At 45.4% G+C, this 72,089-nt stretch overlaps 3 protein-coding genes across 6 annotated transcripts; 1 reads left to right on the plus strand and 2 right to left on the minus strand.

Annotated features, from left to right (window-relative positions):
* Nucleotides 1-5,555: 5,555 nt before the first annotated feature.
* LOC100193807 (nudix hydrolase 13) lies at nt 5,556-8,983 on the minus strand. Of its 3 annotated transcripts, none has more exons than NM_001138890.1 (6): nt 8,597-8,953; nt 8,358-8,503; nt 7,968-8,103; nt 7,725-7,808; nt 6,374-6,523; nt 5,556-6,279 (listed from the first exon to the last, which is right to left on the minus strand). In NM_001138890.1, exons 1-6 carry the CDS (start codon nt 8,636-8,638, stop codon nt 6,079-6,081), a joined length of 759 nt encoding a protein of 252 aa, NP_001132362.1. In that variant the 5' UTR covers nt 8,639-8,953; the 3' UTR covers nt 5,556-6,078. The 3 variants fall into 3 exon arrangements, with proteins under 3 accessions (NP_001132362.1, XP_008676597.1, NP_001151121.2); XM_008678375.3 differs by having other exon boundaries at nt 5,650-6,279; nt 8,358-8,470; nt 8,597-8,983; NM_001157649.2 differs by having other exon boundaries at nt 5,767-6,279; nt 8,358-8,515; nt 8,597-8,728.
* Nucleotides 8,984-30,158: 21,175 nt separating this feature from the next.
* On the plus strand, nt 30,159-32,738 carry LOC103655822 (uncharacterized). Its single transcript, XM_008682513.3, has 3 exons — nt 30,159-30,249; nt 31,752-32,068; nt 32,267-32,738. The coding sequence occupies exons 1-3, from the start codon at nt 30,238-30,240 to the stop codon at nt 32,736-32,738; spliced, it is 801 nt and encodes a 266-aa protein (XP_008680735.2). The 5' UTR covers nt 30,159-30,237.
* Nucleotides 32,739-47,097: 14,359 nt separating this feature from the next.
* Nucleotides 47,098-52,151, minus strand: LOC100283345 (zinc knuckle family protein). 2 transcript variants are annotated; one of them, XM_008679067.1, is made up of 4 exons: nt 51,689-52,146; nt 50,377-50,770; nt 50,093-50,277; nt 47,098-47,965 (listed from the first exon to the last, which is right to left on the minus strand). In XM_008679067.1, exons 1-4 carry the CDS (start codon nt 52,031-52,033, stop codon nt 47,555-47,557), a joined length of 1,335 nt encoding a protein of 444 aa, XP_008677289.1. In that variant the 5' UTR covers nt 52,034-52,146; the 3' UTR covers nt 47,098-47,554.
* Between the last annotated feature and the right edge of the window lie 19,938 nt (nt 52,152-72,089).

The raw sequence follows: 72,089 nt of genomic DNA on the forward strand, positions 1-72,089 counted from the left end.
AAGATGACGAGAATGACTCTCCAATATAAACAAGATATAAAAAACCTATTGAAGAGTGAACAAATATAGAAAATATTTTTTAAGTGAATAACGATTTAAAGAGTAAACTCTAGAAAGAGATGTAAATGCTATTTTGCTACTGTATCCCTCCAAACTGCCGTGATTTGAGAGACGAAGCTTCTCCATTTGTATGTCACATGTTTAAGGAAACTACTTTTGCGATGAACAAATGTAATTGTTGTAATTGGGAGAAAATCTGGTGTGTTGCCTCTCCTAGCACACACACATCCACTTTATATTGGCTATATGCACAAAGGTCCCTTACAAATGTTCTAACTACACAACACTCCCTCTCAAGATGGACGAAAGATATCAATCGTGCCCATCTTGTTACATATTGACTCACCCTCATTAGGGCCTAAAACCTTTTGTGAGGCAATCAACTACTTGGTTACAAGAATTAATGTGCTCTAACCTTAATACCCCACTATCTATCTTCTCCTTGATAAAGAACTTGTCGATCTCCACATGCTTAGTACGCTCAAACTGAACTGGATTGTTTGCAATACTTATTGGAGCAACATTGTCATAGTGGAGTCTCATAGTTCCATTCCTCAAAACTTTCAACTCCCCCAATAGATACTTCATCCACATCATCTCACATAGGCTTAATGCCATTGCCCCATATTCGACTTCTGCGGTTGACTTAGCCACCACTGCCTGCTTCTTGCTTCACCATGAGACAAGATTACCTCCCACAAACACATAATATCTAGATGTAGATCTTCGTTCATCTCTACTACTTGCCCAATCGGGATCACAATACCCTTCCAAGTCTATGTTCTTGTTTCTTCTAAACCACAATCCTTTCCTAGGAGTTCCCTTCAAGTATCTCAAAATGCGATAAACAACATACATATGTCATGTCCTAGGATCATGCATATACAAGCTCACCACACTCACTACACAACATATATCAGGTCTTGTATGGCACAAGTAGATCAATCATCCAAACAATCTTTGATATGACTCTCTATCGATAGGATATCCTAACTCAGCATGAGTCTGGTGATTTTTGTCAATAGGAGAACTACATGGATGACATCCAAGCATTCCATTTTCTATCAACAGGTCAAGGACATACTTCCTTTGGGAAAGAATAATTCCCTTTGATGACCGAGCAATTTTGATCCCAAGGAAATACCGAAGGTATCCAAGGTCTTTTATCTCAAATGCTTTCCCTAGCTTCTCCTTCAAACACTTGATCTCTTCCACATAATCTCCACTGATCACAATATCATCAACATAAACAACCAATACAATGATAGACAAACCCTTGTGCTTGAAGAAGACTGTATGATCATCCTTACATTGAGAATACCCCATATCACACACAACACGCCTAAATCTATCGAACCATGCACGTGGTGACTGCTTCAGGTCATAGAGTGAATTCTTAAGTCTGCACACTTTCTCAATAGTATGTTCATTTGCAAACCTAGGTGGAATTTTCATATAGGCCTCTTCTTGTAGGTCATCATGAAGAAATGCATTCTTCACATCCAGCTGATGAAGTGGCCAACCAAAATTGGCTGCACATGAGATTAAGGTCCTTACCGTGCCCATTTTTGCCACAGGTGCAAAGGTCTCATCATAGTCAATACCATATGTCTGATTATATCCCTTCGCCACCAGTCTTGCTTTGTACATGTCAACCTTTCCTTCAAGAGTCTGCTTTACTGTGAAGACTCACTTCCACCACACTGCCTTCTTTCCTTCTGGAAGGTGAACAAGCTCTCATATCTTGTTCTTTTTAAGGGCATGCAATTATTCTTTCATAGCTTCCTTCCACCTTGGATCTTGTTTTGCACATCTCCAGTCCTTTAGAGTAAGCACTATCTGTAGATGCAATGAAGGTTCTATATGTAGGTGACACATGACAGTATGACATGAAGTTAGCTATATCATGTTTCGTGCTAACATGCTCAAAGCCAAAACGAGATGGTGGTCTTCTAGCATTGACTCTATATTCCCTACGTTGTGCAAGAGGTAAATCAAGATTTTCAAGAGAAGGTGCAGTATTACCCATTTCAGGTAGAGGCAAGGAGCTTGATGGAGAGAGATCTGAGGGAAGGTCTAGGACTGGAGATATAGGTGATTGTGGCTGGTTGCATGATTTGCTCCCCTAATTTTTATACCACCTCCACTGATACACTATCACTTGTTTCTCATTGGTCTCCATATCAACTATCTTCCCTGCTTTATCCTGATTCCCACTCGTGTAGTTTATTGGACATGTGACTTTCCCAACAACCACCACTTCACTATCATTATGAACATCATTCCTCTCATTATTGTCATCATTAGTCCTTATAACAGCCTCATCTACAAGAGATGGAATTCTTCCAACAATTGTCCCTCCTTGTGTACCATTCTCCCCCTTTTCAGAGCCACTTTCGTCTCCTCTACTACTTTCATTGGTTGAAGAGAACTCTTCTAAAAATTGATCAAGATGACACCCGTTTGTGTAGTATGGTTCAATTCACGAAATGTCACATGCATACACACAAACAATCTTCTTCCAATAGTGTCCCAACACGTGTACCTTTCTGTGTAGATGCATAACCAACAAATACACACTTGATGGTATGTGGATCCAATTTACCAACTAAAGGTCGATGATCATGCACAAAGCAAACACAGCCGAACACCCTTGGTGGAATTTTGAACTCTCGTTGTCCCAATAGGAGCTCAGCCGGTGATCTCATACCAAGTACCCTAGATGGGCTACGATTAATGAGATATACAGATATCATCACGACCTCACCCCAGAGATACTTAGGCACATTCATTTGAAACATTAGGGAAGTTTCCACTTCCAATAGGTGTCGATTCTTTCTCTCAGCCTCACCATTCTGTGGTGGTGTACCTGGACATGTGGTTTTATGAATGACCACTTGATCTAAAATGTATGAGCCAAACTCATTGTTCACATACTCAGTTCCATTATCAGTTTAGATAATTAACCTTGGCATTAAATTGATTTGTGACCAGTTTGTTAAAGTCTTTGAAGCATCAAAGAACCTCATTCTTGTGCTTAAGCATATACAACATGTCATGTGAGTGTAGCAATCAATAAATGTGACAAACCATTTAAAAGCGCTCACAAATGTAATTGAGCAAGGACCCCAAACATTACAATGTATTAACATAAAGGGCTCACTACTACAAAATCCAATACTAGGATAAGTAGATCTGATATGCTTGGAAAACTCACATGAATCACAGGAAAGTGTTCCTTTCTCCTCTCCTTTGAAGATTTCAGGGTACAACTTGCTCAAACTCTCAAAAGGTACGTGTCCTAATTGACAATGTAGCAATATGATTTCCATTTTTATTTTCTTCTACTTTTGCTGAGAATGATTGCTCTCCTTGATTGATGAACCATAGCCCTTTACGCCCGACTCTAGTCCCAATCCTCCTCCTAGTTCTCTTCTCGTGAAAAACACATGATCGCTCATCAAATATAACAAGACACTTGAACTGGTCAATGATTAAGCTGATAGAAAGGAGGTTGACTGAGAATGATGGGGCATGCAAAATAGATGGTAAACTAATAGATGAAGTACACTCTACAGACCCTACACCCTGAACGAGTTGAGAGGTACCATCAACAATTTGGATAGTTTCGGAATAGATAGAATATGTGTATGTTTTGAAAGAGTCAACTAATCATGTAACATGTTTGGATGCTCCTAAATCTATGACCCAATCTCTATGATTCCTACATGAAGATGCAAGTGCTTGCGTCTGAGTACCTATGCCCAAATGGGCATAGTTGGCGGAGCGACTGAAGTGCTGGGTGGATGTAGCAGCCACATAAGCAAATGAAGTGGTGGTTGAACACTCTGAATCCTTGCCCTTTTGCCAATCTTCCCACTATTTAGCTTCTTCTCCCGTCAGAGTGATAGGAGTTTCTTCAGTGACCACCATATTGGCTCAAGGACCACAATGACCTCTACCTCCAACATAGCCACCATGACCTCAATAGCTACCTCGAGTACCTCCTCGACCTCCATGAGATCCACCTCGATCGTCAATTCCTCTAGGATTGGGATAATTGTAAATCAAGTGCCCCCTTTTTCCACAATTATATCACTCCCTATCCTCAGTTACGACATAGGTCAACTTCACAAGATTACCACTACCCATCACTCGAAGTCTGCTCTCTTCATCAATCATGATTGACACAGCCTCATCCATGGTAGGAAGACTCTCCTGGTGACACAGGATCCAAATTCTTTAGGAAGCGGGTCACTCTTTTGTCCTCTACCCACTTATGACTAGCCTATGCATCTTGTGGATAGACCATTTGGAGAGAAGCGTAGTGATCTAGTTCTCCTCACAAGTACTAAAGCTCACTAGCATATTGCTCCACCGGTCTCCCCGTCTGTTTCACTGCATTTGCCTTACTATGAATTTCCATCATCATCATCACATTCCACCCTCTTGCTAATAGTGGGAGACATGGATGCTAATAACCATGCCACTATCACATAGTTTGTTGCATCCAGATTCTCCACTCTATGCCGAGCTTATGAACCAACTCAGCACATGTCTCTTCCAAATAATGCTCCACTCCTTTACCACCTTAGAGCACTTGCACTCTCCTAGACCAACTCAAATAATTCTTGCTCCCTTCTAGCTTCACATCATCTTGGAGCCAATCACACCTAGCCCCATGAGTTCCTGAATCATGCACCTCATCTCATTTCTCATCTCGCTCTTTGTATCAGTGGATCCTCTCCACTATTGCCACCGCCATGCTGCTCAATTGTTGCCCTCTTTACAGCTTATTCCTCCAACCTCTTTGCTTCAAACTCCTCCAAACTCATCATCGATACTCTCTTTCCTCTTCCCTTCCCTCCTGCTCCAACACTCATCAACTCTGTCACAATACCTCTGTGCCAAGAATCTACAACTCCAACACTCTTCCTCACTACCCTCTCTCTCTTCTCCCACACTCACACGGGGCCAACAGAGCCTGCACCTATTCCCATACCTGAACCAGCAGCACTGCCTGTTCATGCTCACGCACCTGACAACAGGAGCTGGTAACACAACAGAAGCCACAACAGGAGCTAGAATCGAAGCAGTAGCCAGAGTCATAGCAAGAGCAGGAACCGTGGCCATGGGGCAGCACCGAAGGGGAGCAGTAGCAGGAGCTGAGCAGTGGCGCACAAGCAGAGCAGCTACGAGGGCAGGGGCGCAACAACAGAGCGGGGGAAGCTGTAGTGCGTAGGAGCAGAGTTGAGCCGAGCGACAGGCTTCCCAAGCAACGCAGCAGCGGACCGAGCCGAGTAGTAGCAGCAGCGTGCCGTGACACAAGGGAACTACAGTGCACATCTCTTGAGCTCCTCGTGCAGGAGCCGACATGTGGAGGGAGGAAGAAGCCGACGAGGCGGTGGCAGCTACGGATGACGATGGCGAGCCCAAAACCTAGCTTTGATACCATGTTGTAATTGGGAGAAAATCTGTTGTGTTGCCTTTCCTCTAGCACACACAAATCCACTTTATATTGGCTATATGCACAAAGATCCCTTACAAATGTTCTAATTATAACAAAATAGTAATGGAACTATGATTCCATATTTCCATAGCCTGGGCCATTCAATTCATTGTCATCACAAACATGGCTGAGTTGAAGAACACCATCCACTAGGCACACCTTTCTGCTGGCACCGTTGCTATTTTGCACTGCCCTGTGCATCAAGAGCATTCGATTTTGTTTTCTGCACCATTCAGTTGTGTTCTCAAGATAACACGAACACGGTACATTTTTCAAAATTGCTTTTCAATCATAAGGACAAAAAATTCCACGAATAGAACTTTAAATTTGTTAGCTTGTTTCTTCCAATTACTTTCCAACGACATGAAACATTTATTAGTTAAATATACTAGAATCTGTCCAGGTGATTCCGGAAGGTTCTGACACTGCAACTCCTTCCGCATGTGAGATATGGAAATTGAGAGTTGAGACGACGAGCAAAGCCGTTGGCCACTACCATTGGCATGCGATCAACATCTGCATAGTGTCGTCGCTCCTCCAGCGGCAGCCGGCGGCACCACCATGTAGAGGCTCGGCGAGCCCACCGGCTCCGACGACAGCAGAGGTCTGAACTCGCTGCTCTCCAACAGCAGCAGCTGGTCCTTGAGTCTGTCCAGAGCTTCCCGCATCCAGTCGTACCGGCAGAGACCATACGCCTCCTCCACGGGTACCTAATGAACATGTGCAAGAAGAGAACGACTGCTATGAGATCAAAACCTGCGAAACGGCGAGCTGCTGCTGTTGCGGAATGACATGCCCGCTCACCCATCTCCTGCCATGGGTGACCTGCTCGGGCCAGGTTTCCAACAGCTCCGTGACCTGTAGTCCGAACATGAAGCCCTTGCATGCCCCTTGCAGACCGCAACTATTTTGCTTGCTCTTGCTCTTGAAGATCCATTCACCCAGCGGTGTCGCCTGAATGAAAAGCAGTCATATTCAGCTGTTAGCAGTGTTTTAAATAGCGGGATAAGGGAGTTATCCCTAGGCTTCTCAAAAATATAAATATTGATATATATCATGATATATCGGGCTAAGTAGCATAACTTTTTGCTGATAAAAAGGCTATATCGTGATATGTCGGCCGCTATTTAAAACCTTGGTTGTTAGCCATCCCGCGATTTGGTCAGTAGATAAAATACTCAAAATTAAGAACAATGCTGCTTGTTGCCAAAGAATCGAACGAGAAACATCCAATCTATTAATGCACCGTGAGCTATGAGCTAGAAGAGCACTTGAGAGGTTCTTTTTTAGGTGCTAGCCACTTAAAACTGACCGTTCTATCGCGTCCATCACATACCAAAATGATGCGCATGAAAATGACTAGGAAACATCCTACCCTACTGTCTCATTATCTCATGCTCTATTAAAAAAAGTTGTGACTTATGATTATCTTGATGCAATGAATTTTTTCTTATAAAAAAATCTCATACTCTAAAAAGGCAACAGCAAATAAAAACCCAAACATGCCACGGCACTAGAGCCAACGGACTCCCTATCATGTGTGATGCAAGCATAGATAAAATACATATTATACTCCAATCCACCACCACCGGCCAGCCGCTGCTTGTAATAATAGAGAACGTATCTTGTGCGCAAGGAGCGTTGGTGCTCCCATGAGCAAAATCAATCCAGACCACACCCTCCACATCCAACGGTGCTGTGTCAGGGGGTTTTGTAAAATGTTCTTTGTAACTCTGTACATTTTACAAAAACCCCCCTGACGCAGCACCGTTGGATATGGAGGGTGTGGTCTGGATTGATTTTGCTCATGGGAGCAGCAGGGCTCCTTGCTCATAAGATATGGTGTCGTAATAATATGCTCACTCCATCAGTCCATCCAGTATATAAGAGGTAACAACATCTAGTTCAAAGAATAAAAAATATATTTAATTTTCTCTACACTACTATATCGCTATATGTATGTCTAGAGAAAGCATGCTTTATATTAAGACATTAAAATAAAAAATAATTACACCTTATATACTAGGAGGTATGTAGTAGTAGTAGTAATAATAATAATAATAATAATAGTAATAATAATAATAATCATAATCATAATTATAATCATGATAAACATTGCCACGTCAAGATGGAGTAGTTAGGTGAAGGCACCCACGCTGATAATGCCCTTGACGCCTGCTTCCTCGAAGGCCTCCCTGCTGGCAGCTTCGTCGATGCTCTCGTCGTCCTCCCATCCACCCTGCAGCAACACATTCCTATACATTATTGAGCAATTAATATATTGTCGTATATATACAGTACTGTATATTATTCGTATTCTTTACACATGATTGATTAAAGGGCGAGTATGGTATGGCCATCGATCTGATCGATCTTGCTGCGCGCGTGCGACGATCACCTTTGGGAAGATGAGATCGCTCCGCTTGGGCGTCGAGATCATGAGCACTTGCAGCCTCCCTACCACGTCCTGCTGGCAGCTTTGCTTTCCAGCACCCTCCTCCACAGCATCCTCTTTGAGCGTGTAAGGAATGCATCTGGCATATATAGGAATCAAGAACATACACGATTAATTATTAGCTAGAAACATGATTAATAGGAACACAAGCCCTTGCTAATTGCTATATGCATCATAATGTTATTATTGTTCATCGTCGTCAGTTGTGATTTTATGTAACTCTGTGAGTATTTATTGCACTACATCTGTCAAATTGCTAATGAAATGCATATAGTAGAGCATGCATGCATGCTTAATGAACCAGGTGTCCATGTGCGCAAAGTAGTTTAGTACCCTGATACAAGGCGGTAGCAACCATCGTAGCGCTGCTGGAGGCGTCCCTGCCTTGCCCAAACCATGGCGACGGGCGACGGTGACGCAGGAAGCGCCATCTTCTCCCTTCTCCACTGGAACAATCTCCTTGTTAGCTGAACAGGAACCTACGCACACAACTACGGATCCAGGTCACAACCTATGCATATACCATAAACAAAAACAAACAGATATATGTATCTATAGGTTAGCAAGCTCACCTCAAGAAGAGAAATCCAAGAGCGATTCAGCTTCTCCCTCATCAGAGCCAGAGCCAGAGAGAGCTAAGCTTCACCCAGTTGCATGCCACCGACGACCCAAAGAATCTCTCCCTTTGCTTTGCATCAGTCCACTACTGGCTCTGATGCAATTGGACTGGATGGAGCCAGGCTCTAGTCTAGATTGGGGAGAGAGATCGATGATATGTCTGCAAGAAGAGTCTGATGACCCGCGGAACCCAATTCTCCTGGAATCTATTCTATTCCATCTATCCGCTGCCTACTAGACCTTAATCTATATACCTAGATACCAGCTAGAGATTTGGAAATTCATGAGCCGATAGGGATCATTACACGAAGTACCGGCCTCTCTCTTTTCTTGGTTCTACTGGTTCCTGGACCTATTTATAAGGAGGAGACGTGGGGCGTGGTATGCGTTGAACCCCCTGGGTTTCGGTGTAAGCTCGGATGGGTCCCTGCTTTCTCATGTGTTTCCTCGGCTGGTCAACGAGTTGCTGGGTGTTCGAACCAAAATTGAGCGCGGACGGTCCGGCCCTGAGGCCGGACGGTCCGCGGTCCGGACGGTCCGCGCCTGTGGGCAGAACAGATTAGGGTTCCGAGTTTTGTGCTACGGTTGTTAGCTAAAATCATGGGATAAGCTCGGAAATTAGTTTGTAAAGGGTCCAGCCCCCCTCCTCTATAAATAGAGAGGTATACGGCCGATTTGTAATCATCAACAATCGAATCAATACAACTTTTATTCGCATTTTATCCTAGGAGTAGTTCTAGTCTAGTTTAGGTTTAGCCTCTCAATCCCCAAATTCTCCGCCTCTCCTCGACTCTACGTCGATTAGAGGAGTCTAGGTCGGTCTACCCGAGCCTAGACACCACCTAGGATCTCTACTCCCCGACGGGGTCCCTCCCGGGAGCGAGATCCAGGCGCCGTCGGCGATCTTCCGCCGTCCCTGCGTACGCGCGGACCGTCCGGCCCCAGGGCGCGGACCGTCCGGCCGTCAGGCAGGAGCCCTAGCCGCGCACCAGGCCGCGGACCGTCCGGCCCCAGGCCGTGGACAGTCCGCCCTTGCGCAGAGAGCACCACCGCGCCTCGCACCAGGCCGCGGACCGTCCGGCCCCTGCGCGCGGACCGTCCGCCCCTGTGCAGAAGGCACCGCCACGGTTCTTGTTGAGTGTTTGGCGCTCCAAAAAGGCGTCAACATACTTTTTGGCGACTCCGCTGGGGACAACACATATAGACCTATCAAATCGGCCCTCAATGGCCGGTTCAAAAGATAGCTCTGAGGTTTCCACCAGCAATATCATCACACCGACATGGGAAGCCTTGCCGGCTGAAGAACAACTTCTGTTCGAGGAGCGCCAGGAGCAGCTGATCCAAGAAGCAAAGGCGAAGTTCCTGGCTGACTTCAAAGTGGACAGGAACAACAAAGTCGTTCGGCAACGGGCGACAGATCTGGCTTCGCTCCGACCTACTACGATTACCCCAAATGTAAGTAGCACCAACGAACTCCAATCTCTTAAAGCTTACATAGACGAACAGCGAGAACAGATGCAAAATATCATAGGGGTTATGCAAAACGATTGTAGGAGACTAGTACGTGCATTTGATAAATCTAGTATAGCAAATTTTCCTTCACACGAGGTTGAATTATGAGATAATACACGTAATACATCGGCTAAAGGTTGTCACGACCAGTCACAACCCCCTTATGGGATGCCGATGGACACGTACCCTGAGCAAACGCAAATCGGCAGTAAACCAGTCGATCTACACATGTCCGGACCGTCCGCTCGCGAGCGCGGACCGTCCGGGTCAGCCACAGTCGGGCCCATTTTTAATGAGTTACCTAGATACGCACCCGAGCCACCACATAGGGCACCGAATTTAAACTATCCAGTCGGACGGTCCGCATACAACGACGGACGGTCCACATATAATCACGGACGGTCCGGGTACGTATCCGGACAGTCCGCGCATGAGTCTTTTGAGGGGGATTATTACCTGAATCCTCGCCCGTCCCAACAACACTTCCCATCACATTATGCAATGCACCAGCCCATTAATTCAGGATCCAGAGCCCAGGAAAGCTTCCCGGCCCCACCTAGAAGGCCGGAAAGAGACGATCAAACATATGAGCCATATAGCGCAAATGGAAATGCACCACGTAGCTCAAACCAATGGGGGGAACGACAACATACTAACATGCAACCAACCCCACCTATGTTTGACCAGAGAGCCGGTGGTCTTGCACCGGCTGCCATTGGTATAGTGAGGGAAGAAATAGCCGGGGCGTTCCGAGATAAGCTCGGAGTAAGCATGATCCCTGGGGGGCAATCATATCGGAAGCCTTATGACAGCCGATTTGATCACCACCCATACCCACAGGGAACTAGGATACCCGAGTTTGCAAAGTTTTCGAGTGACCAAGGAAAGAGCACGCGTGAGCACATAGGCCAGTTCCTAGCACAATTAGGAGAATTGGCTGACACCGAAGCATTCCGTGTGCGTTTATTTTCATTATCCTTAACAGGGACTGCATTCACATGGTATGCCACGCTCCCTCCTAATTCCATTTTGTCATGGGGAGACTTAGAGCAAAAATTTCATGAACACTTCTTCTCTGGTGATTATGAGCTAGATTTAGTAGACTTAGTGACCCTACGACAAGAAAAGGATGAATCGGTTAGTGATTATATCCGGAGATTCCAGGATACGAGAAACCGATGCTTTCAAATTCATCTAACAGATAAACAACTGGCGGGAATAGCCTTTGATGGATTGCGCTATTATTTAAAAGAGAGATTAGAAGGCATCCAGTTCTTTACTCTAGCACAATTACATCAGAGAGCTTCGGCTTGTGAAAGCTGAAGCAAAGAACTAGTCAGAACGGTTCATCATAATGTCCCTATAGTAGAACACAATCAAAGTAGTTCGGACGATGAACCAAAGAAAGTTTACACTGCCGAAATAGTTTGGCCTGAGCAGGCCAAATCTTCGGCTTGCTACTCCTTGCAGTCAGTTCAAAAGGAACGACAAGAGGAGGTTAAGTTTACATTTAATGTCGGCAAATGTGATAAGATATTCGATGAATTACTAAAAAATGGTAACATTAAAATTGATTATATCGTTCCACCTGCCGACGAACTAAAGCGTCGCGCATACTGCAAGTGGCACAACTCATTTTCACATGCCACTAATGATTGTAATGTGTTCCGACGACAAATTCAATCGGCCATTAATGAGGGACGATTGAAATTTCAGGAGGACACGGAGCCCTTCCCAATGAATGTGATCGACTTTAATGGCAAAAAGGTCCTAATTCGGCCCAACACAGCCGATAAGGGCAAAGACAAAGAAGTCATCATCGGCAACGCACGGGAGGCCGATGGAAACAACAAAATTTCTTGCAGGAAAGTGATGGCCGAGAAGACTCCTGATGGAGGGGAGACACTGAAGGTAACCATCACAAACTCCAGCGCTGGGGAGCAAGCACAGACAAGGGGATATGCGCGAGAACCCATACTACGCATCGCGGACGGTCCGGTGTCTAGGCGCGGACGGTCCGTAACATCACCGGACGGTCCGAAGCGTTCCGACGGACGGTCCGGCAACGTCAAAGAGCCGCGGCAACCACGTACCTTCAAACCACGACGACCAGAAATAGGTACGTGGAAAACTAACACATTCAAGGCAATTGGTCGGTTGGTAAAATCTAGCCCGACCTTTGATCAATTATTGTCTAAATATGTGAAAAAGAAGGCTGGCTCCAGTGACCGGCCACCAAAGGGACCTCGCTTACCCACCCAGGTGCGACGGCAGGTTAGGCCGATTGGACCACCACACCAATCGGAAAGGACGGAAGGTCATAATGTTCAATTAAGACCTAACGTACCTGCATGGACACCTCCACCACCATATCCACCTATGCCATATCCATACACATACATACCTCCACCATATGTCCCAAATCAAATGTGGGGCATGCCAACATATCCATTTGGGATGCCACAGTACCCCGCTTGGGGGGCACCCCAAACATCTGTATTCAATAGGTTGACACCTCCAGTACAAGACCGATTGAGAGCCCCTCAATCTGGTCCACGAGCACAGGCCCAACAAGATTGCCGAACAACTCAGCCCCAAAGGCTGACTAATCCGGCAGGGGGACATACAGCTATAACCTCCAACAGTACGAAAAAGGGAGAGGTCATTAAAATAGGAGCGACAGATGTCATCGTACAACAAAATAACGAAGGGCCGATGATTTTTGGTGAATCGGCCAACACAAACAAAAAAGAAAGTACGACTGTCAATAAAATAGCCGATCCAAAATACTCCATGCCCCGATGGTGTCCATCGGGATTGACACGATCGCAAAAGCGAAAATTACAGCGCCTCAGAGCAAAGGAGAATCAGGAAAAAGAGGCAGAAAGAATATTCAATGACACGCATCCGCAGTATCCGCCACCGCAAAAGAGATGGAGACCAAAGGCCGTTGAGAAAAGTCAAACGGCCACAAAGATAGTAAATAAAACAACAACTGTGCATCTCTCTGCAGGTATGGTAGACTGTCCGGCTATAAAGGCCGGATCATCTGCACAGGACGCGGACCATCCGACCCCTGAGGCCGAACCATCCGCACTACACCAAGACACCTCCGATGACGTACCGACGCCCATGGAGGAAGACGACCTGCAAGGAGAAGACCTGGTCGACTACGGAGCTACGCCAGAACACTTAGAGAATTAGGAAGGCAAGGTGACGAATTGGTCAGGACCAGTATGACGCTCGGCGATGTTGGGACTGACAGTTCGATCAAATCCAAAGGGATCACGTCCGTTGAGTCAACCATCGAGACCAAGGCCACTGCGTACCATCCTAGTAAGTGGCAAGATGCCTAAGAAAACCGATGTGATAACATCGAGTTAGTTGCTTTTGGTTCGCTCAGCTCCACCAAAAGGCAGGGGGGCATATGTTCGAACCAAAATTGAGCGCGGACGGTCCGGCCCTGAGGCCGGACGGTCCGCGGTCCGGACGGTCCGCGCCTGTGGGCCGGACGGTCCGCGCGTGCGCAGAACAGATTAGGGTTCCGAGTTTTGTGCTACGGTTGTTAGCTAAAATCATGGGATAAGCTCGGAAATTAGTTTGTAAAGGGTCCAGCCCCCCTCCTCTATAAATAGAGAGGTATACGGCCGATTTGTAATCATCAACAATCGAATCAATACAACTTTTATTCGCATTTTATCCTAGGAGTAGTTCTAGTCTAGTTTAGGTTTAGCCTCTCAATCCCCAAATTCTCCGCCTCTCCTCGACTCTACGTCGATTAGAGGAGTCTAGGTCGGTCTACCCGAGCCTAGACACCACCTAGGATCTCTACTCCCCGACGGGGTCCCTCCCGGGAGCGAGATCCAGGCGCCGTCGGCGATCTTCCGCCGTCCCTGCGTACGCGCGGACCGTTCGGCCCCAGGGCGCGGACCGTCCGGCCGTCAGGCAGGAGCCCTAGCCGCGCACCAGGCCGCGGACCGTCCGGCCCCAGGCCGTGGACAGTCCGCCCTTGCGCAGAGAGCACCACCGCGCCTCGCACCAGGCCGCGGACCGTCCGGCCCCTGCGCGCGGACCGTCCGCCCCTGTGCAGAAGGCACCGCCACGGTTCTTGTTGAGTGTTTGGCGCTCCAAAAAGGCGTCAACACTGGGGTTTTTCTTGCTGTGTCAACCAAACCGTGCTGCTAGGAAACCGCCAGTATGGACGGAGGGTGGATCTTGGTCGTATATGTCAACTGTCCGTTGGAGTTTACTACCGCTCTTTAATTAAATTGGCAAAAAACCGTCGAAAATAAGGCTTATGCTGCCGAAAATAAGTTATTTTTTGGTATTTGCAAATTAATTCTCTTATAATAAACAGAGAGTGGATGTCCTTTGTTTCCACTGAACTACCCCACAACACTGTTTTGTGCAATGATGTTGCAGGTTGTATTTAAACTCTCTTGTGCTGCTCTCTGATCCCTCCATATCCTACTATTTACGGACCTTTAGTTGTTGTTGGAAGGGTATATTACTATTTACTACTTCTCCCCACCAAAAGTCCAAAAGATGAATGACACATGTTGCTTCCTCTATCAACCCTGAATGTAAAATGGAAGGGTCCAAGTCTATATATAATGGCCCGGATCGAGAAGAAACACACATTATTTTGTGTTAATCAGATTGGACGATCCATCAGACCAGAATATAAGTTTGCATGGAATTATCTTCAGCATCAGACCATTATATTTTTTCTGAATCGTCATGGAAAACACTACCATACAAATGTATGTGAAAACCATACAAATATAAGTTAAAGTTAAAATAAATATTAGAAGTCCTTGAAAACGAGAGTGGCAGAGAGAGAGAGTGTGTGTGTACCAGATTTTGGTTTGTGGAAATTGTACCGGTGCAAAGCATGTGCGTGTGTAGGATCGATGCGTGCAACGTGTATGTATATGAGACATATGTATGTATGTGCGCCGAGGCCATCTTTTATTTCAGTCATTGCGGCACTGTCTTAGACCTTATTTGGTCAACATAGAGATAGGAGATAATATAGAGATATAAGAGAATTGAGGATGTGCGGGAAACCCTAACACATGAGTAGGGTTGGGTGTTGTATTAATAGACTCGGTAGTTGGGCCAGGCCCATTAAAGTAGGGGTGAGAGGGTAAATACACAGGAGATAACCAAAACCCTAACGAGTACTCTAACACCCTCATAGTCGCAACTCTATCCTGTATAGATATTGAGACTGGATCAAAAGTCTAGGAATACACTCGACGGCAGCCCCTTGGTGAAGATGTCGACGAACTGCAGCGTTGTGGGGACGCTGAGAACCCGAATATCGCCTGCAGCGACACGCTCCCGAACAAAGTGCAAGTCGATCTCCACATGCTTCGTGTGCTGATGTTGCACGGGATTGATGGAGAGGTAGACGACGCTGACGTTGTCGCATTAGATGAGGGTGGCGCGCTGAAGGGGGCTGTGGAGCTCGTGGAGGAGCTGGCGCATCTAGGAGGCCTCTGCCATGTTGTTGGCCACAATGCGGTACTTGGCCTCTGCGCAGGAGTGGGAGACGATGGGCTACCGCTTGGCGGCCCAAGAGACGAGGTTGGCGCCCAGGAATACGGTATAGCCGAAGGTGGACCTACGCGTGTCAGGACAGCCAGCCCAGTCAGCGTCGGTTTAGACCACAAGTTCTGACGTCGAGGATGGTCGGAGCAGGAGGTCGTAGTCGAGGGAGCTCCAAAGGTAGCACAGGATCCGCTTGAGAGCGGTGAGATGGGGCTCTCGCGGAGTGTGCATATGGAGACACACCTGTTGGACGCAGTAGGCGATGTCGGACCGGGAGAAGGTGGTGCTGCAGTGCGCCTATCAGGCTATGGTAAGACGTCACGTCCGCGGTCGGGGGCCCATCGTCCTCAAAGAGCTTCGTCTGAGTGTCGACAGGCATGGAGTCGGCCTTATAGTCGGACATGCCAGCACGCTCCAGAATGTTGATGGCGTACTGGCGCTGGTACATGAAGAGACCCTGGGGTCGGCATTCGGCGGTGATGCCGAGGAAGTGATGGAGAGGCCCCAGGTCCTTCATCGCAATCTCCCGTTGGAGGGCGATGATCATGCGTTGTAGGAGATCGGCGGTGGATGCTGTGAGCACAATGTCATCGACATAGAGGAGGAGGTAGACGGTTTCCTCGCCCCATCGGTAGATGAAGAGTGACGTATCCGACTTGGCCTCGACAAAGCTGATGGAGGCCAAGTAAGTGGCGAAGCGGCTGTACCAGGCCCGCGATGCCTGCTTGAGGCCGTAGAGGGAGCGGTTCAGTCGACAGACAAGGTCCAGATGAGCGGCATTGATGAAGCCAATGGGCTGGCTACAGTAGATAGTCTCCATCAGAGTGCCATGGAGGAAGGCATTCTTGACGTCGAGCTGATGGATTGCCCAGTTTCGGGAGAGGGCGAGGGAGAGGATGGCACAGACGGTGGCGAACTTGACGACGGGGCTGAAGGTCTCATAATAGTCCACTCGGGGGTGCTGGGTGAAGCCCCGAACAACCCAGTGGCCCTTGTAGCGGTCGAGGGAGCCGTCCAAAGTTAGCTTGTGGCGAAAGAGCCACTTGCCGGTGACCACATTAGTGCCAGGTGGACGAGGCACTAGGTCCCAGGTGTGGTTGGCCAGCAGGGCCACGTACTCCTCCTTCATGGCCCGACGCCATTGAGGGTTGGAGAGGGCGGTGCGAACAGAGGGGGGATTGTGGAGGCGTCCGATGGAGTAGTGGTCGTATTAGTGGCCAGGATCAGCCCGTCGGCTGGCCGAAGAACACCGGTAGCGCGACGAGTCACCATCGAGTGGATGTGCCTGGGTCTCGGTGAATGGCGGTCAAATGGTACACTGATGGCCCAGGGGTTGCATGCGTGGCGGGCTCGAGGCGATGATAAACGACGGCGGGGTCGGTGAATCGGACCGCGCTTGTCGAGGGGCCTGGGTCCATGGGCACCGAGGGAGGAGCGCTCCCGCAGTGGTGGTAGACGAGGGCGGGGTCAGCGAAGCGGGTCCCACTCGTCAACGAGGCCAGAGTCATCGGGGTCGCGCGTGGTACAAGCAGGGTTGATGGGGCCGCGCGTGGCACAGATGGGGTCGACATGGCCGCGTGTGGTGCAGGCGGGGTCGACGAGGCCGAGTGTAGCGCAGCAGACATGTGAGCGGGGGCGTCGAAGCCATGTGTGGCACGTGCGGGGTCGACGAGGCCGAGCGCGAGGGCGGTGAAGCCGCGTGAGGTGCGGGCAACGGTGCGAGGTGAGGTGCTTGGGAGGAATGGGTACTCTGATCAGACTCAAAGAGGGAGTCAAGATTGGTGGGTGGGGAGGAGCCAGCAAGGGGAAACACATCTTCGTCAAAAATGACATGACGAGAGATGATGATGCGATGAGAGGTGAGGTCAAGACAACGATACCCCTTGTGGTAAGGAGAGTAGCTAAGGATGAGGCAACGATTGGAGCGTGGAGACAACTTATGAGGGGCAATAGCGGAAGTGTTGGGATAGTAGGCACAGCCAAACACGCGAAGGTGGTCGTAGGAGGGGGTCATGCCATACAAGGCGAAGTAGGGGGTGGGGTGGCTCGCCGCCTTCATTGGGAGGTGATTGAGGAGGTGGGTGGCGGTGTGCAGGATCTCTGTACAGTAGCTGGCAGGGAGAGACACTTGGAAGAGAAGGCAACAGATCATTTTGGTGGTGGTGCAAATCATGCGCTCGACCCGACCGTTCTAGACAGAGGTGTACGGGCACGAGATACACAACTAAACGCCACTGGTGAGGAAGAATGACCGGGAGGCGTGGTTGTTGAACTCGCGGTCGTTGTCACACTGTAGTGCACGGACCAGGTGACAGAACTGGGTGGAGACCCAGGCGAAGAAGTGAGTGAGGGTGGTAAAAGTGTCAGACTTCAACCGAAGAGGAAAAGTCCATAGAAAATAGGAAAAATCATGCAAAATAACCAAATAGTATTTATATCCAGAGAGACTGAGTACAGGGGAGGTCCATATATCACAATGAACCCGGTCAAAATCCTGCTCAGTCCGAGAAGAAGAGGTAGTAAAAGGGAGACGAGTATGTCGTCCAAGCTAACAAGCATGACAGAGGCCCTCAAAATGTCCCCGGCTACAAGAAGAATCTAAACTACTAGAAAACTTGGTCATGACGTCAGGTCCTAGGTGGCTGTGACGATGATGCCAAGTGGTGGAGGTGGTGGTGGAGACCAGGACGGGAGGTGGAGACGTGCTGGTGGAAGTGGGTCGGAGCATGTAGAGGGGCCACGACGCTGTCACATCGAGCGAGTGGGGTCCTGGTGGTCAGATCCTTCACAGAAAAAACAGAGGGGTCAAACTCAATGGAACAAGAATTGTCAGCGGTAACCGACGAACGGAAAGGAGATTGTGGTGATGTGTGGGGCTACGAGAATGTCGTTGAGATAGAACGGTCCAGGGAGCACCGATGCACATACTGAGGTAACTGGAAGAGTGGAACCGTTTCCAACAACGATCGAGGTATGGTGTGTGGAAGGGGGTGGATGTGAGCGAGATAGCATGCCTGCTGTGGGGGTGGTGTGGTAGGATGCACTAGAGTCGATGACCCAGTTAGAAGATGGTGGAGCCAACACCATGGTGTTGTATTCGGCGGCGAGAGAGGCTGGGTCCCAGCCTCTAGCGAATGGGGACCAGGGTGTCATGGTAGGGGTCCCCGTAGGCGGGAGCTGGGGCAATGTTGGGGTCGTCGGGGGCACGCCGTACGGAGGCAGGCCGTAGGCACGCGACGAAGGTGTGCTGTAGGGGGCACAGTTAGGAGAGCCGGCACAGTCGTTAGAGGACGGGAGGCACTGGGGGCCTGACCCGGCCACATGGAGATGGTGGCGGTCCAGGGGTTGTAGAATGACGGCCAACCCTTGCTGCCACCCCAGTCGGTGGAACCTCCACGGGTGGAGCTGCCACCCCCATGTCCGCCCTTGTGAGGGTGACGGCCACCGTCGGTGGTGGAAGCCGGACGAGGGCCCACATGGGCCGTGGCAGGGGGTCGAGCGAGGGCCCCGGTCGACGGAGTGCGGGGGCCTGGCCCCCGGAAGACGCCTAAGCACCAGGAGTGGCGCTGTAGAGTGTCGGGGCCAACGTGGGAGCCTCGGTCGTCATGGTAAGCTCCTCGAGGAGAAGCTCATTCCGCACTGCATGGAAGGTGGGAAAAGACACGGTCCGCTTGATGAGAGCCTTCAGATGGCCGTAGCGGGGGCTGAGGCCACGCAGGAGGTTCAGCACCAAGGTACGTTCCACCACCGGCTCGCCAAGATCACGGAGGGAGTCTGCCAGACCCTTCATCTGGCGGCAGTACTCCCTCACTGAGAGGTCCCCGTGGGAGAACTAGTGGAACTGGGCATCGAGGTGAAGGGCCCGAGCGTCCCGGTTCCAGAGGAACTGTTCCTTGAGAGCAAGCCACGCCTGGCGGCCTGTGTCTGCCTGGTTGCGGATGATGTCCTGGAGCTCGACGGTGATGGTGTTGTGGAGCCAGGAGAGCACCATGGTGTCCATTAGGGACCAGGACTGGGATAGGAGGGCGACGATGACATCGAGGACGTGATCAGAGAGAGCATAGAGGCGCAGGGTGATGACGACCTGCCACCTCCAGCGAGGGTAGTGGGAGGACGCTGGGTCCAGCACGATGGACACGAGGGACCGGACATTGTGGAGACCGACAACCTATGTGTGGAGGGCGACAGTGTGGTCGGCGTCGAATCCAGGGGCGAGGGGGCTCGAGAGTGGGCGGTGGTTCCTCCGGGCGACCGGAGGATGCCCGAGGAGACGCTGCGCGGTTGCCATCTGGGTGGTCAGAGCGGCGCTCATGACATGCTCTTGCTGCAGGGCGAGGGTCATGGCGCGCTTGCGGGCGCGGGAAGCCTCCACGACCGCCTGGATGGTGGCGATGGCCGTGTCCAGCGTCGATGAGGTCGGCGGGGAAGCAGTGACGTCAGCCCATGTACTTGTTGCGCTGGCGGGGCCCGGAGGAGAGCCGCGGTGCGGTTGGGCAGCGAGGGTCGCATCGGGGAGGGGTCCGAGACCAGCGATGTAGGGGCCCCCTCCAACAGCGAGGTCACTGTGGGGGGCGAGTCCGGCAGTTGCGAGGGCGACGGTGAGGGCGGATGTGGCCGCAGCGTTGCGCGCCGGCGAGGCCACATGGCGGCGGCTGTGTCCAGCGTTGCGTGCGTCTGCTGGGCAGCAACAGCCGCGGCGGCAGCCGGGTGGGCCGTGCTCCGAGCCGGATCCGACGGGAAGGGGGAAGAGGGCGGGGCCGCCATGGCACCCCCGCCCCCCGCAGCTGGACGGCCGGTGAAGCAAGGGACGACGGTGATCGACGGCACAGGGAGCGGCCGCAGGCGGGGGAGCAAGAGGCTGGCGCAGGCGGCCGGTGCAGGGGAAGGTGGGAGGGCGGCCAGCGGCTGAGGGGAGGGAGGGGAGGGCAGCCGGTGACGGCTGCAGGGGAGATGGCAACGACAACTGGAGGAGAGGTGGGAAGAGGCGGCGGTTGCAGGGGAGAGGGGTAGCGGCGGCTGGACAAAAACATTGTGACATAGCTCTATATTGTGTGGGAAACACTAACCCTTGAGTGGGGTTGGGTGTTGTATTAATAGACTCGACTGTTGGACCAGACCCATTACAGTAGGAGGGCAGAGGTTAAATACATAGGAGACAACCAAAACCCTAACGAGTACTCTAACAGGATGATTAAATCTCTTTTTATTATTTTTTACTAGTAAGAAATGTCATCTACTTTATTCCCATTCAATCCACTTCTTTAAGGCCCCCTTTGGCAGGGTTCCGATTTCTTTGAAAACAGTTTCGACTCTGGGTCCTCTAGCTCTTTGGCTTCTCTGGAGGAGCCGAAGCCATTTTGTAATTTGTTTGGTAAAACAGTTTCTCTTGTATTTATTTCGAATGATATATTAGAGAAATGGAGGAGCCATTAGATGCCAACATTTTTTATGTGCTCTCGCTTCCAACACGAAAACGGCTATAGCTTCTCGAGGGCTCTCGACGAGAAGCTGTTTTTTTACCGTTTGATAGAGCTTCACGATGAGCCTGATCGAGTCCAAAAAAAAATCATGCCAAAGTGGGGCCCTAAATGAACGAGCTCTTATATATATCCACACGAGACGAGAACATGCTGCGCAAAACGGCAGTTCTTTGACTACGTACGTGTATGCTTTTTGACTGCCCAAACACTGTCGTGGAAGAACGGACAGAGAACAGGCTTGGCGAGAAATTTCGCGCGGCACAGACCGTTTCAACACAAAACCCATGATGTGCACGGCTCTCGATCTATGGCGTTCCCCTTCGGACTGGAGTATGCTGCAGCACCTAGACAGGAAAAGGACACCGAGTTTCTGCCTTTTTTTTACTTTTGAACTCTATTAGCTAACTGTTTGCAGTAGTGGCTGCAGTTGAAGCCGGGGAGCTGACCACATTGGTCCCCCATCCTGATCAGAATGATGAACGAGCAGGAATTCATCAGGGTACGCACATATGTTTGTGTCCAAAACTATGCATACTAGTTCTAACCTCTCTCTTCTCGTCTCGTCCGCCCCAAGTCAGTACACAGCTCATCTCTTTTTTTTGGAGGCAATTATTATAGAGAGTTCCTACAGTATTCTTTGTATTAAATAAAGGTGTGTACAAGTAGTCTGAGGATTCAGATTACAAGGATACCTGCCACTACCGGATATAGCTCCTTTGCCGAGTGTCTCAGACACTCGGCAAAAGCTATTTTACACTCGGCAAAGGCGGCAAAGAACGCTCGGCGAACTGTACATCGGCAACGGCCTCTTTGTCGAGTACTTTTTGTCGGGCACTCGGCAAAGAAAAGTCACCGTCACGGCGCCAAGTGACGGTGACGGATCCTTTGCCGAGTGTCTTCTTTGGCACTCGGCAAAGAGGCCAATTTTGCCGAGTGTCTGCTCTCACGGCCCTCGGCAAAGACGGGTCCAGTGGGCCCCACCGCCAGTCCCTGTGCCGAGAGCTCTCGTAGGCACTCGGCAAAGGAGACTTCTTTGCCGAGTGTCTAGTGGACTGACACTCGGCAAAGAGTCCTCCAGTGGGCCCCTTTGCCAGTCCCTTTGCCGAGTGCCTTGACCACAACACTCGGCAAAGATGGCTTTACCGGTTCCCAGGTTTTCTTCTTTGCCGAGTGCCATGGTCAGCACTCGGCAAAGATGACTTTACCGGTTCCCAGGTTTCCTTCTTTGTCGAGTGTCGTGGTCATAGCACTCGGCAAAGCTACCCTTTGCCGAGTGTTACACTCGGCAAAGTGACCAGGAAGTTCCTTTTTATTTGTTTTTGCTGTTCCATCCAAACAAATAAAAGATATATATCATTCACATCACATTATATATCAATCGCATCACAGAATCAACACATTTATCATCAACACCATATATATCACAAATATCACCACATAAATCAGGTTTCATAGCACATAAGTCTCACTAAGTATCTCACAAGACCAAGTATAACTAACATCACCAACACTCACAAATATAAGTCTGGATCATCACAAAACAGATCATCAACGAGGTGGGCATCTGGACTGGTTCGGCGAAGGGCTGGACGAAGCGTGAGGGTTGTTCGACGCCGCCGATTTACCCTGCACAGAGAAGAGATTGCATGTGTGAGAACATATGAATATATATCATGCAGTACTAAAATTTTGATACTCATAGGAGTAGTGAACTCAGTAGGGTCAGCTGTAGGGAACAACGGAGGTGGTGGAGCATGACCCTGTGCGGCGCCAAGGCTCTGCATGTACGCGAACATCTCCGCCATCCTCTTCTCCAGCTCCTCACGTTGCCTCCTCTCATCATCTAGCTGAGTCTGTAATATTTTGCCCTAATGTTACGATAATGCAAAAAGAAGATATATAATAATCAATGAACGATAAATAGATAAGGAATAACCTGGAGTTGCTAGATACGATGCTGTGAGCTGTCCTGCCGAGGTCGTATGGCTGGGCTCGCGCTCGTGCTCCTTGCTCGCACCTGAGAGAGAGTGGGAGTGGAGGATGAGTCGATTGCCCCGTCGGCAATCCAGTACCGCCCATGCCTCTTGCCTCCTCCGACCCTCATGAGGACATCTCCGTCGATGTCCTCGGTCCTCGGATCGTAATCTGGCCCATGGACCTCCTTGGCCATGGTGGTGTACTCACTGAGGCGGCTGTGGACGGCGGGGTTGGTGTGCGCCTCGGGCCCGTCATCCGGGTTGTAGGTGACGTCGGACGTCGCCTTCCCCTTGTGGGCCATAGCATATGTCGAGAACGTGGAGCAAGGCGCGCCACCATGTGCCGCCGACTGCGAGAAAACCAACGAGATGGTTAGAAACCATGTCTAATCGAAAGTTATATACCTAAATAAAAAAGAGCGCGTACCCATGCTTCCGCGTATTTGCCCAGGTTGCGGCTACCTTGATGGTGGGAGGGACCTTGCATCATCAAACGTCGTTCCTGGCTAGCGTTGTGTGCCTCATCCCACTCAGCCGAGCACCACCTCTGCACCATCTGCTCCCAGCACTCAGGATGCGCGGCGCACCAATGAGGAATCATCTAAAAAAATACAAGTACACGGCATATCAGAAGATAAAATTAAGCATATTTAGTACCAATAATAAAGTTTTGTATTTACCTGCAAGTACTGGTCCGGAGTCAACGACATGGTTCATGCGTCCTTCTTGCTCACCTTCTCCCCAAGGACGGAGCCGTGGTAAGTGACGATGGCCTGGATGCGTGCCTCGTAGTGCATGTCCACGACGAGCTTCTTACAGCTCGTGGTAGCCACCACATCCACCCTGGCCTCGTATCCAGCCTCGCACCTTTTCCTGTTGGCACATTTGCTGCACGAACAAGGGACTAGACTAGCTCCTTTAGCAGCTTCGCCAAATGCGTTCCACGAAAGCATCGGTCTTCCTAATCCATTCAGGGGTGACATCATTACGTCGAACGCGGCCCGTGTACATCCACTCACGGTCCTCCATCCTCTAACATATATAACCGAGTATAGTTTAATATAGACATGTAATGCATGTACACTACGTTCCTACCTTCTAATAGGTGAGGATAGGTCCTAATCCCACACGTGGTTGCGTAGATGGAGTTAGTTTCCATGCTCTACTCCGATCCGAGATAGAATTTCGGCAGCACCTCCCCGCTGTTCTCTGGATACACGTCCTGGCAGGGAGAGTGTACTGTCCGGAGAACAACAGGGAGGTGACGCCGAAACTCTGTCTCGGACCGGAGTAGAGCATGGAAACTAACACCATCTACGCAACCGCGGGATGTCCAAAAAACGTGGACAATTCGAAACTGATACATTTGTAGATATGCAAAGATCTGCATATCTACACTGTATCTCTTTCGAACGGGAGGCGCCTAACTGGGTTACGTGATCTACGACCATGATGCGGAAATTGAGGTTATACCTAGGGTGACGGTGGAATTAGGCTAGCGGGGCTGTGGCGGGTTGGTGCAGTGGCGACGCGACGCGGTGCAGGCAGACCCGCAGTGGCTAGGAAGACAAGTATCTTCTCTGTAAAAATAAACAAGCATGTCAAAAAAATCGGCAGCACTTCCCCTGTACGGGGAGGTTTCCAAAACCTGCAAATAGATCTAACAGCACGATGGCTGACACACACATATACAAACGACACGATGAATGCAAGTCACATCTAAGTGGCATCCATATCCACCATCACACATATTTCAACGGCATCCATATCCACCATCACATTATGCCAAATTAACACAAATAGTATAAACTCTCTAAACACACATACTAAACTAATTAAACTCACTAAAGTCACTATATTCACTAAAAACATATAGTATAAACTCACTAAACACACTAAATCCACTAAATAAACTCAATAAATACATACTAAACTAATTAAACTCACGAAAATCACTAAATCCACTAAACACATATACTATAAACTCAATAAATACATACTAAACTAATTAAACTTATTATACTCACTAAATTCGTCGGAGAGGGACCGGGGTAGAAGACGGGACGGTGTTGGGTCGGCGATGGCGGTGGCGCGACGGCGGTGGGCGCGGCCGGCGGCGCGACGGCGGTGCTCGCCGCGGGTGCGGGAGGCTGGTGGCGCGACGACGGTGGCGGGGCGCGGCGGTGGTCGCCACGGGCGCGAGCGGGTGGCGGTGCGACGACGGCGAGCGAGCGAGCGAGTGAGTGAGAGTGAGAGAGAGATAGTGAGTGAGGGCGCCGTAACAGCTATTAAAACGTTCTTTGCCGAGTGCCCGCGATCCGGCACTCGGCAAAGATTTTTTTAAAATTTAAAAATAAACTTTGCCGAGTGCCGGAACTCGGGCACTCGGCAAAGACACCTTTGCCGAGTGCTAGCTGTAGAGCACTCGGCAAAGATGTGTTCTACAGACTTTGCCGAGTGCCAACGGACAAGCACTCGGCAAAGCCGCCTTTGCCGAGTGCTAACTGGACAGCACTCGGCAAAGCCGCCTTTGCCGAGTGCTAACTGGACAGCACTCGGCAAAGTATATTTTATTTTTTTTTATTTTTGGCAACCAAACTTTTTGTGGTGTGTTCCTACACTATGTAGACCTACAAGTACCATTTTGGTACAATTATAAAAGCGTTTTTTATAACTATTAGATTTAGTTCGTTTATTTGAATTTCTTCGGAAAATTCATATTTGAACTGCAGGTCACTCGAAACTTGGGAAACCGTGCATGCAAAAATGATACCCGTCCTATTTAGCACAAGTTACGACCGATTCCAGGAGCGGACCGGAAACTTCGAGCAACATGCTCACTAAACATGGCCGTGAACTTGTCATCCACATGTTTAAAAATTGTATAAAACACAAAAAAAGTCAGAAATCATGAAACTTGTCCACGTGTCATGATATCATATGTACAGGTTGTGATAAAAAATTGAGAATGTTTGGACAAAGTTGTGAGACACTATGTGTAGAAACCTAAGAGAACTACACATGAAATCATAGAGTTTCAATGTGGATCTCTTAGGTTTGTAAACATAGCACGTCATAGTTTTCTCGAATTTTTTTCAATTTTTTATCACAGCCTGTACATATGATATCATGACACGTGGACAAGTTTCATGATTTTCTGACTTTGTTTGTGTTTTATACATTTTTTAAACATGTGGATGGCAAGTTGACGGCCATGTTTAGTGAGCATGTTGCTCGAAGTTTCCGGTCCGCTCCTGGAATCGGACGTAACTTATGCTAAGTAACATGAATATCATTTTTGCATACACGGTTTTCCAAGTTTCGAGTGACCTGCAGTTCAAATCTGAATTTTCCAAAGAAATTCAAATAAATGAACTAAATCTACTAACGATTGAAAACTCTGTTATAATTGTCCACAAATGATAAATATAGGTCTACATAGTGTAGGAACATACCACAAAAAGTTTGGAAGACAAAATAAAAAAATAAAAATATACTTTGCCGAGTGTCTAGAGAAGACACTCGGCAAAGCGTCCTTGCCGAGTGCCCAATATGTGGCACTCGGCAAAGACTGACGGCCGTCAGCTGTACACGACCGCTAACGGCCCTTTGCCGAGAGCCGTCTTTGCCGAGTGTTTGACTCTCGGCAAAGCAGTCTTTGCCGAGTGCTGGGCTGTGCCGAGTGTCCCGCACTCAGTAAATAAGATCTTTACCGAGCGTAGGACTTTGCCGAGTGCGGCGCTCGGCAAAGTCGGCTTTGCCGAGTGCCCGATAAAAAGCACTCGGCAAAGCCGCCGGCACTCGGCAAAGAGCCGAATTCCGGTAGTGTGCAGTAGCCATGACCTAATTTTGGTTGCTATTTGGGGCTTTAGTCTATGACAAAGAAGAATCGTTTCCTTTACAAACATTTTTTTGCACATTGTTGTCATGAGCGGTATGTTTTCGAAGATCCATCCATTTCTGCATTTTCATACGCACCAAATCATGATAATGATAGTCTTCATCCTCCAAGTTTTCGTTAGCTGTGCACGCACATGTTGTACAGCTAGACATTGATTGGAGGTACGTGGTGGTATAACCTATAACCCCTATCAGATGCCAACTTCTTTTTGCGTAACTGCACTTTGGGAAGAGGTGTGAGAGAGTTTCTTCTTTTTGGAGTATGCAATTTTCGCACGTGTATGGATCGAGTTTCATGTTCCTTCTTTTGAGCATAGATTTTGTGTTTAATCTGTTTTTCATGAACAACCAGAGTAATACTTTATGTTTTTGGTTGACATTTTGTTTTCCATAGCCAAGCATAAGCAGGGTGAACTGCCTCATCCCCATCCATTTGTTTATAAAATTTTTACGCCGAGTATTGATCTATCCCCCAAGAGTACACCCATTTGTCATGATGACCAGATATTTATTGTCTTTGTAAGGACTCAATCAGGATTTGATATTGCTCATATGTTGTTTCTGACATTGGAGTGTGGAACATATTCTAGTTCTAGGGATACTCCATATCATTTGCTTGTCTCATTGTAATGTCCTTGTTCATGACAAAAGAAAAAAGTTCAGGGAAGGCAACTTCAGGTACTCTGTTGTCCCACTGATCTAACCATAATTGTGTAGTTCTGCCATCTTCAATTATCACTCTTGAGAATCCCTTATAAGTGTTCATTGTCTTTAGTACATGTCTCCACCAGAAGGATCCCACCTTCATCGAAAAAGGTATCGCTCCATCCCATTAATGACTCTTCCAGACAATGTTTACCCATGGTATATTGATTCTGTTGAAAACTTATGCAAGTTTTTCATAAGCAGAGCTTCATTTTGGGCAGCGAGGTTGAGGACACCTAGTCCCCCTTGATTCTTTGGTTTGCATGTTAGTTTCCATGCTGCTTGTAGTGGTTTTTTGCATTTATGTCTGCTCCTCTCCATAAGCATACTTATCAACCTGCTTTATGACTGAGCTGGGAATCTTCAGAGTGCGCATATAATGATGAGAATAATGTATTAACCATTTGTAATCTTCCTGCCAACAACAAGAATTGGGAAGTTGATGATAATCTCCTTTCAATCTTCTGAACAAGGGGCAAGAGAGACTCTAGCTTCGGCTTGGTTAACCCCATAGGCAGACCCAAATAAGGGAATGGATAGGATCTTATCTTGCATTGGAAGGTGTTGGCAAGGATTTCCATCTTTGCCTCAGGGACATTTATACAATAAATATTACAGCCCGTTTGGTTCCCTAGAATTGGTCCAAATTGAATCAAATTCCATGTCTCGGCCTGTTTGGATCCCCTTAGAATTGAATTGGCCATTTCAGCCCATTTCCCGTCCCTGGAAATTTGGCCTTGACTCATTTCAGACCATCACCCATCGGAAAGCGTCAGAAAGTGGCTAGGGTTAGCCGCCCCGCTCCCTGCTCGCGGCATCGCTCTACATAGGGACCGAAGAAGGTAGAGAGAGAAACTTGAAGGGGAGAGGAAGGAGATACAGGTACACTCCTCCTAATCCCTCTAATAATGAGTCCTCGATTAGTCAGTTCTGTTCTTGAGTTCACTGTCGCTTCAGATTGGATGGCTCCTCTGCTCTCCGCTGCCAGAGTGGCATCGTGCTCGCTCTGCTGGGTTGCCAATTTACCATGCCTTAGCGGCTTAGCCTATAGCCTTGCACTGCAGTTTGATTCGGTTCATCTTTTTCTTCAATCTTGTCACTCACAAGGCTTCCCCCTCTGGTTTTCTTGATTTTCCGCTTGGAAATTTGCCATGCCTTAGCCTTGCACTGCGGTTTGATTTGGTTTTCTTGGCCATGCTTGCTTCGATAAGCTTTGGCTTTAGGCTTCAGCCTAGCTCGCATTGCACGATGTGTTGTTCCTAGAATCCAGCGCAAGTTCTGTGAGCTGACCACTATTTCGTGGGTTGCCTGGGGTGGCGCGTTGATGTTTTTGGCAGTTGGGGTGGATGGGAATCTGCAATCCTTTTCTATTATATCTAGGATTAGATGACTTGAATATAAGTTTGTGTAGATTGTGTTGATTTCTTAATTCAATTATAGATGTGTGATAAGAGTCATCTTGAGGGTATGAATATGCATGTGAGAACTTCAGGGGAGTGTCGAGTCAGGTTTCTGAGTGCGTAATAAACTTCTTGAAGCATCTTTCCTATGAGGACTACTCGGACCTGACACACAAAATTAGTGATATACAATGTTGATCCACTCTTGGTATAAAACAAAGATTTTCTAGAGTATTTTCCACTGTCCAAACATCTGAGATGGAAAAAACTGGCCGATGATGTTAATGAGATAATCCACTGAAAGCAGATACCACTTAGCACTGCAATAGATGTAAAGCTGTAACTAATAAAGTAGGGTCGCAATCCAATACGCATATGCTTGTCCTTTAGCTTGTTATTGTCAACTCAGCTAATTCAACGCTGACTACTTACCACAAAGGTTCATGTTCATTTAGGTGTCAGTTCATCTGATTTCTCAGAAGCAAAATGTTGTTTGGAGCTCAGTGACACCATTTTGTAATGCATGTGCCTTTTACGGGAAATGGAGGATCATTATGTCCATCCCAAGTCTAAGTCTAACCATGTAAGTGTTGGTCTACTGTTGTTTCTCTGCAATTCATGTGCAATTTGAATAATTGTCAATGCATCAGGATGGTCTAGTGTTGTTTCTCTGCATGACATAGGTCAGTTTTGTATTTTCATCAGATTTTCCCCTAATCCTTCAAGACCCAGATGTAACTATCTGACTTGTGGCGATTCATTGTGTAGGCATCTGATTGATGTACAGTTTATCATATTCAACCTGTTGAGTTTCAGTTTTTCCCCCGCATATAAGCTTTCTTTGTCTTCAGGACTTGTTGGATTTTTTTACTTGTCTGATGTTCTAATATTTTCTTTTTCTTCTTCTTTTGTGTGTTAAGTATATAATGTTTCCAACAAAGTTTTTTTGCAGTCTCGTCTAACTACCTCCAACAAATCATTTGCAGGAGTGTTAAAACAGCTCATTGTTTTGGGATTTGTCGCCTCAAGTTTCATGTAGCTACCTCGAACAAATCCTTCAATCTCCATGGCTACATCGGTACTTCTCCTATTCCACCTTGTGCTCCTACTAGTAGTGTTTTTATTCTTGAGTAGAGCATTTTGCTTTCAGCTAGCATGTCTAATTGCATATAAATTACTTGTTCTAGATATCAACTCAATATACTAATGAGGAGGAAATTAAAAGGAAGAGAAAGAAGCGAAAGAGAGTTGTTGTATTAGCTGTGTCTATTATGGCTATTATTGCAAACCGGTATCAACGGAGGATACCTAGACATATCGTAGATGCTAACGAAGTTCAAGAGAGAAATGTCGAGTCCAGAAAACAAATGCTACGTAATATGTACCAGGGTTCAAATGTCTATTGCTATGACAGTTTGCGCCTAACTAAGAGATCTTTTAGTGACTTGAGTGCCATCTTACGAGAAAATAGTGGCCTACAGGATACCCTAAATGTGTCGGTAGAAGAAAAGCTTGCAATTTTTCTGCTTATAGTAGGTCATAACACCAAAATGAGGTTGATCCGTAGCACTTATGGGTGGTCCCTTGAACCAATCAGTCAACACTTCAACAAAGTGCTTAGAGGGATTCTATTTTTAAGTCATGAGTTCATCAAGCTTCCTAATCCAGAAACCACTCTACCTGAGGATCCAAAGTGGAAATGGTTTGAGGATTGTCTAGGTGCACTAGATGGCACACATATCGATGTGAATGTTCCATTGACTGACCAAGGTAGGTATAGAAATAGGAAGCAACGAATCACCACTAATGTATTAGGGGTTTGTGATTGACAAATGAAGTTTTTGTATGTCTTGGCTGGATGGGAAGGGTCGGCTTCGGATTCATGCATACTACGTGATGCCATGTCACGGGAGGACTCATTTGTTGTTCCTAGTGGTAAATACTATCTAGTGGATACTGGATATACAAATGGTCTGGGATTTCTTGCCCCGTACCGATCTACACGGTACCACTTGAATGAATGGGCTATTGAAGGCAACAATCCATCTACTGCGAGAGAGTTATTCAACCTACGCCATGCAACAACTAGGAATGTGATAGAGAGAACTTTTGGGCTATTGAAGATGAGATAGGCAATCTTGAGGACTAGCTCATATTTTGATTTAGAAAACCAGGTATAACATAGTAGGTATTCAATTAAAATTCAATCGTTAGTTTTAAAATTGTGTATTGACTTAGCCATATTATTCTATGCAGATTAGGATCATCCATGCTTGTTACATATTGCATAATTTTTTAAGGGATAGACAAAGAGATATGGACGATATTCTAATACATGAAGTTGATAGTCTCATCTCTGCTGCTCCTACTGAAAATCAAGGAGAAATGAGTCTGATTACGCATGTTCAATCAACTAATGAGTGGGGTAATTTTAGAGACACCAAAGCTAGTGAAATGTTTGTTGATTACCAAGCGAGGCGTGGTCAAAGCTCATAGTTGTATGCTTCTGTTTTCTATGTCTTCGTCTTTTCTGAATTTTTGTGTTTGTGTTTTTTTATATGTGTGGTTCTTTGATTGTAGGACAAGAAAACAAGGGGCTATGTTCCTTGGAATGATGAGATGGATAAGGTACTCCTTGATACATTTGTGGACTATTACAATAAAGGTGATAGATGTCAGAATGGGTGGAAGTCTCATGTATACACAGCTGCTGTGAAGAATGTTTGTGAGAAGTGCAATGCCACCATTACAAAGGAAAATATTAGCTCTCGCAGCAAGACCTTTGATAAGCACTACAATATCATTAATGGTTTGTTGTCCACTAGTGGTTTTGGATGGGATTGGGAGAAGAACAAGCTCAAAGTTGATAGTGACACTGTATGGGATGAGTACGTTGAGGTAAGAAAATTTTTGTAGTTGAATTTTTTCAGTTCAATTTTTGTAGTTTAAATTTTGCACTACAAAATCTTTAGTTTTTGCAGTTCAATTTTTGTAGTTCAGTTTTTTGCAATTCAGTTTATTCCATTTTTTGTAGTTTAGTTTATGTTTCAATTCCAAGTTTATTTGTTGATGTATCTTTGTAACATTTTTTTGCTAAGGAATAAGGAAGCAAAAGGATATAGACATAAGGTTGTGAAGTTTTGGGATCTACTCAGCCTAGTGTACAATAAAGACCAAGCAAATAGAGAGGGTGCTAAAACAGCAGCTGGAAGTTCAAAGGAAATGGCAAAAGAGAATGATACCGGAGGCAAGGATGCTCCATATTCTGTATCTTCCTCAAGTAGTTTAAAAAGACAAAGATCAGATGATTCATTTAACTCTATGTGGTGTGATAAGTTTGACATGCTTACATCTGCATTGAAAGATGACGGTCCAAAGCTACCCTCTTCCGCCGAAGTTCTCGCCGCATTACAAGAGGTTGAGGGACTTGATGAAGACACAGAACTTGAGCTTTATGACATCCTCACCTCTAATGCACGCAAGTTTGAGTCGATGATGGCACTCCCAATGGAAAGGAGGAAGAGGTGGCTTATGATGCAGCTAAGGAAGTGTAGATCTCTGTGTTGAACTGATTGTGTGAACTTGTCTTTGTGAAACTTTTGTGTGCGAACTTGATGGCTATGTGAAACTTTTGTGTGCGAACTTGATGGCTTTATGAAACTGCTATGTGAAGATTTGATGTCTTTGTAGAACTTTTATGTGCGAACTTGATGACTTTGTGAAACTGTTATGTGTGACTTGCCTTTGTGGAACTGTTATTTGTGAACTTAATAGTTTCTGATAGTTGTAAATTGTTTATGCTCATTTTTAAGCAGATGCAAAGTCAAGAGATCCTTGTTTGTATTAAAATTCAAATTCCGTGTGCAAAGTATCCAAACAACATCTAGAATTTAATTCTAGGAATTCAATTGCTTGTACAACCAAACAAAAATAATGGAATTGAATCACTTTCTAGTCGATTGAATTATATATAATTATTTCTTGGAATTTATTTCTTGGAAAAGGTTTCATTTCTAAGCATCCAAAAGGGCTGTTAGATTTATGATAATTAACTTTGCGGCCAGATGAATGTACACAGCTCATCTCATCCGCCTGGCTTTTTTTCTGTGGCACCAGGACACACGTGTACGACGTGTTTGGTTAGGGGATTGGCTCCATCCAGAACCAGCTGATCCGGAATGGATTCATTCCTCATAGGATTGGATGTTTCTTTCTTTATGTTTGGTTAGAGAAATGAGGTCAATCCATTTTTTATTTGTTTTGAGGAAGCAAGTCATCAAGCGACGCTTAATCTGCTTTCACTCACCACACCAAAAAGGTTGCATTTTTATCCAACATACATAAAAACTGAAAGTTATAACATAGATAAAACTGAAAATTGAAACTTGTATCTTCACGAGTACTTATCCAGTATACAATTTCATCCAGCATTATCCAACATACATTAAAAACTGAGAATTTATCCAACATACATATTCAACATTATCCAGCATACAAATAAAATTGAGAAGTTATCCAGCATACATATCAATGTTCAAAGACAAGTTTCAGAGACTCCATCCATCATAGAAATAACTAAAAAGTTTCAGATACAAGTTTTAGGCTAATCTGCTTTTTTGATGCATCAATCAGAAAGATGAGTCTTGATGTACCTAGACACCCATACCATTTGATCATCTAGTCCCATCTCTAGAAAGGCATAAGCAAGGGCTAGATTCTCACACAAGTAGCCATAGTAGTGTGCTATATGTTCTCTTTCAAAGACAGGAATCTGTTTCATCATAGTCCATACGTTGGGTGGGATTATCGGACGTGGTTGTGGTGCTGACTGCTTGATTGCATCTGAAAGAGTCTTAAAAGCTTCAATGACAATGCATATCAATGCGATCTCATGAATCATCACAGCACTGCAAATTCTCTACCAGATAAAATTCCAGTTGATCACCATTTTTTGATTTTATCTCTACTAAGCAAACAGATAAGACAAATTCTATACACATTACACAAGCAGAAACATAAACTTCATGATCAGAGAAAGAAACATCGTCATGGACTGTCATTACCAGAGCAAGTGATGAGAAACCGAAGTGATCCACCCTTTTGCCTGTCAACAAGTAATATGCAAATAGTCCCACTAGCAGGAGTGACCCAGCTTGGGCTGGAGCAGTGTGGCCCAGCAGGTTGAATGAGTTCAGAGAGTACTTGCGTTGGAGAAAATGGACATACTGCAGAAGGAGCACAAATAAAAATGAGTAAGCTATGCTGCTTTTACTGGCTACATGAAAGGGCAACGGTCCATTTCTAAAAACGTGGGGTAGCAAGAGCACTAGAATAGTAGAAAGGGAAAAAAATTCCCCGCGACGAGGGTGGAGAAAGCGGCCAAGGAACGAGCAATTAATATCGCTTTCTCTATAATAAAAACGTGAGGAACAAATCCGCACTAAAAATCCCCACGGGTCGGTGGAGTGCGCACGCGTCGAGCGCTGGCTCCTCGGGCAGGAGGTGAAGAACATCGTGGCCTACGACGGCGCGGACCAGCGGGAGCAGCACGAGCGCCTGGACCCCTGGCCGGCGCGGATGGAGGGCGCGGATGGAGGGCGCCGGCACAGCCAGAACCCAGCTGATGCGAGCGCCGGGATCAGAGGACCTCACCTGAGGCGAGCGACAACTAGATCTGGTTGGGAGGAGGGCTGGGATCAGAGGACCTCACCTGAGGAGAACCTGTATCAGGCGTGGAGGGTCGCTGTCGTTGAGGCGAGACACCCCTGGGAGCCGCGTCGCCGCCGCCGAGGTGAGATCCCTTAGAGTTGTTCCGTCGCCGCCCCTGTGCGAGATGCGAACAGGAGTGAGCTCGTCCGGTTTATTTGGAGGAATGGGTCGCTCCTAGGGTTCGGTTGTATTTTGGAACGAGTGGATGATGGATGGGTTGGCTCCGTGACGCTATCCAAACGATTTTGTAGGCTCAGATACAGGTTCGGATGACTCTGGACCATGCCGCACTGCTAACCAAACACGCTGGTAGTGTCTACAGAAAGTGGCCCAACTATTATATGTTCAACCAGATTCGTAATGACACGCACTCCTACGTACGTATATGTGGGTGTAGTGTAGGTCGGTCCATACACACTTCGCATTTCGTACAAATGGCTACTTCCATACTCAAACTCTAGCATGCACAAAGAAATTCAGAGTCAGAGCGACGAAGCTTCCAGCCATCCTTCGTCGCCCAGCTCCAGCTCCAGCAATTCCACGACGCGTGGCGGCCTACAGGCTGCAGATCTCCAAATGCACGCGCCAAGGCACCCGTTAGCTCGATCAGCTCAACCAGGCCTCCGACGACGGCGGCGGCGGCGACCATCCCAGTCGGTCGGGTCAAGTCCGAGCCAGACAATAGGGAGGAAGAGACCCTAACCATGCACATGCCCATCTGATCGTCTCCGACTGAGACAGACTCACTCCACGACGACCCCGTGACCGTATATGAAACTGGAAAACTCGGAGAACCCAAAATTGTAACTCTTATGCTCTATTCTGTGGATTGTGTAAAATAGAGGTTGTTTACAGAGTAAAGTTTGAAATATATGATACTACTTCTGTTCTCGAATATTTGTCGTCCGCTAGTTTATTTGGGATTTCCGCTCAGTCGGTGCTGATAACAAAGATGTCGAAGATTTTGGCGTGTGGACCCTCCCTTCTACCGGCTTCGCCAGAGTGGCCCTATGCGATGTCTGGCCATGACGTATCGCAACCTGAGCTTCCAAAGATTCCAGACGTGCCTGCGGGGATGACGACGCATGGGTCCTCTCGACCAGACACCCCTGGGGCTCACGCGACGCCTGTCCACCCTGAGGGCATGTTCGGTTACTCCAATCCAGAAGGGGATTGGAGGGGATTAAATCCCCTCCAATCCCCTTCTGGATTGGGGTAAGCGAACAAGCCCTGAGGGAGTTGGGGGGCAGCTCTCCCCCTCCTCTTCCCTTAAGGGTCTATTCCCGGTGACAACAACAGCCGAGGGCATCTCCTGAGACAGTGGAACATGATGCTACTGATGCCTTCCCTTCTATTCCCTTGAGGCACCAGTTAATGGAAAAAATAACAATACCAGTTTCTCAGCTGCTCCCTCACCCTCATGTTAAGAAAAGGTAGTTCAAGGCACATGATGTTGCTCTCCCCCGCCGGAGCAGAAGGGTTGCTGGGGCAGCTCCATGGTCGCCAAGGCCAATTGTTTCTGAAGCACAAAAGAGGGTCATCAGGAGCTTGGGTTTTGCTTCTCAAAATGAAAAAATTAGCCAGAAATCTCAGGATGCTTACATCAAATTATTTGTCAACCCTGCCGCTGATGCCCACATGGTAGCATTGGTAGTCATCTTTGGCTGGACAGTTGATGACGGGAAGGAGATCAGATCAGCGAATCTCATTGTCAGATTCTGAGGGTATCATCCTTATGGTCGTCTTTTATTTGTTGACAAATGAACCCTTCTTCTATGTTGTTTTGGAACGCTCAGAGGCTTAATAGCAAGGCTCGCTCGAATGCTGTCGGGATATCATTCTTTCATCCAAAGCGGATATTGTGTGTTTGCAAGAAACAAAGTTAGCTTCTGTAAACCAGTTCCTCCTTTCCTCTATTTTCATTTCTGAGTTTAATAATTGGGCATCTCTGCCTGCTGATGGTACTCGGGGAGGTATTTTGATTGCTTGGAAAGGATCTATTGTACAAGCTTTATCCTCTCGGGTAGACCGTTTTTCGGTTTCTGTACATTTCATGGAAGCGGAAGGGCATAATTGGTGGTTTACAGGCATGTATGGGCCTCAAGATGATAGTGACAAGATTCTCTTTGTTCAGGAACTCAGAGGTGTGAGAGCTTTGTGCCTCGGACCTTGGCTGGCAGGAGGCGATTTTAATTTGATATATCGGGCAGAAGACAAGAATAACTCCAACCTGAACAGAGCAATGATGGGGCGCTTCTGGCGTTTTATTGATGATTGTAAGCTCAAGGAAATCCCTCTCATTGGTCGCAAATTCACATGGTCCAATGAGCGGGACAATCCAACTCTCGTGAGGTTGGACAGGGCGTTCTGTTGCTCAGAGTGGGAGGATTTATTTCCTGAGGCAGGGCTACAAAATGCAGCATCGGGGATATCTGACCATTGCCCGCTAACTCTTAGTCTTAACTTTTGTCCACCACAGAAGCGAAGATTCCACTTTGAGAGCTTCTGGCCACAATTGCCTAGATTCTATGAGGCTGTGAAACAGAATTGGGAAGCGTCGATCAATTCTTCCTGTGTTGCTGAATGCTTTTGCTTTAAGCTCCAGCGCCTTAGTCGGGGCTGCAAAAGTGGAGTCAACGTAAAGTAGGGAACATCAAATTGCAGCTAGCAATTGCAAAGGAAATCCTTCACAAATTAGAAATTACAAGAGATTCAAGAGCTTTATCTGCCAAGGAGGATTAGTTGAGGAAAAATTTAAAATTGCACTGTCTTGGGTTGGCTTCGCTTGAACGCACTATTGCAAGACTTCGATCTAGGGTACTCCAATCTTAAGGATGGGGATGCAAACACAAATCTTTCATCAGCATGCCCGATATAGGAAGAAAAAAATCATTTCCAAGCTACATGTGGGAGATCAGGTTGTTTCTGACCAAGAAAATAAACATGAGGCATTTTTCGATTTCTTCACTAATCTGTTCGGGGCTGCTGAAGAGAGGGGGGTACTCTTTTGAATTATTCGTCTTCCATTCCCAACAGCAAGACCTTTCCCCACTGGATGCTCCATTCACTGCGGAAGAGGTTTGGGCTACAGTCAAAGATATGCCCCTGGATAAGGCCCCGGATCCTGGTGGCTTTACATGAAGATTTTACAAATGTGTTGGAATATAATTGGGGGTGATGTGTTATTAGCCCTGGCTGCGGTTCATAGAGGACATGTGTTCAATTTCAGGTTGTTAAATTCAGCTTTTACTCCCTCCGTTTCTTTTTATTTGTCGCTGGATAGTGCAATTACTTTGCTGCCAAAGAAGCCGGGTGCTAGTGTTGTAAAGGATTTTCGCCCAATCAGCTTGATACACAGTTTTGCTAAGCTGGTTACAAAAATCTTGGCAAACAGACTAGCCCCATTATTGCCAAATTTGGTCTCCAATAATCAGAGCGGCTTTATTAGAGGCATGAGTATACCAGATAATTTTTTGTTTGTGCAGCAGGTGGCTAGATCCCTCCACAGAACCAAGGAACCTCATTTGTTGCTCAAGCTGGATATAACTAAAGCCTTTGATTCCTTGTTATAAGGAAAATGGACCCCAGGTCGTTTGGCTCAATAGGTTTTGGTGTTTGATAATCAACATAACCTGTTGACTAATGTGTTTCTTAGTGTTTATGTTTATAGTTCACAGGATGCGAAGAATATTGGATTAAGGCGCTGAGGATGCAACACCTCAAAAGAAGACATAAAAAGAGCTTAGAAGTCCAAGACTCAAGAACAAAAGCCCAAAGAATCAGCGAAGAAATCCATGAAGTGGGCAGTCAGCCAGCGCCCTGGTGGCGCACCGGACAGTGAACAGTACCTGTCCGGTGTGCACCGGACTGTCTGGTGGGACATCCAGATAGTCTGCGCAGAGAGGCCCACAATGGGCGCTCTCGGGCTGTAGCACCGAACTGTCCGGTGATCACCGGACTATCTGGGTAACGGTTGGAGCCAACGGTCGACTACTACAGACCCCAATGGTCGGCTGATGTGGCAGGCACCGGACAGTGAACAGTGTATGTCCGGTGCGCACCGGGCTATCCAGTGTGGTCGTCGATAGAAAGCTATTGTTTTCTGTCCAACGGCTAGAAGTGTGGGGGAGGCTATAACTACCCCACAACCGGCCATTTGGAGGTGTGGGAGCCCAAGCAACATACCAAGGCATAGTATAGACATTTCCATGTGCTCATACACTCAAATGCTTAATAGAATCACTCGGTGATTAGCGTAGGTGCTTTACGAAGTGCTTATGTTAGTTAGACCACTTTAGCGCTTGCTCTAGGTGAATCCTAGTTAGTTGAGTGAGTTTAGAAAAAACACAACCCCTCGGCTCTTGTGTGAGCCGTTGTAATTGTACTGAGTGGGGTGAGAGTCTTGCGATACCGTGACAACCGTGTTTGTGTCAGGGCCGCCACCGTGTACCGGAGGGAACGAGGCCCACAGCGTTTCGGCCGGAAGCTCGATAGTGGAGACGGCGGGGAGCGTCCGAGAGGAGCCGAAAGCGGAGCACCACTTGCACGTGGAGAAGGCTCACGGATCTCTACGGAGTTACTCGACCGTGGTGCTTGGTCCTCGCGTGGGCTTACCTTTGTGTAGGGGCACCAACGAGGATTAGTCGGGATCTTGCGTGGTTCCGGATACCTCAATAAAAATACCGGCGTCATCCACGAGAGTTTGCATCTCTACTTTATTCTTTAGCTTCCACATTTATATTAAGCATTTAAGTTTCAATCTTGTCTTTATAATTAGATTGTTTAGGATTGAAACTTAGACCGTGCGGTAGAGATATCAACACTTAGACAAAACCTAGTTTGCTCATTGTAGTTTGTTTGTTTGCATAGGTTTTGCTCTAGGGATTTATTTGTGGCCTAGTTTAGAGAAAGTTTTAGAAGTCCTAATTCACCCCCTCTTAGGCGTCACCTGTTTCCATCAATTGGTATCAGAGTCTGGTTTGGCACATTTGAAACGCTTTAGCTTCACAACTAAAAGAGCCGACACCTTTTAGAGAAAGGGGATGGATACCCATAGGCCACCACACTTCGACAACACTAACTTCCCATATTATAGTGCTAGAATGGTGTGTTACCTAGATGTCGTTGATCTAGGTGTTTGGAGAGGCACTCGTGATGGGATGAAACCACCTAAAAATTCAGAGAAACCCACCACGAATGAGGAAAAATAAATTCATTTAAATGCTAGAGCCAAAATTGCTTGTATGAATCTCTTAGCATGGATATTTTCAATCAAGTTTTACATTAAAAATTGCTAATGAGATTTGGCTAAAATTGCATGAGCTCCATGATGGCACATCCAATGTCTATGAGCAAAAACATTGCCTAGTCTTAAATGAGTATAATTCTTTTGCTATGACGGACAATGAGCTTGTTAGAGATATATACTCTCGTTTGAATCTAATCATCAATAATCTCAATTATATTGGCATTAATAAGCTAGGTGATGCGAACATTGTGAGGAAGATTATCTCCCTAATACCACAACAAAGATATGGGAGCATCATCACTATTCTTCACAACATGGAGGACTTGAGTACAATGACCCCAACCATTGTGATCCGAAAAATTGCGGCGTTTGAGATGTCGCGAAAAATGGGTCGACAAGAGGAGCCAACTTCTTCAAGACCATATGCTTTTGCATGTGATGAAAGAAAAGGCAAAAAGAAGGATCCCACTCCAAGTTCCTCAGGCAAAGAAGAGGAAGAAAAAGAAAGTGATGATGATGAAGATAATCAACCATCAACATCATCCTCCAAGGACGAAGAAACCATCCGACGCGTCAGAAAGGTGATGGGGATGATCCGTAAGATTACTCTAATGGGTGTGCCCCTACAGGTCGAGGATTTTCTCTTTAACATTGACAGGAAAAAGCAAAGAAAGAGAGGATGCTTCGCATGCAGGGAGAAGGGCCACTTCAGGGACAACTGTCCAACTATGACCGAACCCACAAAATGGAGGAGCAAAGGCAAGGCGCTTACAAGTGTCAAAACTTGGGATGACTCTTCAAGCGAAAATGAACCTCCAAGGACGCACAGTCATCGATCCTCATCACGCTCATCACGGTCATCACGCAAATGCCTTATGGCAAGAGGTAAAATGAGTATTCCATCCTCTAGTGATGATAGCAGTAGTGATGATGAAGGTGAGGGAAAGCCCTCCATAAATGAGCTTGTGGAAGCCTTTAAATTTTTCTAGGATGTATGCACTAAACAAAAGGCTCAACTTAAAACTTTGAAAAATAAGTTGATGAGCTCTCAAAATGATTAAAAAGGTTTGCTAGAAAAATTTGAAACATTTGCAAATTTGAATTGTGAGCTATCAACTAAAATTGAGCAATTAAAATCTAGTGCTCCATCCACTGCTACCGATGATGGCCTTATTAAAAAGAATAAAAAACTTAAGGCTAAGTTAGCTAGCTCTCAAGAAGCCATTGAAAATTTGCTAGGGAAAATAGAAATTCTTAGCATACACAATGGTGAGCTAACTACAAAGCTAGAAAGCATTGGTAGCGCCCCGGAAGTATCTTTGGTTCAAATACCTGAAATTATTAAGAAAGATGCTTCTACTTCCAGCTTTGATTTAATTGATAATTCTAACCCCTGCAATCAAGTTCTTGTTAAGAATGTTGTTATAGAAACATGTTCAGACGATATTGCAATGGAGAATGAGCAATTAAAGCAAGAGGTGGCTCGCCTTGGGAAGGCCTTGTACGATAAGAAAGGCAAAGCCAAACAAATGCAACCTCCTCAGGATAACACCACTACGGGAGTGAACAAGCTTGTGGAGGGCAAAACTGTGATTTGTAGGTTATGTCACAAGGAAGGCCACAAGTCTTTCCAATGTAAGGCGAAAACTTGGGATAAGCAAAAGCTCAAGCAAAAGCCAACAAGCAAAATCTCTAACACCTACATCATCAAGGTAGACAAAAAGACTACTACACCATACTTGATCAAAAATAAAAAGAATGGAACGATGATAGCAATCAAGGCCAACAAGCAAGCCAACAAAGGAAAGGGGGCAAAACACATCTGGGTGCCAAAAGAAATTATTTCAACCATGAAAAACACCAAGAAGGTTTGGATCCCGAGAAGGAAGTGAGGAATCCAAAGGACGTTGGGGAATTGGGAGACTTGGCAAATTTGGGATGTATATCATGGGATGTATCACATTGATTCAAGACTATAGCCAAGTGGGTTAGTGCATACTTTGGACACAAATTTCCCCACCCATGACTAAGGTAACTAGATTTATTGTATTTCTTGTTTTTAGATATGCATATCTATTCTCATGTATCTAGTTTTACCTTTCATACCTGGTGCTACAATTAGTATTTTTTGTTTAAAACAATTTGCATGCATACTAGGTAAATCATATGGTAGGATTGCTCACTTTCAATTTGTATACTTGAGCAAACCTACATGGTTTAAAATGATAAGCACGACACATAGCTTTTTTAATATTCCTAAGAAAATGATACATCAATTGATATTTCCATATGACATTATACTACAAGTGGTATAATACTTCAATTATGTTTCAGTTGGTATCATTTAACTTATATGTGCCAAAGCTCGAATTATAGATAATTTGCCCATATTGATGTCAAATCAAAGTGCATGTCTCCTACAAGTATTCAAAACTTGTATGCACACTTTCAGGGGGAGGTTACTCTATAATCTAAGTCTTTGAGACTAATACCTGTTTTCAAGTCTATTGTATGTAGTAGTCTCACTGAAGGAAAATGGAGTCCCCGAAGAAAGACAATATGCTTCCACTGCAAATCTACAAGTATTCCTATGTCTCACAAGCCTGTCATTGGACTTAAATTGGTATTTTTGAGACTACAACTGGTATCATTTACATGTCTTATCCAATATTTGATTAGACTATATTGCACATCATATACTTCCCATGTTGCTATAAATGCATATGCTGTTAAATCATATTTTGTTACCTATGCATAAGGGAAGTTAGTCTACTCAAATCATGTCTTGCACCTCTATTTCTCACATGCTTTTTCCTAAGTAGAAGATCTTTGTCTTGGGGAGTATTCCTTCGTCTCTAAAGGTGGAGAAGTTTCTTCCAAGAGGAGAACACTCATTTAGGGGGAGTAATAATTTTTAATGCTTCAATTGGTATCATTGATAAATCTTTTATGAGGGAAAGTCTTATTTGCTTTCAACATGCTTTTAATGTCAAAGGGGAGAAGTTTTAGGGACCAAAGCAATGAAAATGATATCAAACACCAAACACCACCAAATTGAAATTTTTATCTTGCAAGTGGTTTTGGTCTTTTGGTCTAAAAATAGGAAGTAAGTGAATTATGGAGTTAGGGGGAGGCTTAAGTCCATAATCTCACTTTGTTGGGACAAACATGCATCCTAACAAGTAGATTGCATATTTTCATTCAAATATTTGTTATATTTGCTTGCTTTGGTTGTTGTGTCATCAATAACCAAAAAGGGGGAGATTGTAAGGAAAATGGACCCCGCGTCATTTGACTCAATAGGCATTGGTGTTTGATGATCAACATAACCTGTGGACTAATATGTTTGCTAATATTTATGTTTGTAGTTCACAGGATGTGAAGAGGATTGGACTAAGGCACTGAGGATGCAACACCTCAAAAGAAGACATAAAAAGAGCTTAGAAGTCCAAGACTCAAGAACAAAAGAAGCCCAAAGAATCAGCGAAGAAATCCATGAAGTGGGCAGTCAGCCAGCGCCCGGGTGGCGCATCGGACAGTGAACAGTACGAGTCTGGTGTGCACTGGACTGTCTGGTGGGACATCCGGACAATCTGCGCAGAGAGGCCCACAACGGGCGCTCTCGGGCTGTAGCACCGGACTATCCGGTGTGCACCAGACAGTCTAGGTAATGGTTGGATCCAACGGTCGACTGCTACAGACTCCAACGGTCGACTGACGTGGCAGGCACCGGACAGTGAACAATGTATGTCCGGTGCACACCGGACTGTCTGGTGTGCCCATCGATAAAAAGCTGTTGCTTTCTGTCCAATAGCTAGAAGTGTGGTGGAGGCAATAAATAACCCCCAACCGGCCATTTGGAGGTGTGGGAGCCAAAGCAACATACCAAGGCATAGAATAGACATTTCCAAGTGCTCATACACTCCAGTGCTTAATAGAATCACTTGGTGATTAGCGTAGGTGCTTTACGAAGTGCTTAGGTTAGTTAGACCGCTTTAGCGCATGCTCTAGGTGAATCCTAGTTAGTTGAGTGAGTTTAGAAAAACCACACGACCCCTCGGCTCTTGCGTGAGCCGTTGTAATTGTACCGAGTAGGGCGAGAGTCTTGCGAGACCATGACAACCACGTTTGTGCCACGGCCGCCACCGTGCACCAGAGGGAACAAGGCCCGCGACATTTCGGCCGAAAGCTCGATAGTGGAGACAGCAGGGAGCGTCCGAGAGGAACCGGAAGCGGAGCACCACTTGCGTGTGGAGAAAGTCGGTGGCTCTCTACGGAGTTACTCGAATGTGGTGCTTGGCCCTCGCGTGGGCTTCCGTAGGGGCACCAACAAGGATTAGTCGGGACCTTGCGTGGTTCTGGATACCTCGGTAACAATATCGGCGTCATCCACAAGAGTTTGCATCTCTACTTTGCTCTTTAGCTTCCGCGTTTATATTAAGCATTTAAGTTTCAATCTTATCTTTATAATTAGATTGTTTAGGATTGAAACTTAGACCGTGCAGTAGAGATAGCAACACTTAGACAAAACTTACTTTGCTCATTCTAGTTTGTTTGTTTGCATAGGTTTTGCTCTAGAGATTTATTTATGGCCTAGTTTAGAGAAAGTTTTAGAAGTCCTAATTCACCCACTCTTAGGCATCACCTGTTTCCTTCACTTGGCATGGACATTTTTACTTGAGGTCTTTCAGCATGTGGGTTTTGGCAGAAATGGTGCAACTTTGATCAGTTTGCTTTTGTCAACGTCCTCTGCATAGATTTTGGTGAATGGGCAACCTGGACCTCCAATTTCTGTAACCTGATCAGTTTGCTTTTGTCAACGTCCTCTACACAGATTTTGGTGAATGGGCAACCTGGACCTCCAATTTCACATCTCTGTGGGCTCAGACAAGGCGACCCGCTTTCGCCTATGTTGTTCATCCTTGCCATGGACGTTCTGAACTCCCTGGTGAAAGTGGCCACCAATGAAGGACTTTTACTGCCTCTTGGGGGAAATCAAAATCGACAAAGGGTGTCTTTATACGCTGATGACATGGTGCTGTTTCTGAGGCCAGTTGTTTCTAATCTACGCATGATTAAAAAATCCTTGAGGGCTTCGGGCATGCAGCTGGCCTTAGATGTAACATGTCCAAGAGCTCTGCAACACCTATTCAATGTTTTGAGGATGACATTGCACTTGTTTCACATGAGTTGGCTTGTGCTATCATTTCCTTCCCAGTGACATACCTTGGCATTCCCCTCACCATCAACAAGCCATCTAAGTCTGATTTATTGCCCCTGGTGGATAAAGTGGCTGATAAGCTTCATGGTTGGAAGGCTCCTTTACTAAATTAGGTTGGTCGGCTGGTGGTGGTTAACAGCAACTCCCATTCATCTCATGACCGCACTAGATTTGCCTAAATGGGTCATGAAAAAGATTGATAAAGTCAGGAGGAATTTCTTATGGAAAGGTCATGAACATGCTAGATGGGGAAGTTGCTTGGTCTCTTGGGCTAGAGTTCCGCGCCCGCTCAGGTATGGTGGTCTAGGGGCGCATGACCTTGAACGGTTCAGCTATGCACTGCGTATTAGATGGATGTGGTTACAAAAGACAGACAGTTCACGACCTTGGGTCGGGTTGCCCGTCCATGTACCAAAGAAGGCTCGTGCTCTTTTCGATGCGACGGTTACCACCTTGGTTGGCATTGGGGAAAATACAAAATTCTGGGCTGACAGATGGCTGCAAGGGAAAACTGTTGCGGAATTGGCTCCTAACTTTTTTAGTTCAGTACCTAAAAGAACCATGCATCGACGTACAATGAGCCAGGCACTTGTGAAGAGATCTTGAGTGGAGGACATAAAAGGAGCTCTCACAGTTCAGGTCCTTGCTGAATATCTCTCAATATGGGACTTGGTTGATGGGTGTAGTGTTGCAGCCAAGGGTCCTTGACCGACATGTTTGGAAATTATCATCTAATGGAACATATTCCTGCAAATCAGCCTACCAAGCGATGTTCATAGGACCATTCAGTTTGCCCCTGGAAAAGTCTGGAAGAGTTGGGCTCCAACTAATTTTAAATTCTTTGCTTGGCTGGCCATCAACAATAGGTGTTGGACCTCATACCAGCTGGCTAGGCGAGGGTTACCACATCAAACATCATGCCATTTTGTGACCAGGCGGAGGAAATCATACATCACATCCTAGTCTCCTGTGTGCTATCCCCAAAAATATGGGAAGGGATTTTGAGAAAACTTAAGCTTGATATGGTCCCACACCCCAATTCCTCTAGCCAGGTTTGGACCTGGTGGTGTAAAGCCACCGCTGCTATCCCCAAAGATTTTTAAAAAGGGCTCAATTCCTTGGTCATTTGGGAGCATTGGAAGCATAGAAATGCATGCATGTTCGATGGAGTTCAATCTTAGCCTCAAATGATCTTTGCTCAAGTGGATGTTGAATCCCACATGTGGGCTTTGGCTGGGGCTTCTAATCTTAAGAAGCTCCTTCAAAGGAAGGCTCCTTAGGCTGGGTGTGGTCGTTGAGGTAGTGTTCAGTTGCTGTGTAAAGTGTTCTAGTGTTTTTAGGGTGTTAACTGTCTCCTTGCATTTGTAACTTTTTTCTTCCTTAATAAAATAACACACAGTTCTTCTACATAGTTTAAAAAGTTTATTTTTCAACTAAAATGCGACAACTAAAATAGAACGGAGGGAGTATAATAGAAGATCTGCTCGAGATGGCCTTATCCCAGCGCTTCAGAAGCGACCGAAGTCCAGCCGCAAGGATTTCACCAGGGCCTCGGGCAATTTCTGCGAAAAATCGCTGCAATCCACCCGTCAGAAATCGAGAGTTGCCAATTGTGCCCAAGCACATATGCTCCAGAAAACACTATTCAGACTCAGTAGTTCCAACACAAACACTGGCGTGCAGAACCAGCGTTCTGCACACGCAAACACCAGTTGCTAGGAAAACGAGACGGGTCAGGACAGGACACAAGCAAAGAACAAGCAGGGGTTTCAAGGATGCACCTTACAATATGTCCGTCCTCGGTTCATGTTCATCCCGTTCTTCAAAGGTCCAATACAGAGGACGCAGATGTATGTACTATAGATGTACCGAACTACATTAACTGAATTAACTACATTAATTTAGTTATTAACTAAATTAACTAAACTAGGCAGACAATGGGGCCCAATTGCGGACCTTTACACCGTTGTCCACCCTACCTCTCAACAAACACATTATTCTCTCTCTCTCTCTCTCGTAGCTACAATGCCAAACCCGATTAAGACTTGTTGGGTTTGAGGTGGATTCCCCTCTGATCCACCTCAAATCGAACAAGCTCTTAAGATTCCTAAGCAGAAACATTAGCACTGCTCCTGAGCCCTGATTGCCTACGAGGCACAGCCCAAAAGCAGCATCAGACCACCAGTTCACCCACAACCTTCTATTCTAAGACCCTCTCGGCTGGGGACAATTGGCCGGCCTGTGACCGACCACGCCGCAACGGAAACACCTACTTCGCGGAGACGGTTTAGGGCAGGCGCTGATCCAGTGCCCCTTCTCGCCGCACCCGAAGCAGGTGTCGTTTGGGCGCCCGGTCATAGCGCCGCGGCTACCGAACGGCGTCACGGGCGATGGCGCAGGTGTTCTCGCCGTGCCACTCCGCTGGTGGTGCGGTGTGCTCGGTGACTTCTGCTGGGCTACAGCACGCGGCGTCGGCACGATTTCATCGTTGATGACGTCGAATGGCCACTCGTCGTCATTAGGTTGGGCGGGATTGGCTGATCCATTTGCGTCGTCGTTGTCTCCAGCTCCAACAGCATCTGTTACTGGCACCTTGTAACTGCATGCACCTTGTCCCTGCAGAATAAACAGCAACGCCGCTGGATCAGTTGCATGTAGCTGAGAACATAAAGCTAAAAGTAACTTCCAGACTCCAGAATACTGGATTGCTGTCCCAGCATCAAGTTACTGATCCAGACTATGCAAAAGCTAAGGAGTCCCGACAGTTTCTCAGAATCCGATGGAAGGAACTGAACCAAGATCAGTTGGTGGGAGGCGTGGCGTGTACACTCCTACCATCCAGGTTCAAGTCCTGTTTGGCTCAAATGTGGGTGCCTGTTTCTTCTTGTTTTCAGTGCCATGTTTTTTTCTGCTAGGTTGGCCAAGCTTTTAAATCTCAGAGGCAAGTTGCAGTTTTGAAAAAGTTTAACAATCCTTCACTTTCATAAACAATAATTCAGGGGAACGTACACAGAATAGTAAACAAATCAACAGGGCAAAAATAGATGGTTTTAAGAAAAACTACCTGCTAATTACGTCTAAAAAAACTCGACCTGCGAGGGGTAAGACAACCCCCGGACAATATATTAAGAAGACATTCTCACACAGGTCGAGAAAACCCCCGAACCCCTGCCCCACCCATAGAGATGGCCAAACGGGCCGCCCGGCCCGGCCCGGCCCGGGCCCGGTGAAGCCCGGCCAAAAACCGGGCCGGGCCTGTTGTGCCAGCGGGCTTAATTTTCTGTCCAAGCCCAGCCCGCAGCGGGCCTAATCGGGCCGGGCCGGCCCGTTTAGCACGAAAAAACGGGCCAAAAAGCGGGCTAAACGGGCCGATAAGCACGTTTTAGTGTAAAAAAACCGGGCTTAACGGGCTTAGAGGTAAACGGGCCGTGCCGGGCTAGCCCGCCGTGCCTAGTTTCCTGTCCAAGCCCGCCCGCTTATTCTACCGTGCCGGGTTCGGACCGGGCCCAAAAAACGGGCTTCGTGCCGGGCTCACGGGCCTCGTGCTTTTTGGCCATCTATACCCACCCATACAAAGCAGCACCGTAGCCCATGTGAGAAACGATCACAACCGGGACCAGGCCTTAGACCTGTGCTTTGGCGTCAGACAGACAAGGGGTTTTTTAACCACAGCCTGAAATTAGCTCCCACGGGGAGTCGAACCCAGGACCTGAGGAATGGTACTCAAACCACATAACCAACTCGGCTAGAGGCCCTTTCGCTATGCTGCTAATTACGTCTAAGGCCCCGTTTGTTTCGTTGAAATTGAATTCCATTTTAATAATTATAATTTAGACAAAACTAATTAAGTTAATATATTTATATATGTAATATATTGTATATTATCCTAAATCATATGAGAGATAGTTATATACTATATTTATGTTATAGCGAAACAAGTAGAAGAATGTGTTATAAGTTGTACATCGGAAAAATAGCATGTAAATCTATAGAATCAATTTCCATCTCTCACCCCATGAATTTGAGATAGGCTTATATGATAACTTTGGAAAATGGTGGAATGTCACATTCTAAAAAAATAGCCTATTCTATCAGTAAGATTCTAATTCCTCAAAATGAAAGGAAACAAACGGGACCTAAGAGTTATTTCAAAGGTAGATGCCCGTAATTTAGTAATTTATTTTCTTGATGCTGTCATCTACACCCTAACACATTTGACAAAAAGTGGACTAAAGTTGTAGGACGGCCCTTAAGAAGATTTTTTCCAACAGTATCTAACTTCACTAACAGCAAAAGTCTTCAGATTCAGTATTGATAAACAAGAAATAAAGTATAATATTGTAGCGTTCTCATTGGCAGAAAACATAAACTTTTCCTTATAACACAAATGGATAGGATTTCTGGAAACATTCCCGGCACTCAAATCTGAGAGTGGGTGGGGAGATAAGTTAAACAGGCTCTCCAGCACCTAGCTGCTAACTGGCAAGTTATGCTAAATTATGCAACCGCAGGATTGCCGGAGCTCATCTATCTTCAATATCACAGGAAGAGAATCATTTCATGTTTTTTCTCATGATTTATTCGGCTTCCCTTGGGACAAACAAACAGGAGAAACAGTATGATAATATGATCTCAGGAGTTAAAATATCTGGTTAATGAAAGAATAGTACACCCGATTACATAATTTAAGCATTAAATCATTTCAGGAGGAAAAAAAACATTATTTACCACGACAAACATTACCTTGGGTATAGGGCAAACATACCAGTCTTCATTGCCCACTCTCAATATTTTACACTTCCCTGCAGTACACTGGCAAATTGGCCGTCCATCATTAGATCTATTCCATCGTCCATCATTAGATCTATTCCATTGGGGACTAACTTTAACTGCTGCTGTAGCGTGTGCACCTTGTGGACTAACATGAACTGGAGTCCTAGCGCCAACACCTTTCAAAGTGTAATTAAATGGAGTTGTAGCAATAGCAGCCTGGGGACTGATATTAATTGGAATTGTAGCACCAGCACCTTGGGGACTAACATGAACTGGAGTCATAGCGCCAACACCTTTCAAAGTGTAACTAAATGGAGTTGCAGCAACAGCAGCCTGGGGACTGACATTAATTGGAGTTGTAGCACCAGCACCTTGGGGACTAACATGAACTGGAGTCATAGCGCCAACACCTTTCGAAGTGTAACTAAATGGAGTTGCAGCAACAGCAGCCTGGGGACTGACATTAATTGGAGTTGTAGCACCAGCACCTTCGAGAGTAACATTATTAATTTGTGTTCTAGCATCATTTACAGGAGTCCTTGGAACGTTGAATGCACAACGATTGCTTGTTTTAGGATCACTTCTAACAACAGGCGGTGATTGTGGATTCTGATCAACTTCCTTACACATGGCAACATGTTTACACTTCTGAAAAGCCATGTTCAATGAGTAAATACTGTCAAGTATATGTTTGTGAGTCAAAAATACTTTGCAAGAATAAAATACTCAATTTATAGATGATTAAAATACTGTCAAGGTTGGATAATTATCGTGATGCAGTTTCAGTGTTTCACCAACTTGACTGCTATACAGTAGACATGACAGACAAATTATGATTTTTCAGCCAGACGCATGAATAATGTGACTCTCATACCCACTTGCAAACTTGTAATAATAGCAAAAGACACAAGAACTTCATGTTTGACTGACTATTGCTCAAAAAAGTGCCAGACAGCTAGCTGGCCAAACGCACAGCTAAAATTAATAATAACTTTGATCACAAATGGTTGCCATAATCTGCAGAAGAAGAAAAAAAAATACTTCATCCAAGTTGTACATTAAAATTACTATACTAGTGACTAGTACATAAAACGGGCAGTGATGGACTGATGGATGGCTAAATTCTCCAGCTGCCCGAAAATCACATCAGAAGTTCTCTGTGGAGGCAGCTGGAAAACTTGACACTCAATTTCACCCAAATTGAGCCCAGACAAACTGCAATTTCCCGTGGAACCACTACGTTCCGTACAATTCATGGACCACAACCGCTGTTCACTAGAAAAAAAATGAATCAGTTTGGACATCGTCAAGCAAAGGAAACCCATTCAAGAGCTCTTGAAAATAAAAGATGCCCCAATCCATCATTCTAATTCCCAAGATTCTAACATTTGCAAATCGGCCTCATCTATTCGAGAACAGAAATTCCCCCCATCTAAACAATAAACCCCTGCACCTCCCAACCCAAAGCACTGAAAGGATCTATCTTCAACATCAACACCCCACCACCAAAAAAGAAAAAAATGTTATAAGCGGAGAAAAAAGTTGGAGGTGGTTGGGGAGGCTGACCGGCTGCGATGAGCAGACGTACATCCACCCGCCGCTCTGGTCGTCCCGTTGCACCGCGCAATAGCCGCGCCCGCAGACGCACGGCGGAGCGCGTCGCTTGGCCTCGTTATAGCCCCGCTCAATGTCATCCACGGCGCGGATAAGGAAGTCGTCGTAGTCGTCCAGGTCGCCACCGGCGCCGGCACAGGAGTCGGCGTCCGCGTCCGCGAAGTCCAGTTGCCGCCTCACTGGAGCGCCGCGGAGGGCCGCCGCCGGCGCTGAATGAGGGGGAAGGGAAGTAGGAGGAGTGGGAGGGCGGCAGGAGCCGACGCTCTCCGGGGATGTGTCGGCGGTGGTGCTGCTCATTGCCGCGACGCCGTGGCCTTGCTCTCTCGCCCCCGCCGCAGACGAGATCAGACCTCCTCCAACGGCACCCGCTCCCGCTAACCATGCCGGCCTGAGGGGATACGCAGGTCTGCAAAATAAGGTCTAGTCGGTTGACCGTGCGTTACGACGGCTCACAACAATACCCATATAAATTATTCATTAAAAAGATTTAAAGATATTTTATTGATTGTCTCTGCTCTCCGCATAATATTTTTCTTTATTTGATTAACCGAGTCGACATCGTGGTAAAGGAAATAACATGTAGACAGGCGATGTCGAGCCATCGAATGAGTACCATAGGCAGCAAATCAGGGACCCCTAACCCTCGCCTCCCCCACTTCCAAGGTTTCGTAGAGAAGGAAGGGAAGGGAAAGGAAGCGAAGAGGCAGTCACACATGTTCGTGCCGGAGAAGGACACGACGAAGACATGGACATCTAGAGGCGATATAGGTAGTATACCGCTAGATACATACAGGGAGAGCACGCAAGCGGAGAAAGAAGCCCAGCTAGAGCAGCTCCAAACCGAGAGGCACCCGCACCAGGCGTCAGTCCGAAATGGGCGAGAGAATACGAGTGCTTCCAGCCCTGGACCCACCGAGGCGACACAACACCACCACCAACTCCGTAGCATATGCCGACTGGTGTCGCGTTATGGACCTTGGTTGTCCAATATCTCAGATCTGGACTCTTCGTCGCCAAGATAACCTAAGCGTGGCAGGCGCCATCGTGTTCTCCTCGGCGGCACGCACGAAGAAAAGCCAGGAGCAAGACTGACTTGCCCGTACCCGCGTCGACGAGCGTCGGTCGGCTCGCGGCTGTGACCGTGGGCAGGGGCAGCAGGTTGGGAGGAAGAACAGGGCGAAGGCCGGAAAGACGAACGAGACATCCGATGACAGCGAAAACGATGGTGCGTGCATGCTGTAAAACATCCTCGTGGACGTGCAATAGCCACCGCGCGGGTCGGTGTCGGGGCTGGTGTCGAACGAATACGGGGAGGAGGTGCCTGCTCCCACGCCCTCTGCCGAGAAGGGGTAGCGTGGAGGCGGAGGCATGAGGGGAGAGAGAAAAGAAGCAGGATGACGAACGAGGTGGCGACAACTGAGGCGAGGACCATCATTGTCGTGCGGAGTTATAGATGGCCAAATGAGTCGTGTCTGGTGGGCTGGTCTGGGGCACGACCCATTTAATAGTGTCTGGGCCAGCCCGACACGATCGTCGTGTCATGCTTGGGCCGTAGCCTCAGCCCGTAGTGCTAATCCAGCCCGACACGATTATATTTTTTTATTTTACAAAACTCGTATATACATATATATATACAATTTATATTCAATATTAAAAATAATTAACCATGATGTTCTACTGGTTAAATGACTTCATTCTGTGTCTCTTGCCCTTCTTCCATTAGGGATTGGGTTCGAACCCCACCTCTTGCACTATTTTTTTAATATTTTATGCTAATTTAGCTACCTGACTGGCTAACGGGCCGGACATAGATGTTGTGTGCATGGAGGGATACAGCAGGTTAATTTGAGATAGATGTAAGGGGTTATTTATAAAAATATGACGCACGACGACCGTTGAAACTGGTGCTTTAAGTATAATATAGATATAGACTAGTCGGTTGCCCGTGCGTTACGACGACTTACAACAATACGCACGTAAACTATCCACCAAAAAAATTAAGATTTATTATTGATTGTCTCCGCTCTTCGTATAATATTTTTTGATTTGGCTAACTATTGTTATTGTTTACTCCATGCAATATGTCTTGGCACAACACCGCTAATGAAGTGAGCGATTAGAAGAGAGTTCACAACGACTTACTGAACGAACAAAGATTATAAAATGACATAATTCCACCATACAGAAACCAAATAAGAGAAAGTTTGTGAGCTCAAGTTTCTAAAATAAATCACATGAACACAAACTTATAAAAAAGATAGATCAAAATATGGAGTGATTGCTAAAGTAAGGCACCAATAAAAACTGGATGCGCTCCATATAAATTATGCTACTTAATAGCAATTACTAACGTTTAAAACCAATAAATAACCTTTCATTTTACTGTCAGTGTGACAAATCATTGTTGCTCCATCCAATTCAGCAACCTCAAACACCATGGAGTCCATTGCGCCAATGTGGTCTCAGAAACGACCTAATGCTTGCAAGAGACAAGAACGTTGTGCCGTGTTTGGGCTGTAGCCTCGGCCCGTAGTGCTGGCCCGACCCGACACGATTATATATTTTTATTTTACAAAAAAACGTATATACATATATACAATTTATATCCAATATTAAAAACATCTAAGCATATTGTTTTACTGGTTAGACAACTTCATCCAGTGTCTCTCGCCCTTCTTCCATCAGGGCATGAGTAATGAGCAAACGAGCTGCCCTGGCACAGTCAGCAGGCCGACATGACGTGTCTGGGCCAGAGTTGACGCCCGCGGGCGTCTGGCCCATGTTGGGCTGCCGTTTGACCATCTATAGGCATGCAGCGGATTAATTTGAAATAGGTGTGAGGGATTATTTCTAAAAATATGACACGGGACGACCATTGAAACTGGTGCTTTAAGTATAGTATAGATATAGATCTCTTGAGCGACTCGACTCAGCTTAGAGCGGCTCGCAATTTTTTTAGGTTCGTCAACGAATAGATTCAAGCTAACTCGTATGCTAACTATTCTAAATTAATTAATTTACAGAATAATGATAAATATTAGATAATGTTATAGATAAGTGACTCGTTTATTAGTCTTTGACGATGGAAATATGGTAATTTATAATTTATATTACTCATGATATTTTTATATTTTATATTTTTATATTGTTAATTCACTATATAATACAATAATATTATCATAGTGCATTTCACAAGTCAACTTTAAGCTGAATCTCATTCTTGAGCTCGTGAAGTGGTAGCTTGGCTCGACTCATTTCTAGCCCTACGACCCGATCTCTCGCGCTCCAACGGTGCACTAAGCGTGCTTTTAATTATGAAATTAACCCTTTAAAAGTTTAATTTTTTGATAATAATGTGTATTATGATACTACAAATATTATACAATTTTTTAAACTCCAAAAACTGATATATAAAAGTCAAATAACTTAGTTAAAGTGTAAAGAGAAGCTGAATAGTGAAAATGGTTGAAGAGGAGGTGAAACGGGGGAAAATCTTTGAGAGGAAGATATTTAAATATAAATAGAAAGTATGAATAGAGGATTTAGAAGGTGAGCCACTAGAATTAGTCTCACATCTTCCCCTCTGTCTCCTCTCTTTAGCTTGTTGCAGTTGGTGGGTGGATGTGTGTGGGTGGATGCATGGTTAGGCTGGTTCTAGAGCCGACAAGCAGGTCTATATCCATCAACATCAGTCATTATCAATTATAATGCTCAAGTGCACATACTTTACCACCAGTCTACAACCACTTTAGTGCAGCATCAGCTTTTCTTTTATAAAATTTTACATATTTTCGTTACAAATAAAATGTGGCACTTCATGAAGAAAAATACACTTCTCATCGCCTCTCAAAAGCTAGTACATTGTTTTCAAACGTGTTAGGTAGAAGTACATACCTCATCCACATTGGGAGATGTCCTATGAAACAAAGACCCCATCGGTTGCCAAGTGGGTTATTGAACTCGGGGTTTACGATACCATTTTCAAACCCCGAATGGCTATCAAAGCCCAGGTCCTCAGTGATTTCAAACCAAAGTGGACCAAGATACATGTCCTAGACAAAGCCAGACTTTGAACTACCACATAATCAATTTTGATGGATCTCTACAACTTGGTGCAGCTGGAGTAGGGGTAGTGGTCACTTTACGCTATGGGGGGAAGTTCAAATATGTATTATAAATGTTGGGGGCCTTCCTCTTCCGAAGGTCCTCAACAACACGACTAACCATTTATTTCTAGCATAATATTGAATATTATAGGAGCTTCGTCATAAGAAAAGCTTCGTGATGAGGATCTCCATCCCCACCGAAGGTACTCGAGACGAAGACATTGTATGAAAGCGACAACAATGAATACCAAAGCTGCAGCCGAAGAACGACGACTTCGGTTTAAGGCGGCAACAAAGATCAAACATGACGCTGAGCCGAAGAGGAAAAGACTAGTTAATCCTTGATGATTTATGTTACAGTTATGAGAACATGTTAAGGTCATAAATGTAATTTTACTCGAGTTGCGTCTCGTGCCTATAAATAGGTGAACAGTACCCCTGTACTATTCACGTTGGATGGTACTTGCTCTGGCGTCATCACCTTCGATCAAGCTGAAGGTATCAATGTAATATAAATTCTGTTAATGTTCATGAATGTATATATATTACGAAATAGATACATGAATGAGTAAGTGGATGAATATATAACATATAATTTCTATGGATTATTATTCTTATAAATGATGAGGGTGTGTCCTTCATGACCTTCGTCTGAAGATCATTATACCCGAAAGGAGATAATGCTTCGGAGGATGAAGGTACTTAATCTTTAACAATTTTATTGCCTTGTTCTTAATTCACAGCATTTGAGAACAAGTGGCCAACATTGGCGCCCACCTCCGATGAACTCACTTCCACAACCACGACAATGGCTTCGCAAGGTGATCAAGTTGTGACACCTTCGGCTACGAAGCTGGTGCTCCAAATCACAGGCGGCTCAAGTTCCGAACCAGCCAACAAGAAGCAGAAGAAGGAAGCACAGAGAAGGGTATAACATGTCGGAGTGTAAGGACCCTTCATCAAATCCAAATGGTCTCATGTACCAATCACATTTTCTCAGGAAGACCTTCAGCTCAAGGATTACCCCATAATGACGCCATGGTCATATCATGTGTTATCAAAGGGTTTCTGGTTCACAATGTCCTCGTAGACACGGGCAGTGCAGCAGACATTATCTTCGCAAAAGCCTTCAGGCAGATGCAAGAACAGGATGACAAAATATATGATGCAACACACCACTTGTGTGGCTTCGGAAGAAGGCAGATAGTGGCACTTGGGAAAATAACAATGCCAATCACCTTCAGTTATGTTCACAACACAAGAACAGAATAAGTTGTATTTGACATTATCGACATGGACTACCCTTACAATGCAATCATTGGACGAGGGACATTGAATGCCTTTGATGCAATACTCCATCCAGCATATCTGTGCATGAAGATACCATCAGACCAAGGTCCTATTGATGTGCATGGAAGTCAAGAGGCTACTATAAGGGTCGAAGGGAATTGGACAGATTCAATGGCCATCCACAACATAGATGAAGCTGAAGCTCATGAGCAGCATAAGCATATAAGAGACAAAGCTGCTTCAGCGGATCAACCAAAGTCTATGCTTCTGTGTGAAGATAGCTAAGAAGAAGGTGTTGTTTGGGTCTCAATTGTCTGATGAACAAGAGAAAGCTCTGTTAAAATTTTTGTTCAATAACAAGGATGTTTTTGCTTGGTCAGCCAATAATCTTTGTGGTGTCAATAGAGATGTTATTGAACACTCACTCAATGTAGACCCAGCTATCAGACCAAGGAAACAGAAGATTCAGAAGATGTCTGATGATAAAGCCGAAGGGGCAATAAATGAAGTTAAAAGGCTTCTCAGTGCTGGAGTGATCAGAGAAGTAACATACCCAGAATGGCTAGCCAACATTGTTATGGTAAATAAGGCCAATGGAAAGTGGAGAATGTGTATTAATTTTACAGATCTCAACAAGGCATGTCCGAAGGATGAATTCCCCTTGCCAAGAATAGACTACCTCATAGATGTGCCAGCCACTTCGGAGCTCATGAGCTTGCTGAACTGCTATTCAGGTTATCATCAAATCTGGATGAAGAAGGAGGACGAGTCTAAAACAAGCTTCATAACTCCTAGTGGAACTTACTGCTACCTTCGGATGCCCGAGGGGCTCAAGAATGCTGGAGGAAGCTCCAGCAGGATGACTGCCGAAGTCCTCAGCTCTCAAATTGGCAGGAATGTTTTGACATATGTTGATGATATCATAGTAAAAAGCACAAAGCCAGAAAACCACATTGCTGACTTGCAAGAAACATTTGCCAACTTTAGAAAGGCTGGCCTCAAGCTAAATCCAAAGAAATGTGTCTTTGGGGTGGAGAAGGGAAAATTTCTTGGGTGCCTAGTATCAACAAAAGGGAATGAAGCCAACCCAAGCAAAATAGAAGCTATACATCGGATGGAGCCACCGAAGACAAGAAAAGGTGCTCAGAGACTAACAGGGAGGCTAACATATTTGAACAGATTCATCTCAAGATTAGCAGAAAAGAATTTACCATTCTTCGAAGTGCTAAAGTCAGTCGAAGTCTTCCAATGGGGACCTGTTCAACAAAAGGCCTTCGAAGATCTGAAGCAATATCTTATACAACTAACAACATTGACTCCACCTTTATCAGGAGCTCTGTTGCTATTGTATGTGGCGGCTTCCCATGTTGAAGTTAGTGCAGCGCTGGTGCAAGAGAGACAAAACGAGCAAGCAAAAAAGCAAGTCCCAATATACTTCGTCTCCGAAGTGTTAAGTCCATCGAAGATAAATTACACAGAGCTGGAGAAGGTACTATATGCTGTGCTAATGCCTCCAGAAAGCTTCGGCATTATTTCCAGTCATACCACATCATAGTACCTTCGTACAAACCCCTCAAGGACATCATAAGAAACATAGAAGCTACAGAAAGAGTTGGAAAATGGGTTGCAGAACTGAATGAATTCACTATTGATTTTGTTCATAGATCCTCGATCCAATCCCAAGTGTTAGCAGACTTCATTGCTGATTAGATGCCAGGGGCTCATGAAGAAGGATGCATAACAGACACCGAAGCTTAGACAGTGTTTTGTGATGGATCATGGGGAACCTTTAGTGTAGGTGCAACTGCTATTATAATCTCACCATCCAAAATCAAAACCTGCTATGCAGCCCTATTAGAGTTCAACTCCACAAATAATATAGCAGAGTACGAAGCCCTTCTTCTGGGGCTTCAAAAGCTTAAGGCAATGGGGATAAGAAGGGCAGTTCTCAAATCTGATTCACAAGTCATCACAGGGCACATTGATAAAAGCAGCAAAGCAAGAGACCCAAAGCTTGAAAAGTATCTTGACACGGTTCGAAGAATGGAAGCCTTTTTGAAGGGTTTTCAGTTAAAAACATTCCAAGAGGAGAAAACGAGCAGGCAGATTTACTAGCTAAATCAGTGGCACAGGGGCTCCCACTCCCCTCAGAAGTGTTCTTCAAAACTCTCAAAGCACCTTCAGTCAAGCTCATGGAGCGAGCGGTGCTTACAATTTCACATGTGCACAACGAGGATTGGAGAACTGAGATTGTATCTTTCCTCCAAGGCAATTATCCTTCGGATGACGAAGCTTACATAAAAAGGATGCAGGCCAGGACAAGACCATATATGATTATAGAAGGGGAATTGTTCAAACAAGGAGTTTGTTCTCCACTACTGAAATGAATGTCTAGAGCCGAAGGTCAAGAACTAATGAAAGAAATACACGCAAGGATATATAGAGCTCATATCAAATCCAGGCCTCTCCTTGGAAAGGTTTTCAGACAAGGATTTTATTGGCCGAAGGCAGCTTCAGATGCAGCAGATCTAGTTCAAAAATGTAAAAACTATCAGAAGTGCGCTAGAGATAAAAAACAACCTTCACCTCTAACTCAGCTGATTCAGTCCTCTTGGCCATTCAAAGGTGGGGCTTAGACTTACTAAGCCCACTTCCACCAGCACAAGGGAACTTGAGGTAGGTTGTGGTGGCAGTGGAGTACTTTTCAAAGTGGATAGAAGCTAAACCCTAGCTACGATTACTTCAGCCACAATCCAAAAGTTCTTCTGGCATAACATCTTCTGCTGGTTCGGTGTGCCGAAGGCTATCACAGTTGATAATGGAACCCAATTTTATGTTGAAACATTCAAAACCTTTTGTGATCAAATTGGCACAAAGATACACTTTGCATCTGTGAGACATCCAAAATCCAATGGATTGGTAGAGCGAGCTAACAGAATCATCACATGAATAATGAAATCAATCTTTAATTTGTCAAAAAGGAAAGTGGTCAGATGAGTTGGTAAAAGTGGTATGGAATCATAACACTGTTGTCTCAAGGTCAATAGGGTTTACTCTGTTCAAGCTTTTATTCGGGGATGAAGCAATAACACCGGAAGAAGCAAGAACATAATCAATAAGGACTCTAGCTTCGACAGAGGACGAAGATGCTTGCAAAATAACAAAAGACACTATAGAAGGGGTCAGACTCCAGACAATAGACCATATTAATAAATATCAAGCTGAAACAGTCAAGTGGCGAGACAGAAAAGTGAGATTAAAGAATATCAAGCCAGGACATTTGGTGCTTCTAAGAGTAGCCAACCCAGACACAATGGGGAAACTACAACTCAAGTGGGAAGGTCCCTTCTTGGTAGTGACTTTGTCAAGATCCGGATCATACAGATTGAAAGACATGGATGTGAATGATGTTCCAAGATCTTGGAATGCAGATGAGCTTCGGCGGTATTATGTGTAAACCATGTAATTTTCTTTCTTTTTCTTATGGCACCTTTTTCCTTTCAAGAGGCGAGAAAGGTTTTTAATGGGGCCATAGGTTGTAATCTTCATTTTTTCTTGCATAGCCCTGTACAATACAAGGGACAACTTCCCCCACATGTAAAATGTAGATATGAGATTACACCATTGAGTGTAAAAACGTATGAAGAAGCTCCAAAGTCGTCCCTAAGGGGATGCAGAGTTAAAATACCACCTAAGTCAAAGGTGAAGAAGCTCCAAAGTCGTTCCTAAGGGGATGCAGAGCTTAGCTCCAAAGTCATTCCTAAGGGAATGGAGAGCTAAAATGCCACCTAAGTCAAAGGTGAAGAAGCTCCAAAGTCGTTCCTAAGGGGATGCAGAGCTTAGCTCCAAAGTCGTTCCTAAGGGAATGCAGAGCTGAAATACCACCTAAGTAAAAGGTGAAGAGACTCCAAAGTCGTTCTTAAGGGGATGCAGAGTCTGGGTGTGTATTTGTGTGAGTTTTTTTAATCTTTGGCATACATTTGCATACATCATCACATCATCTTCTGCATTCATACGAACATACATTAGACATCTGTAGTTTCATTGCATCATGACATATCGCATAATGCACTTGCAAAAGGAGAAGAGAAGGATTCTACTTTCAGCACAAAAATTCTTCATTATAAATGGAGACACTTAACAGAAAAATAAAGGTCTTTGCCTTCAGCGCGAAGTTGCTTCATTACGTATGAAAGGACCATTCATTGATATTGATCCGGAGGTGCTTCGATGTGAACGAAAACAAGGGAAGGTTTTTTTCGCCTTTGGCTCAAAAAGCTGGGAGCATCGGTTTCGTCCATAGCAAAGCAAACAACAGTGGGATAAAAAGGTAAAGTAATATTACGAGGTATCCACAAATATTTGCAAAAAATTTACATTCAATAACAACTCCTTGCTAAATAGTACATTTTCTTGTACAAAGAAACTTCAAAAGTGTTTTTCAGTCACTAGCAGAAGAAAGAAAATCTTCTGAAGCTTCCTTCAGAGCTTTAGAGTGAGCTTCAGCTCATTAGTCTTTGCCAACATCACCCTAAAAAACAACAAGGCAAAGGCATTGAGAAATGTAATAAGGCAAAATCTGAAATAAAAACATGAAAGTAGAGAAAATTGCCACACTTCACTAAGCAAAGTTCGAGCTTCATCTCCAGCAGCCTCTCGGCCGCCCTTAGCCCAGATTTGGGTAATAAATATGTTACCTATACTTCTGGCTTCAGCTGGCATATTAACTAAGTCGGCCGAAGATATAGCGAAGGTGAGTTTGTTGACATCTCTTAAATGTTTGCACCCAGCTTTTGCAAAGATGTTAGTTGTTCCTCGGGCGGCCACTAGCGTGCAAAAGTCCCCATGCCCTTCCATCACTTCGTAAAATTCATTACTTTCTTTCTCGACGAAATCGAGTGTCTTTTGGAATGCCTTCGACAGAGTAATTCTTTTCTCCTGATATTGCCCCAACTGAGCTGGAAATTTCGCGTAGGTCACCCGTGGAGCATCGAGCTGCGAAGCCTGAGCATGTCTCCCGAAGCAACGTTAGAGCTTCAGATAATTTAGTGTATGTTTGGTTAGCGGGTTGATGCGGGTTGGAACCCGTGTTTGGTTCAAAAGGTTCGCAGGTTAGGTTGGTTTCGGCTCGAAATATTCCTTTAAGATGCGGGTTCTAGGTATTCCTCAAGAACAAGCGAACCACTTCGACCCACTCCCACTCCACCCCTCCTGTAACCCACATGACCACACCATATCTTCACTCAAGCGTAGCCTGTGTAGGGGCATAGGGCGCACCACCGCCGACGGCCTGTTCTCTAGTCATCGGCTCCCCCGTCGGCCTACCCTTTGGCGCGTTGTGCCCCCGACCACGCCCCCAGTCAGAGTCCTCCGCCGCCCTGCGCTCCGGTGCCGGCGTGTTCTCTAGCCATCAGACTCCCAAACTGGCCTGTCCTCCGGCGTGCTACGCCACCGTCCGCGCCTCCCAACGATGTTGTCGTGCCGTGATCCAGCCCTTGCCACCATCCACTAATACCACCTCCATGTCCCCTACTGACACCACCAGGTGAGAAGCAGCGGCCCCATCTTTCGTTGTGCTTATGGATTTCTCAAATACTAAAATTGTGTTGGTTTCATTTATTTTGAATGTTGTAAGCTCAAGAATTAAAGATATCATGCTTAGTGTGGTAATGTGACCATATTTAGTTCATCATTCATTCATCTCTCATCACGAAACCAAATAAGAGATGGTGCGGCTGCAACCCACTTCAACCCTATAATCAAACAAGAAATTGGGTTCAACCCGTCACTTAAACCAAATAAGGAACGGGTCCGACCCAACCCATAAAAATGGGTCGGTTTCGACCCAACCCTCTTCGTTCTGAAACCAAACACTTAATCCCCGGGTCATAACAATTTTTTCTGCTTCGGCTTTGATCTCATCTTTCAAGCTTCTGACTTCGTGCTCATAACAATTTTCAGCTTCCTTTAATTTTGAATGTACTTCTTCAAGCTGTTTATCTTAATTAGAGATGTGAACAGCCTGATCCTTGATCCGAAGATGAGCTTCGGCCAGGTTTGCTTCGACATTTCTAACCTTCTAATCTTTCTCTGCCAAAAAACTTTCAAGTTCTTTCACTCTCTTTCTAGGTTATTGACAACAAGTTCATTCTTCCTATCTTCATATTCTTGTTGAAGTTTCAAAGCTTTACTCAGCAGTAAGCTCTGTCAAAAAACAAAAGTTAGTCAGAAAATCTAGAAATTTAAAACTAAAAGGTCAAAGAGGCAGACATAAGGGTTTATACCTTAAAATTCGAGTAGAATAAGCTCCCAGTAATGTGTTGCCTTCTATATTTACTAAGATCCCGCTCGAGCTTTAAAAATTCGATACTCTTTGATAAAGTATTAACAATTTTCGCTCTGGTGCGGTCAGGGATACACCCTAAAATCTCTTCGGGATGCCGCCTAAGAGCACGGATCTGGACTTGTAGCCGCCAGTAATGGCGAATTCTTTCAATTCAGAAATATCTTCATCGGAGAGTTCTTGGCCGCCCAGGTGCCATAGGTCCTACTATGTGTTCTCCGAAGAAGCCCTTTTCAATTCTTTCATTTTTAAGGTCGAAGCCTTATGAGTGGATACTTCAGTTATGTCCTTCTCGGGAGTCAAATCAACTATAAGTCTATCGATCTCTGACATTATGGTCCCAATGTTCTCAACTTCAGGCGTGGCCTCATCAGTTTCGGCATCGGTATTACCTTCAGCATTAGCAGACACATTTTTTTTTCCGTCGAGGCCGGGGGCGGGGGCGGGGTCTTTTGGATGGCTTTCATTATGTTCATCATTCGTCGTTTCTTCTGACCCCTGGCATTTCCCCCGGTAGACGAAGCAGTCTCCTTCCCTCCCGAGCTTCATTCAATTCCTTCTCCCACAACCCCCATTTTTGTCGAAAATAGCCATAAACGACCATTTTCAGTAGTACCAAAGGCTAACACATTCGGAGTTTTTGACCAAGAAATGGTCTCCACCAGAAATCAAAGAATGTGATCTATGGCAAGGAAACATATGTGGGGTGAGGTTTACGAGCCTCTGGTCGATGATCAATGGCCACACAACCCCCATTTTTTGTCGAAAATAGCCATGAACGACCATTTTCAATAGTACCAAAGGCTAACACATTCAGATTTTTGACCAAGAAATGGTCTCCACCAGAAAACAAAGAATGTGATATATGGCAAAGAAACATATGTGGGGTGAGGTTCTGCAATAGGCTAGTCAGATTTGGCCCCAGGGGACTTAGCATGGCAAACAGGAAGGGTTCAGACATTACCTTCAATGTTTCTGAAACACCGATAGAGGAAGACGGAGAAGTACCGACAGTTTTTTTGGTACATCATGTACCTTCGTCTCGGCAGGGGCCATCTTGGTAGGCTTTCGTTTCTTGGGAGCGGCTCCACTAGAATTTTCTGTTTTTACCAGCCCTCTGATCTTCTTTGATAGTCCGAATGGCTTGCCTTTTCAGAATACTCACAACCCTCTTTTTCTTTGCTCCCCTGACCCCTTTGTCAAGCCTTTCGTAATCTAGATATTCAAAGTTAAGAGCATCCATCACTCGATTCAGTCTTCGTTTTTTTGGGTGCCGAAGGTAGCTGTCATCAACTGATCTTCTTTCTTCATGTAATTTCCAAGAATTTCATTGCACATTGTTTTTATTAATTCCAACCATTCGGTGCAGGGCTTGTTGAAGCTTTTATGAAATTTAAACTGATAGGGAAGCCATACAATTTCATATTTATTCCCTTCTTCCTTTTTCTTCGGCATTCCCCACCCACCAGAAGTTGGAAATGTTCTGCTTGCCAAATATTCTTGCACCAAGTACCGAGTGCTAATATGCTCTGCCATGACTCTAAATTCTACTTCGACCAACTGGTAGGGGGACCCGAGCTGCATGTTGCACAAGGGCTGTGTCATGCCGAAGCTTAAGGGACTCATCACCATACTCATAAGTTTCTCCCTCTTATTCTCGTCAGCTTTCACGTAAAACCATTCATTTGTCCAGCCAGTCGGCCACTTAGTGTGATAAACAATCACAGGAGTCTTGGTACCCTTTCGGTATACGAAGTTGTATCATCCAAAGTTCTTGTGCAGCCCATCAGCTCTAGCCTTTGTCTAATAGTGGAGTTCGTGCACATGGCAAACCCTTCAGCGTTGGCACTCTTTCCTTGGCTTCGGAGAGCCCATATGTACACACTAAGTCTACCTATGGCATTGGGGGTGAGTTGATGAAGGTAAATCTTGAACTTCTTCAAAACCTCACCAATCAACTTGTATAGGGGGAACCGAAGTCCTACCCTGAAGAAGCTCTTGAAGACTATGACTTCGTCATCTTTTGGTTCTGAATCACCTCATCCCTAGCAAACCGAACTAGATCGTCATCATTCTCTCCAAAATATCCTAGTTTTTTCATTAAAACTAGATCTTCTACTTTAACTGTGGATTTTCCAAACTCAATATGGATGGGTTTGCTCGGACTTAAAATGCCATCATCATCTTCGTTTTCACTATCAACTTCAGCGGTGGTTGGTTCAGCTTCGACATCAACAACATCTTCTGTTGGAATTGGTTCTTTCTCTCCTTATACAATCAACCTAGAACGCTTCATCACTTCTGAAATGGAAGTTGTCTCATAAGTCCCAGCCTCTTCTCCTTCACGTGCTACCCTAGCAGTAGACCTCACTCTAGCCATTTCAGTTTTTAGTTTTTGACAGACGAAGCTACACTTAAATGATTGAACGTTTGTCCGAAGCTTATACAGCAAGTTCACAAAAAAGGAAGCTTCGACTTCAGTAAAAATTTTCAGCGGCACAACGACACAGTAGCAATGAATGTTGTGGTAACTTCTCACCAACTTGTCTGTTTATATGGTCTTCACTGGGATAAAGTGGGCTACTTTAGTTAGCCTGTCCACAATCACCCATATAGAGTCATACCCGGTAGATGTGCGGGGTAGACCTACAATGAAGTCCATGCCAATCTCTTCCCACTTCCACTCACGTATCTTAAGTGGGTGCAGCAAACCGGCAGGTCTTTGATGTTCAGCTTTCACCCTCTGGCAAACATGACACAGTGCTACATGTGAAGCAACATCCTTCTTTAGTCCATACCACCAATACTTCTACTTCAAGTCTTGGTACTTCTTGGTACTGCCCGGATGGATGGAGCAAGCTGAGTCATGTTCTTCCTTCAATATGGTTTCATGAAGACTGTCGATCTCAGGGACACAAATCCTGTTCTTGAACCAGATCGTGCCCTGCTCATCCTCTGTGAAGTCTGGACCTCTTCCTTCTGTTACCAGATCTTTGATCTCCTCAATTTTGACATCACCGATGTGACCCTTTCGTACTTCTATGCTAATTCCTTCGGTATGAGCAACTATTCCCAGATTGAGCCTCTCAAAATCTTCTGCTAACTCATCGGGTAACTAGGCTACAATAACTGCATGGACATGCTCCTTCTGACTCAAGGCATCCGCAAGGCAGATTCGCCTTGCCCGGATGATAGTGAATTTCCATGTCATAGTCTTTGATGAGCTCCAACCAACGAAGTTGCCTATGGTTGAGGTCCTTCTGAGTGAAGTTATACTTTAAGCTCTTGTGATCAGTATAGACTTGGCACTTAGTCCCCATAATATAATGCCTCCAAATCTTGAGAGCATGCACTACGGCTGCCAGTTCTAGGTCATGAGTGGGGTAGTTCAACTCATGTTTCCGCAACTAGCGAGACACATAGGCGATGACATGTCCTTCTTGCATAAGCACACATCCCAAGCCCTAACGACACACATCACAATATATGTCAAATCCCTTCTGCAGATCTGGCATAATCAGCACTAGGGTGACATCAACTTAAACCTGAATTGATTGAAACTCTCTTGGCATTCATGAGTCCACTTAAACTCTTTCCCCTTCTCTAATAGTGAGGTCATAGGCTTCACGATCTTGGAGAATCCCTCAATAAAACGCCGGTAATATCCCACGAGTCCCAGGAAACTCCGAACCTCAGTGATTGTTTTTGGTATCTTCCAACCCACCATCTCCGTTACTTTAGCTGGATCCACTGCAATTCCACCTTTAGAGATGATATGTCCAAGGAATGGTACTTCATCAAGCCAGAACTCGCACTTGCTAAATTTGGCATAGAGATGATTATCCCATAGCTTCTGTAGCACCATCCGCAGATGTTCCTCATGATCACTATCATTCTTGGAATAAATGAGAATGTCGTCGATGAATACCACGATGAATCTATCAAGATACTCCATGAACACCTTGTTCATCAGATTCATGAAGTAGGCTGGTGCATTAGTTAAGCCAAACGACATGACTGTGAACTCATATAGACCATATCGGGTAGAGAAAGTCGTCTTGGGAATATCAGATGGCCTAATCTTCATTTGGTGATTACCCAACCTGAGGTCAATCTTAGAGAACACCCTAGCACCTCTCATCTGATCAAATAAGTCTTCAATACAAGGTAAAGGATACTTGTTCTTAATGGTGACATCGTTAAGTGATCTATAGTCCACACACATCCTTTGCGACCCATCCTTCTTCTGTACAAACAGAACCGGTGCTCCCCAAGGTGAGGAACTCGGACGAATGTACCCTGCTTCTTGCAACTCCGTTAATTGTTTCTTAAGTTCTTTTAATTCTTCCACTGTCATCCTATATGGCATTTTTGAAATGGGAGCGGTACCAGGTAAGAGATCAATGACAAATTCAACTTCCCTATCTGGTGGCATTCCGGGTAACCCTTCAGGAAAGACATCTGGAAAGTCTCTAACCACTCGGATGTTTCTACCCACAAATTTTCCATCCACTAGATATATAGCTGGTCTGGTAGAGGCGGTTATGGTAATCTCGACTTCAAACCTTTCCCCATTCGAACTGGCGAGTTCTACGGTTCCCTTATGATAGTGTATAACTGTCTTTGCTTTTCTTAACCAAGACATCGCGAGTATCAGATCTATATTGCTTTCTTCTAGTACTATGGGTGTAGACCAGAAAGTTCCCTTCCCATAATTGTCAGTGTTAATCTATGTGTCATATAGCTTGCTTCAACAGGCCCTTTAGGAGTAATTACTACCAGTGGTTTCTGCATAGTTTGAAGTGGTAATTCATTTGTGGTGGCATAGCGAGCAGAAATAAATGAATGTGTAGCTCCAGAATCAAATAATATGGCTGCTGGAATGGAATTAATATAAAACATACCGATAGCGATGTCAGCCCCATAAGCAGTAGCTTCAACACTGACTTGGTTGACCCCGTCAATGCTGAATCTCTTGCCAGAGGTTGGAGCTTGTTGCTTGTTTTGAGCTGGTGTGCTAGAATTCCCCATCGGACAAGCATTTGCATAGTGCCCAACCTAACTGCACTTGAAGCATGTGGGGCCTGTTCTCTGTCCTGCGGGCATCGTCGGGGTGCCATTGGGGGCATCCTAACGAGTGTGGGGTGTCTGTGGAGTCCCCTGTGAAGCGTACTGAGCTGGGCGCGGTCCTCCTCAAGGACGAGCTAGTGTACCCTGAGGCTGTAAAGCCCAAAATTGGTAGAAGAAAATAGTAATAATAATAATAATGATAATAATAATAATAAAATAAACAAACAAATATATTTATTATAGTGATTTGGGAATTCTTGAAACCTTGGAAAAAATATTATTATTAAGACCCTTCCTTTTCATAATTAATCAATGGTATTAAATTAATGAAGTGACCAATAAATTAATAAAGAAAGGTACATCTCTTGTGATATTTATGTTGTGAGGCATTTTACTGAAAACATAACTTAAATTTGACCTCAATTTATGAAATTAAAATATAAACCAGAAAATGAGAAAGAAAAATTGTAGTAACCATTTATTACTTCTAAAACTAAATAATGAGGAGAAGAAATGGAAAGTGGTAATAATAATTAAGCAAATAATATTATTCCAAACAGTAAGAGTCATTATCATATTGAGATTTTAATTGGGCATTTGAAATAGGGAATTCAAAACAGAGATTTGAATCTAATTTGACTAGTTTGAAAGAAATTAAAAAGAAGAAAAAAAAGAAAAGGGGGCAGACCGGTACTTGGGCCAAATATCCATTCCGCGCGGCCCAGCTTACACTCGCGCCTCGACCCAACTGCGCGCAGTGCCTGGACTGCGGGGTGGGGCGCGTTGTCAGTCTCGCAGCGACCACTCAATTACTGCAAGGCACTGTCTCGCAGGCCCGCTACCTTATCCCACTGCGGATGGGGCTAGCTTGCTAGAACCGTCCCTCCCCATAACAAACATCCCCTGCATGTCGTAACCACCGACGGTGATATGCTCGGGTTTTCCTCCCTTCTCTCCTCTAACCAACCCACCTAGGCTATAAGTGCGCGGTGGGCGGTTGGCCACTCCCCCTTTTCTGCCACAGACCTACCACTACCACGCCGTCGTGCGGGAGAGTGCGATTCGAGGTGGGCTCGCCATTGCCTCCAACCCCGTCGTCGGCAGAACCACGCAACCATCGTCGTTGCACCATCCATATAGCTCTGAGCGCTTCGTCTCAGCTTTCCATATGTGTCTACAGACTCGACGTGGCGGATTACTGGCTGCAGGATCGTGAATTCTTCGTCGGAGAAGTTGCTCTGCCGTGGGCGCATCCGCCGTCGTGGCCAGGTCGATTCACGCCATTAATCTTGGTGAGAAATCCCTTCCCAGTCTCGCTTTCAACTCTACTTCGAATTATCGTGACCGGAGGGATGATTCGTGCGGGGTTTGGGTGGTATTGGTCTGGCCGACCATGGCGCCGCCGCGGGAGGAGCTTAACTCCGACGACTGGCGAGTGAGAGGGGGCGCGATGGGAGACGTGTGCCGTCGGATTTTGTGGCAACGCTCCAGATTAGATCGTGGCCATTTCGTTTCACCACCGTGGATCAATCAACGGACGGTCTTGATTTAATCAGGCGTACTGTTTCGATCTGGCGCGCCCTGACCGTCGATCGGCGATCGATCGGTTTCTGGGTGATTCGTTCTGCTTAGGATCCATGCCGTTGATTTTTAATCCTGTGGCCGAGCTGATGTAGCCATCCGCATGATGATCAGATCTAATCTGATCCCTTAAGTTTTGATCTGACGGTCCTGGACAACGGATACCCCTTCGCGGTTGTAAATATGCATAAGAGACCCCGCGAAAGACAGAAAACAACCCACCGTCCCCATCCGCTGAGTCTGGGGAATCTTGCACAGTGGCCCTTGAGTTTCTGTTTATTTGGTGCGCAGTCCATCCAATAGTAAAATCTGAGAAATTCATTTCTAAAATGATTGTTAATGTAAAATAATTACTAGAACTTGTATAATTCCTAGAAAATTCATATTAGGTCCAAATTGGTCCATTCTAGTTCCTATAATTTTGTATTAATATTATCTATAACTATGTAATATTGTTTTAACACAAAAATTGTATTAAAATTGATCTCTTAATTAATCTTATGCCACACACATAAAGCCTTTAGAAATTCATAACTCACAATCCGTAACTCTGATTTGATCCGTTCAAGTTGCGTTAGTCTCGTATAAACATTTACTATGCAATAACAACATTATTATACCATGTCTCATTGTTTTATAATTAGATCTTTATTTAACTTATGTTGGTTAGTCTTGTTAATCTGCTTATCAATGTAATAGAAGATGATCTATGATCAATTTATAATTTAGATTAAAGTTGAATTAATTACTACTTTAGGTTATCTTTTCTCTGGAATTATAAAATAAACATAGAACCTAGTGTTAATCATTTAATCACATCATAACCTGATGACCGTAACTCCGATCTTAGTGGTTCACGAACCCACGATCTCGTAGCAACGCGTAGATCATTATTATGCAGTATGTTCTTATGTTTGGTGTGATGTTAATTTTATCTATACCATGTTTGTTTGTATTGCTACGACTAGCAGTGAGGTCACGAGGATCTAAAGATCCTGGTACCTGGAATCTCAAGTGTCAGGCAAGTTGTGCCCTTGACCACTTCTATTACCCAATAATGTTCTTTATTATCACTATTCAATGCATAGGTTTAATTTTGATGGGACCCATTAGGTCACCCTAGTCTGATTATCTTTTACCTTGTTTACCCCTGAATCACTTGGGTAGTTTTGCTATTGCTTTATATGGTTTTGGGATAATATTTCATTATATCCAAGTTCCAATTATTTTGTTATGTTATTTATGTTCATGTCAAGATCATTAATTTTAATCGGAACATGGAGCTTAACTTGAGAAACACGTGCCACCACAAGGGTGGAATGGGACGCCCTTGGCTGACTAATTAGGAAAGCTAGTGGAAGACTACCTTACCCGAAAGGGGCAAGGGCAGTAGGGGAGTTGCATGCAGGGAGGTTCTCGGGTTGATTACGCTGCGATGGCGGTCTGACGAGGGATTCTTGCAAGTGCTCTTCCCACAAACTGTAGCGGGTTTTTGGAAGCTAGTGGAACTTTGTAAAGGCCTTGTAGTGTTACCCTGCCTCGCTTCCTTGGTAGAGGTGTATGGGATTCATGACCCCTTGACAGATGGGTAACATGACTTGTGGGTACAGGGTACAACCTCTGCAGAATGTAAAACTGGTATACTTGTCGAGCTCACGGTCAAGAGCAGCTCAGGACTCTCGCATGATTAAATTATGGAACTAAATTCAATTTGTCATTTGCATTGCATGGGATTTATTATTAATTTTGTTCTATTATTATTATGGTTTGATATTTACTTACATTTAGTAATTGCTAATAAAATTTTGACCAACTTTAAAAGCAATGCTCAACTTTAACCACTCTCTTGGGTAAGCCTTACACTTCACTTGAGCTCCCACCTTTGGCGAGTTCATGCCACATTATTCCCCACAACTTGTTGAGCGATGAACATGTGTGAGCTCACCCTTGCTGTCTCACACCC

The sequence above is a fragment of the Zea mays genome, chromosome 4 (assembly GCF_902167145.1).
Source record: "Zea mays cultivar B73 chromosome 4, Zm-B73-REFERENCE-NAM-5.0, whole genome shotgun sequence".
Classification (NCBI taxonomy): domain Eukaryota; kingdom Viridiplantae; phylum Streptophyta; class Magnoliopsida; order Poales; family Poaceae; genus Zea; species Zea mays.

What these genes read in the sequence shown, in the direction of transcription:
- LOC100193807 (NM_001138890.1), bottom strand. Translation starts at nt 8,638, where the DNA reads ATGAGGGAGAAGCTGAATCGCTCTTGGATTTCTCTTCTTGAG. An exon ending in CTTGGATTTCTCTTCTTGAG is followed by an intron (nt 8,504 to 8,596) that starts GTGAGCTTGCTA and finishes TTGTGTGCGTAG; the next exon opens with GTTCCTGTTCAGCTAACAAG. An exon ending in TCACCCATGGCAGGAGATGG is followed by an intron (nt 6,280 to 6,373) that starts GTGAGCGGGCAT and finishes CATGTTCATTAG; the next exon opens with GTACCCGTGGAGGAGGCGTA.
- LOC103655822 (XM_008682513.3), top strand. An exon ending in GTATGGGATGAGTACGTTGA is followed by an intron (nt 32,069 to 32,266) that starts GGTAAGAAAATT and finishes CATTTTTTTGCT; the next exon opens with AAGGAATAAGGAAGCAAAAG.
- LOC100283345 (XM_008679067.1), bottom strand. Translation starts at nt 52,033, where the DNA reads ATGAGCAGCACCACCGCCGACACATCCCCGGAGAGCGTCGGCTCCTGC. An exon ending in ACGTCTGCTCATCGCAGCCG is followed by an intron (nt 50,771 to 51,688) that starts GTCAGCCTCCCC and finishes ATGGCTTTTCAG; the next exon opens with AAGTGTAAACATGTTGCCAT. An exon ending in AGTTCATGTTAGTCCCCAAG is followed by an intron (nt 50,278 to 50,376) that starts GTGCTGGTGCTA and finishes CTAGGACTCCAG; the next exon opens with TTCATGTTAGTCCACAAGGT.